Source organism: Rattus rattus, chromosome 12 (assembly GCF_011064425.1).
Source record: "Rattus rattus isolate New Zealand chromosome 12, Rrattus_CSIRO_v1, whole genome shotgun sequence".
NCBI classification, from domain to species: Eukaryota; Metazoa; Chordata; class Mammalia; order Rodentia; family Muridae; genus Rattus; species Rattus rattus.
In genome coordinates this window covers 78,621,504-78,693,006 of record NC_046165.1, presented here as the reverse complement: position 1 = coordinate 78,693,006, position 71,503 = coordinate 78,621,504, and the positions used below count along the sequence as shown (strand labels likewise).

Below are 71,503 nucleotides of genomic sequence, written 5' to 3'. Positions count from 1 at the left end.
CTTGAATGTAGGAAACCTTGCTCCATATTCCAGTGTAAAATACCATTTCTGTTCTTTTAGATTTATTTAAACTATTTAAATTATATATACATAAAGTGTATATATAGGAACATATGTCTACATATAAACACTGTAAGGTATTTTAATTTTTTTTGTTTTATTATTTGCACAGTATTTGTCTTCTGCCTACCGAGGCCAGAAGAGGGCATCAGACGGTGAATTGGAATTCTGGACGGTTGCAAACTCCCATGTGAGTGCCAGGAATTGAACCCCCCCCCCCAAAAAAAGAGTAATTGGTATTCTTCACCACTGAGCCGCCTCTCCAGCCCCCTAATTTTAAAACTACAACCTCCTCAGAGATGCAGTTCTCTCTTACATGCCTCGCCTGTACTTAAAACTATTAGCTATTTAGAATACAGTGTTCATGGTTTCTGTGTTTCAAATGCGGCTTATTACGTTATAATTCAAAATATTAATGTTTTCAAGATTTTATAAGCAAAATTAAACATAAAAGCCATTAAATCAAAAATAAAGGAGTTATAAGTATAAAGTAGGTAGCTTGTTTAAAATAGTTAATAGAGGCTAAGGAGGGGCCTTCGCAGTTAAGAGCACGGGCTACTCTTCCAGTGGACCTTGGTTTGACTCCCGCATGGCTGCTTACAACCATGTGTAATTCTAGTTCCAGGGGGTCCAATACCATCCATCTTTTAGACTCAGTGAGCACCGGGCCCACAAGTGGTTCACAGATGTATATGCAGGCAAAGCAGTAATAACCATGAAGCTAAAGTAAATGTTTTTTAAAAGTAACTAAATTTGGCATTAAAATACTTGTATAGAAAGTGATTAAACCATTATAGTCCTGGCTTAATTATAATTCCTAAAGTCAAAATTCCGTTACATTGATGGGAAACTGATGCCTGATTCTCCATTGGCAATGGTAGGTTTTCTTAAATATTAACCTTGTTTGATCCTTGTAATAAATAAGGTACTTAAAACCTGTGGTCTGCTTTCTCTACATGCTGTCGATGTGTTCTTGTTCGGTGAAGCCTCCCTGAGCATTAAAGATACTGTTGCACGGAAGGATTCATACCATACTTAGGACATCCTGTTAAACTGCATGGTGATGATGGAATTTATGTTAGTGGGCAAAAACCCAGATCTGTTCATAGGTGTGGCACGTCATACAAAATTTCACTGTGCCTATGAACTTTCAGGTCTCTGGACTAATAAATAAACTACTGTCACTGATAAATTATTATGTTCCACAGAAAGTCCCTGAAAAGTTAAAACCTATCCACATTAATCTGAAAAGATTCCCTCCTGCGCAGAGGGGAAGTGCTGTATTCTCTAAGTCCTGCTAAATGTAAAAGATATTTACACTTTTATTAGATTATTTTTTAGTATAAAAATAATGCTAATCTTGATTCTGATGAGACTCGGGTAGAGACAATATTAGGTCCCATCTGTTGGTAATCGTTTACACAGGCCACCTGCCCTACCTAAACCACTTTGGGATGCCTATATTTAAATTACTCTATGTGGGGAGTGTGGGAGTCAATCTAGTGGAGGAAAAAGTGGTATGGAGAGTAAAAAAACGCTCTTGAGGAATCTTGATCTTGCCATGCACAGCTGGGATCTGAAATGGCTCCCTGCAAACCAGTGAGACAAAACAAAGGCAGGAGCCCGCGCAGCAATGGCAGCTTCCCCTGTCTCCACCGTTACACGCCCCTCCCACAACTGACCTCCCTCCTCTACAGAGCAATGGGCAGGCAAATTAGATTCAACAGGCAGCGTGTGATGCCCCTTTTGGCCCTTGACTACGTAACTATACCCTTATTGGCTGAAAAGTTGTATGTAAGTTACTGTGGTGAACAGTAAACGTGATATCCGCGCTCCAGTGCTGGAGTCTGAGTTCTAGTGACATACCAATATTGAAGTATTGCCAAAACTTCAATAGGTCTAGGTAAAATTTCGGGAGTCCAAAGTCAAAGGTATTGTGGGGGTCAACATTAGCCACTCTAATGGCCAATCTAGTACTCCCTTCTATATGCGATTTAATACACTGTGACAAAACTCAGAACTGCTTTAAAAGATTAGTTAGAGAGATTCATAACAATGAACCTTTCTTTACTCTCTGATGACTTCTCTAAAATTAAAAAACAAACAAACGAAATAAAACAAAACCCACCGAATAAGCTACAAATCGTATGGATACGACGCCCTCCTCTGGCATTCTCTGCCATTAATTCTTTTCTTTACCTCAATCCAGGGGTTGCTCAGGCCTAATTTACCTGCAACATCATCTCTCCCCAAGCTCACAGTTCCCTTTCTCTCCCCCCCACCCCACCCCACTTATATTTTGTTGGGATTCTAGTGACCCCTGCAGGCCTTCCCTATGGCTGGCATCTCCTTTCTGGTCTCCTATTCTTACCACAGCTCCTGCTTCTGTCTGTCGGCTTGTCCATCGTCCCTGTTCTGCGTCGTCGTTTCCCCCACCGCCACCCCCATCCCCACCCCTCACGGTAAGTCTCTGGGCTCTCTGGAATCTCTGGTTACTGATCACTGTGCCAAAATTCTCAGAACTGGGTTAGGGTCCCCCTAGCGGACCTGGATGGAAGTGCATCGCCCTGATGTACCGGTTTCCCAAGGCTCTAGGATCTCTCTGAGTTCACTCATTTCCTACAAGGTAAACTAAAGCTTACAAAAACTTTTGTCTGCTCTCTCTCCTACTTTCAAGATGCACTTAGCCTATCAAAACTCTGTCTCTAGAGTACACTCCTCAATTTTGCCAACACAAATATTCTCCCCTCAGCTATCTTGTTCACAGTCTTAGACTTATGATAATGGAAATTAAGCCTTTTTCATAAAGCTGTTAGATCACAATAACGTTAATCAAAAAGGCTGCATAGAGAAACCCTGAGCACACTTCCTCACCCCTACTTACCTTTTATGGGTTACTGTGCCATCGGCCCACAGGACTAAAACGCCCAAGAATGTAAAAGCTGGAGGAACTGATTAACAGAGATCTAGAGAGCATCGTTTGCTGAACTGTTTGCTGTCCTGGCTACACCAATTTCAATTACAATTTCTTGTGGCCTGCTTCAGTCTAGCTGAGAAACAACCCCCCCCACCCCCGCGTCCAATGCTTTGCTACACAGTTTCCTCAATTTTGCTAAATGTTTTTGGGTCCAGTTCAGAGTCACCGAGCTCAACGGGCAAGTTTCTAAATAAGTCAGCAAACATTAGTATTATAATGCTACTAATTCGGGGTTGGGGGTAGAGCGCTTGCCTAGGAAGCGCAAGGCCCTGGGTTCGGTCCCCAGCTCCGAAAAAAAAAGAACCAAAAAAATAATAATAATAATAATGCTACTAATTCTTGTGATATTAAGGAGAAAAGAGGAAACTAATTAAGTAGAAGAAAGATACTTAAAAATGAAAAAGTGAAAATGTTTTTCATCAAACAAACATGATATCTATATGAAGAGGGTTTTTTTTGTTTGTTTGTTTGTTTGTTTTGTTTTGTTTTGTTTTTCTAGAATGTTAAAGATGGAGCTCAGGAGCCAAGATGCAAAAAGCCTGAAAAAGTCGCACAAGGGCTGTAGAAGAAAGGGATGGTGACATGACTCCTCTAGAAAGGATGTAAAAGGCGAGGCTAAGGAATAATATGTTACCAAACACATTTTGCAGGTCATTGAATTTTCTAATATTAACTTCAACTGAATCTCTTCGTAAATTAACAAACTTCTGGTAAGTTATTTATCTGATGTTGGTTACATATTGAAGGAACAAAATTGTATGTCCTATCAAGATGTATTTTTAAATATTTGGGTATTATTTATCCTTTATCTAAATATAAAGTTAGAAATACCAAACTGGGAACTGGTCTTCTGGGTGTTCAATGACCACATTTAGAGACCTAAACCTATGTGGCCAGAAAGTCTAAAAGGGACAATATTTTTAACTCTTGCATTCCGAGATCAACTAAGTCCAAGGGAACTATCCAGCATCTTTCAAATGTTCCTGCAGCTCTTTGCATCAGCTGTCCTCTTGTTCAAAGATAGCACAGAGACCCCCCCAAAACTGGGCTCTATCTGGTTACATTCTGCAAAGAGGGGAGCCAACACAAAGTGACATACCTCAGTGCTTTTCAGAAAAGGTCCTGCCAACCTGGTGTGGGGCTGGGAAAGGCACCCTGGTCCCCAGTTGAGCTAAGGCTTGAAGGGAGAGTAGGTATGTTGCCTAACTCCCCGGGGACCAGGACCCTGTCACTAGCCGCAGTCCTCTATAGATTTGTGGCCATCGGTCACATAAGGGCAATGCCCCAAGCACCTCCAGGTGGAGGACATGACTACAGGTCACATAAGCTCAAGACAGATCTCCACTTTAATGAGATACCCAAAGGCTTGGAGGTTTAGCCAGTAAACTTCCCAGACACTCCTCCCTGCAAATGGTGTTTAATCTCAGGCTCATCCTGAGAAGTGGAGTATGACAATAAATGACTTAAAACCATGGACTGACTCTTTTCACTGGGATCTGCTGTGGGGAACCACAGAGATGGCCTTCAGAGTCTCCCTTAGAAAGCTTCTCTGCTCCCAGCCACAGCCACCAAACCAAGATCAAGCCCATTGTAGTCAAGCCAAGGATTCTTCCCATGGGACCAGCCGGAGCTCCCCCTTTCCCCCTCAACCGCAGGCTAGATCCAGTCTGCCAGCCCCCCATTCTGTTCTCAGCTCTTCCACGGCTTCCAGAGGTGCCTGGGTGCCTGAGAGCCTGAGAACCCGACAGCCCTGGCCTTCTTGCAGGCCTGGGACCCCCGAGCCAACTCCAGCTGTCCCACACCTCAGACTGTGCTTCCCCACCCCTGGAGTGGTGTCGTCCTGCCTTCCCAAGTGGCTGAAACCTGTGGGGAGCAGACTCGGGACCCACAACCCTAAAACATGGCCTTGACTCATCTCTACCAGATGATGTAACCGATTTTTAAAAAAAAGACCCCCAAGGACTGGACTTTCTAGCGTCCTTGGCAACTTTTAAAATGTGGTCAATTCTGGCCACTTGCACAATCCTTAAACATCAAGAAGGAAAATATAATCAAAATTAAAATGGTTGATTATAATATAAACTGGGCGTTAAAAGACAAATGATCCAGGTCTTAAAGAGGTCCCCATTAAATCAATCCCAAGTGCAAGCTACTGACATGGCAGGCTCAATAGTCCCAGCCTCCCCAGTCGCAATCAGATGAGAGGACACTTACAATCTTCCTAACTGTAAACAAAATACTAATGGTATATATGTACCTGCTAATTCTGCTAACATTTCTTGCCACAAGCCATGCAGGAAAGGTTATGGCAAACACGTGAGCTCTCTGGAGATGACCTATAATTTTGCATGGCTGCAATGGGTGAGCTCTGCAGAGGCATGGACCTCAGAAACTTCATCCCGAGATTGCTTCTCACTGCTGATATGCCTTTCCTGCCACTGTTACAAAGCTCAATGATTCCTGGGTATCAGCCACCCTAATGGGCAGATCTCCTGCAGATCAAATAAAGATGTACTTTCGTATAATAACACTGTTTAGATGTATTAATGACTTTATAGAACTTCTGGTTTGATGCAAATTATTTCAGGAAGAAAGTTTAAGGAGATGGTTTTAGTTGTCTTGCCAGAAAGATATAATAAAGTTAGACTCAAGAATAGAATGTGCCCCCTCCTCATAGAATAGTAAGTAAAGACTGTATAATAAGAGGTACACTCAGCTTTCATAAATTGCAATAAGAAGGAAACTAGGCTTGGGACAGATTTGTGACCAAGGAAAAACATTCATTCTAAGTCAGGTCCATGGATGAGGCCATAGGTGAGCACTATGATAAGGCAAGGTCATGTGAAACTGTTGCTTTGAACTTATAATGAGCTTACAGAATGAAGTGCTATTTTGAACTTGCTATCAACATCCTTCTGTGACCCCCTTTGCGTAACATTTTATCTGTGAGGTAATTTTATAAAGAACTTTTATCTAAGAAGCTTTTATAAAAAAGCTGGGAGAAAAATAAAGTGTGGCTGTTGGGTCTCTCCTCCATTCACCAAATGTGTATATATGTATATATATATTTGTGAAATTGCTTAAACAGGTATTCAGACCCAGCTGAGTGTGTGTGTGTGTGTGTGTGTGTGTGTGTGTGTGCACCCTATTCTTTTCTTTCTCACCAGATACTTAAGAGTTAAAAAAATGCAGCTAAAAAGTCAGAAGTTTAGGAATGCTGTCTCACCCCTAAGAAGCCCTAAATACCTCAAATTCCAGACCCTGCCCTCTACCTCTAAGTAGGTACTTAAGATAACATCCTTAGATATTCGATTACAGACCTAGTAAAGATAACAGAAAGCTTCTTCCAGGAACTAGCTGACCATAAAGTTAGATTAGAATCTTAGAGAACAACGTTGAGAATCAGGAAGCTTCTAGGAACTAGCGGACAATAAAGTTAAGCAATCTTGAGAAACAGGAAGCTTCTCCTAGTGATGTTTCCAATGACGTCATCCCTGCCCCCTTGGGTGTGACTTCTTCCTTTAAATACCCTTTCTCCCAGCCTCTCGGGGTCGAACTCCTGTGCCCCTGCATGAGATATGAGTCTCGACCCCAGTGCACTGGTTCCTATCAATAAACCTCATGTTTATTACAGCAAGGACAGTCTCACGTGAGTTCTTGGGGGGTCGTATCATCCGAGACTTGAGCAAGGGTCTCCCCGCTCTGGGGGGGGGGTCCTTTCAGCATAAGGGTCAGTTCATCAAAAGTATGCAACAATGGTAAAATATATTGACCCAGCATTGCAACATCTAAATACGTAAAATAAACAGTCATAGATGCTGAGAAAGACAGAGAGAGAGAGAGAGAGAGAGAGAGAGAGAGAGAGAGAGAGAGAGAGAAAGAGAGAGATTGCAGTACAGTAACAGTTGGAGACTTTAATGATCTACTTTCAACAATGGGCAAATTGTGAGACTCTATTTGAGCTGAAATTCAGACCTGGTCATGAACATCAAATACAGAGGGGGGGAAAAAACTGAAAAACTCTAGTTGTAGCAAAAAACTGCCTCCTTTCCTCCAAAAACAGACATCATGATAATCCAGGTGGCTTTGTTTCAACAATACACCAAAAAGACACTAGTAAGGAGAAACAAGAAAGAAAACAAACCAAGCTAGTGCCAGTAGCTATGGAGAACAGTCCAGAGGGGTTGCAAAAATCTCAAACTAGATAGGTCTGAATCACTGGCCTAATGATTTATCTTTTGTCTTTTCTGCAGTTCTCCTATTGATTTTCCTCTTTTTTTTTTCAAATTAAATAAATCTTAGATTGAAAAAACTAGTCATGGACATAATACCTCTAATTCTAACACTTGACAAGATCAAAAATGTTAGGGCACCCTTAGCAGAGTGAAAAGATCCTGATAGCACACTCATACACATACTCAGACACAAGCAAATCCCCATAAACTGAACAAGTTGGAGACTGTAACAAATACATTTTCTGGATATAATGAAACTAGACATAAATAACAGAGGATTCTCAGATATTCATCAGAGTGTGGTAAGTAAGCAACGTGATCCTGAATAACCCATGGATCAAAGAAGGAATTAAAAAGAGAAGTTTCAAAAATATTTTGAGGTAAATGCACACAGACATACAAAACACAAAAAGATTAAGAGTTGAAACAATAGACAGTTCTAAGAGTGAAACGTTCTGTAACGTGTGCCTACATCAGAAAGGAAGAATACTCTCATAAAAGATGAAAAATCTCAAATATGTAACTTTACCCCTCTGGAAATAAGAAAAAGAACCACAAATTAAGAACAAATTTTGTAAGACGGTGAAGTAAACAACTTGAGGACTGAAGTAAAATATAAAATAATAAACAGATAAGCACAACTAAAAGTTGTTTCTTTGAGATGACAGATAGAGGGCTGGAGAGATGGTTCAGCAGCTAAGAACACTGACTGCTCTTCCTGAGGTCCTGAGTTCAAATCCCAGCAACCACATGGTGGCTCACAACCATCTATGATGAGGTCTGATCAGCATACTTATAATAAATAAATAAATAAATAAATAAATAAGAGATGACAGAATTGGCGGTGCTGGTCAGAAACGAGAAACTCCTAATTTAATCGGTACCATTCAGGACTCCAAGTGGAACAGCACTCAAACAGAATTTAAAAAGTAGCCATTGAAGAGAATGCAACAATAGTTCTGAAATTTCACTAGGAGTGAACATTTATTAAATTCAGTTTCTTTTTTTTTTCTTCTTTTTTTTTGGAACTGGGGACCGAACCCAGGGCCTTGCGCTTGCTAAGCAAGTGCTCTACCGCTGAGCTAAATCCCCAACCCCTAAATTCAGTTTCTTTAAGTAAAACTTCAGACAAAGAAAGAAAAAAATGAAGGAAAAAAAAGAAAGGAAGGAAGAAAAAAAGGAAGGAAGGAAAGAAGGAAGGAAGGAAAGAAGGAAGGAAGGAAGGAAGGAAGGAAGGAAGGAAGGAAGGAAGGAAGGAGAAACTCCAAATCAGTAAACTCACAAATGAAAAAGGAGACGTGATGGCTGAGAGCTAAGAAGCATGAAGTCTCAGGACAAACAAATGCAGACCAACAAGTTGGATAACCTTAAAGTAACAAAGATGTTTATAGAAACAACATTACCAGGGCTGGGTCATGAATAAACAGAAAATCTCAATAGACTAGTAACAAGTAGGGACACTCAGTCACAACGGAAGTTAGCAGATACGGTGGCGCACACCTGCGAACTTCCAAGTGAGTGAGGCCTAGGGTCCGAACTCCCTGATGAATGCTGACGTCACTGACTGATGAGTTACAACAGTCATGGTTAAAACTCAGCATGATCTGGAGCCACCTAGGAAGCAGGCCTCCAGGATCGCCTGTGAGTGAGATTTTCTGGCTTAGGTTAACCTCTGGATCCATAGTGAAGGGTTAGTTTGAGAAAATGAATTAAGGTAGAAACCTACCCTAATGGGGGCTGGCACTGTTTCCTGGGCAGCAAAAAGGAAAGAGGGAAACCAGCTGGGTACCAGCTTTGTCCTTCCCTGCTTCCCAACCATGGACGTGTGGACCAGCAGCCTCAAGCTCCTGGCACAGAACTGGATCCATTCCAACTGTAAGCCTTAAAAAAAAAAGGGCCTAGGGGTTGGGGATTTAGCTCAGTGGTAGAGCACTTGCCTAACAAGCGCAAGGCCCTGGGTTCAGTCCTCAGCTCCGGAGGGGAAAAAAAAGGCCTCCAAAGATTAAAGTAAAAAGCAAAAATAGAACAAAGTGCCAACAGCACAGGCACTAAGAACAACTCCGAAAGCTTCTATACGGCAAAGGATGCCATCATTCAGAAAGAGCTACAAAATGGGGAACGATTTTTACCAACTATACATACAACAGAGGGCTAATATCTAAAATGTATAAAGAACTCAAGAAATTAACATCAAGGAAACAAGCCAGCCATTTGCGAGCAGCCCTGAGCTGGGAAGGGTCTGTGGAAGTCGGGGCTTACACGCTGCTCCTTCTCCTCAGACTGGTCCCCGGCTGTCCCTGGCTCTGCTCCACATCATCCTCTCCGCAGTCGCCGGGTCCCCGCACCTCCCAGGGACGCAGCGGCTGCGTTCCCTTCGGAGGCCGCAGCCCAAGGGCCGCCCTAGTGGCCCTCATGATGGTCAGGGGCATATCGACCGCTACCTGCAGGATCTGGTCCGCGGCATCCGCCACCACAAGGAGGGCGAGGTGAGCGGGCGAGGAGCGGGGCTGCCCCGCTTTTCCCCACAGCCTATTGCCTCTAGCACGCCTTGGTGCAGCCTTCTCCGCCCCATTGCCATTCCCGCCCTGCGGTTCTGGAGCTAAGGCTCCTCACAGCCTCTCCTCCTGGCCTCAGTTTTCCTCTAGCATCTCGAAACAGACACTATCCAAAATGGCTCAGGTGTCAGGTGTAGCTGGGGGCCACTCCCTGAGCCTCCAAATTGTCCACTTGGAGCAATCGCTGTCCTAGAGGCCAAAGCATTTTAGGTCTTGCAATTGGGTGCCACTCCTTGAGCCTGAGTTTACCTTCTTGGAGATTTATTTAGGCAAAGGCTCTCCCACTTAAACTTGTTCCTGGATCACGTCTGGAGGAATCGGGACCCTCACAGAAAAATCAAGTCATAGGTCTTCGTGTCTCCCACAGAGAAACTCCCTTGTCCGGGACACAGGTCCAGGTTGCTGTCTTGGGCTTACTTGGGAACCTTGCCAGGTGTCCCTGCCCCAGATCCCCTGAGCTATCAATGTTTGCAGGACCTAGGGGCGTCCTGGAATGGAGAAGCTTGGCTTCAAAACTCGAAGCTCAAAGAAGGCAAAAGTCAGGGTGTGGAAATGATTTTTCCAGCAGCAGTTACACTGTGACCATGAACACTGTTTCCTTTCCTCCCCACAGCCTGTGACTTAAGAAAGAAGTGGCTGCTTAGCTCAGTGGAAAGACACAGCCATCCTCCCGGACAGGAAGGCCATGCTGAAAGAGGGTGTCCATGACAGGTACCTGCTGGGCTGTGCCTGTGGCTGGGACAATCAGCCCTCTTCCCTTCTACCCTACCTGGTCTGGTTTGTGCCCTCCCTGCTCTCCCTGGCTGTTGGCTTCAGTTGAAACAGATGGTTGGTCTGAGGGGAAAAAAAGAAAAAAAGTCAACTGAAAAATAGGATACAAATCTGAACAGAGAATTCTCAAAAGAGGACACTCAAATGGCTGACAAACACTTAAAGAAATGGTCAACATCCTTAGCCGTTACAGAAAGGCAAATCAGAACTGCTTTGAGATTTCCTCAAGGTCAATAAAACAGATGACAGCCAATGGTTGGTGAGGATGTGGAGTAGAGGGACTCATTGCTGGTGGGAGTGAAAACTTAGACAGCCGCTATGCAGAATCGGTGTGGTAGCTGCTGAGAAGGATGGGAATCGACCTGGACCTCAAGATCCAGCTCTCCTCTTGAGGTGGTTTGAATGAAATGGCGCTCGTAGACTCATAGGGAGTGGTATTATTGGCAGTGTGGCCTTTTTGGGAAAAAAAAAATGTCACTGGAGATTGGACTTTGAGGTTTCAGAAACTGAAGCCAATCCTGGTGGCTCAGTGTCTTTTCCGGCTGCCTGCCAATCTGGACGTAGGTCTTAGCTACCTCCCCAGCACCCTGCCTGTGTACCACTGCGTTCTGCCATGATGATAATGGCCCTAATCCCTGAAACATAAGCCAGCCCCAATTAATGTCTTCCTTTCTAGGAGTTGCTGTGGCCACGCTGTCTCTTCGAAGCAATAAAACCCTAATTAAGACACTGCCCATATACCCAAAGGATACCTCATCCTACCACAGAAGCCATTGCTCAACCATCTTCGTTGCTGCTCTATTCATAATAGCCAGAAATTGGAAACAACCTAGATCTCCATCAATGGAGTAATGGATTAAAAAAAAAACATGTGGTACACTTACACAGTGGAGTGTTACTAAGCTGTTTTTTTTTTTTTTTAATGAAATCTTGAAATTAGCAGGTAAATGGATGGAAATAAAAAGAAAAAAATCATCCGGAGTGAGGTAACCCAGAAAGACAAATATGGTATGTATTCATTTATATGTTGCTGTTAGCTGTTGAGTCACTGATGGGCAAGCTGCAGTCTTTTTTTTTTTTTTTAAGATTTATTCATTTATTATATATAAGTACACTGTAGCTGTCTTCAGACACACCAGAAGAGGGCATCAGATCTCTTTACAGATGGTTGTGAGCCACCATGTGGTTGCTGGGAATTGAACTCAGGACCTCTGGAAGAGCAGTCGGGGCTCCTAACCACTGAGCCATCTCTCCAGCCCCAAGCTGCAGTCTTTAAACCACCAAGATTGGGTAGAAAGTACGGAAGTAGCGGGAAGGGGATGGATCTCTAGGAAGGGGAAATAAAACAGATAGTTATGGGGTGGGGGTAAATTGAAATGGGAGAATCAAGTAGGGAGAGGGAGGGAAGAGGGGGCAAGGGAAGGAATTCAGGGGCGGCCACATGATCCCAGTGTGACAGGCTAGGTGACCCTCGATCACAGGGAACTGCATCTTTCTGCAGAGCAAACTGGATATTACCTTGTGGATCCTGGAGAGCTGTGAGGTCCCTTAGTGTGCTCACCCTCGTGCGTGCATGCACACACCCACACACCCACACACACACACACACACACACACACACACACATTGAGCATGCATATACACATATATTGTCGCACTTGAGGAGGAAGGGTGAGGTCCCAAAGAGGAAAGCACTGGAATCATGAAGATTTGGACTTTCTCTCAGAAGCCGCTGACTTCTTTCCCAATGTTGTACAAACGAATAGGGTACATATCAACTTTGTGACCTGAGGCCTGGTTCAAATTCCAGGTAGTTGGTTTATCTATTGCACAACTTGGGCACTGGGCGTTACCTGGTTCTTCACTCGCACCATGAAAATCCACCCTACCTCCCAGGGCAAAGGCTGGACACAAAAGGAGGTAGAGACCAAGTTCTCCTCAGAACCCTACAGAACATACTGCGATACGCCTCAAATTCAGAGCCTGGGCTAGGGGTGGGAGATTGGGGACTGTGGGTACACTGGTGATAAGCAGGACACAGACAAGGCCACAGTCAGAGCAGAAGCAGGGGAGAGGGATGCTTCTTTTCTGTAAGAACCTGGAAGCCTGTTCCTCTCACTGTGTTGTGACTACCCTGCCACCCTGCAGGCAGGCAAGGTCCAGAGTTTCACGGCGGAAACGTTGCCACCCGGACACAGGGCACACCCCTCAGAGGGAGCCCTAGCTCTAAGGATGGAAGCTGAATCGCGCCAAGGTTGCCGAGCATGTAATACAATACACCCCGCTCGCACAAGGGCACTGGGAGGAAAGAGCAGGGCCACATGGGATACTTTGGCAGAGCCCCTCAGGGAGGAGGGAGGGGTGTGGCCAATAGTCTGGATTGGCCCTATAGGGAGAGGCCAGCCCCGCCTACGGAGCTGTCCCAGGACGGAACTAGTCTAGGGTTTAGTCCCAGGCCAGCCAGAGAACTGACAGGCCATAGTGAAGGTAAGGCCTGTGCAGAGCCTGGGCATCCGAGATGGCTCTCAGTTCTGCCTTTGGTCCTCTTGCTGTTTTCCGTTTGGTAGGGGGAAACTGACCGCAACAACGAAAATGTAAATGTAATTACTTGCCCTGCCTTTAAGGAGGTTAAGACAGAGGGGGTTAGCAAAGTGGGAAAGAGAGTTTGGGGTGTTAAAGGAAGTGCAGGAACTTTACTGAGTGCTGACATTGAGTAAGACAGAGGAAACCATGGTGACATCTGAGAAAAGGGTGTCCGGGCAGAGGCAGAGCCCTGGCAAAGGCTGGCCACAGCTAGAGGCTGGAGAGTTAGGAAACAGCCAAGAGGCAGGGGCATCTGGCACAGAAGAAACCAGAGGCAAGAAGAGGAGGCAGCCTTACCGGAAGGCAGGCAGACAAAGGGCTCCCTTGTACATGCCAGCCTCTTGTCAGTACCCCATATGCCCTCAGGCTCAGGGGATGAAGGAAAGGAGAGCAGGTGACAGGCAGCAGGGAAAGTCGACAGCCAGGCTCTGGGACCAGGGAGACACAATGCTGTCTCCCTAGCACTCAGCGCTGGGGGCATGAGGGGTGCCCAGTTCCCACAGGAGTGCTGATGTTGGGAGGACTGAGCTACTGTGATGTCTCTAGAGACTGGAGCTCTCTAGGAACAGTGAGGAGTCGAGCCTCGGCCAGAGGAAGTGACAGGAGAGAAGGCAGACCAGCTGGTGGGAAGCATGCGGTCATGCTAGGACTCCTTTCTACAAGCTGACTCCCTTCTGGCCAGTTCCAATGACAAACAGAAAAGGGAAAAATGAGACACAGATGCCAGGTAAGAGGTGAAGGTGGCAGAGTGTTAGCCAAGGAGATGACAAGGAACAGATAGGGTTAAGGGGGCTTGAAGAAGGTGAATGGATGAGTCTAGCTGTTCATTCACTGTTGGGGGGAAGAGAGTTTCTAAAAGGCCAAGGGTTTGTTGTGAAGGAAGCAGGGCCCATCTTGGCTATGGGGGTACACAGGAGATCCAGAGGAAAACGCGTCACAGGAAGAGAGCAAGCTTTCTCCTCCTCTTCCTTCTTCCTGCAGGCTTCCTCTCCCAGACACCTCTAGTGGAAGTCACTCAATCTTTCTAAAACTGTTCTCTTCCACGTGACCCCCTTACAGACTTCATGAAGACTGTCCCAGGCATGCTGTGACACAAACTACAGAAGGTGGGAAAAGATCTTTGTGGTCAAACCATCCGGACCTTGGCTACCGCAGACAGAACAATACTGACCGCATTCACTCATACACAGTATGTGGACCACAGGCAGTAGCCACGAAGACACCGGATGGGAGTGTGTTGTCATTCAGCTAGCCAAGAAAGGCCCTGGATGACTCCAGCCCTAAGCAACGCCTTTTTCACACAGGTTCTTGGCACCTCCCAGTGCTCAGAGCAGACCCTCAAGGAGACGAGCAGATCCAGGATGGGGAGCCCAATGCACCGAGTGTCCCTGGGGGACACCTGGAGCTGGCAAGTGCACCCGGACATAGACAGCGAAAGGCACTCACCGTCCTTCAGTGTAGAGCGACTCACCAACATCCTTGATGGAGGCCTCCCAAACACCGTGCTGCGAAGGAAAGTCGGTAAGCAGAGGCAGGCGGCCAAGAGCTGCCTTTGAACCTACATGCTTTTCTAGAACAGTCTGTTAACTAGTTCTGCACTCCTTTAACTAATAGTCCTTTCTGTTGCTGTTACTCATCGCTTTGAGACAGGGCCTCATGTAGCCCAGGCTGGCCTCAAACTGCTAGGAAGCCAAGGATGATCTAGAACTTCCGACTCTCCTGCCTCCGCCTCTCAAGTGCTGGGATTGAAGATGCAGGCCACCATGCCTGGTTTCTGTGGTGCATGGGAACCAGTGTTGTGGATCGAACCCAGAGCTTATGTCTTCTAGGCAGTCCTCCTACCAACTGAGCTCCATCTATAAGGCTAGGTTCTCTTCCAAGGAACAAACTGACCCTTGACCCCACGCACCTGGGCAGAGCTTTGCAGGAGTGGACGAAGCACATTCCCCTTGAGGGTCTCGATTGTTTAACCTGTTGAATGATAGTGACCGATGGCTTCCTTTCAACTCCGTGAGGCAAGTGGGTGGGAAAATTTGAAGCTGTCAGGAACCTTATCGAAGCCCATCAAAACCCTCTGTTCTTTCTGCTGCAGAAAGCATCATACAAAGTGACCCAGTGTTTAATTTGAAGAAGCTTTACTTCATGACCCGAGAGGAGCTATATGAGGATGCGATTCAAAAGAGATTCCATCTCGAGAAGCTAGCCTGGAGCCTGGGCTGGTCAGAAGATAGTCCTGAACGCATTTATGCTGACAGGTGTTCATCCAGGGCAGCCCCCAGCAGGCTTGCCTGCAACCCATAACCCCCAAAGACATTTCCCTCAGCAAACAGGGACTCGCCGGAACACTAGAACGCCAGATGCCTCTTCCCTTCCGAGCCCTACCCAGGTTGAGAGTTTATGGACCTGTCTTCCACAGCCCTCTCAGCTGAAGCATCTCTTCTCCACAGAGTCCTTGATGGATACGTCAACTTAAGCTTACATGGTGTTGCCATGAATGCTATCCGAAGCCTGGGCTCAGATGAACAGATTGCTAAATGGGGCCAACTCTGCAAAAACTTCCAAATCATCACAACATACGCCCAGACAGAGCTGGGACACGGTGAGCGGGAGGTGCTGCGTGCAATGGTACCGCACAACTCTGGAAAGCAGAGTTCATAGACGTCCATGCTAATTCAAAAAATCCCAGCAGATGGCAGTCAAGGGTCTTGAGGAAGGGGTGCCTTTTCCTAATGTCACATACATTGTATGAGCTACCGGGGGACAAGTCATTTCTTTTGGAAGCATTAGGATGTCACACAGCCCACAGATAAAAGAGAGCTAGGCCTGTGAGTGCAGTCAGGAGCTGACTTTATCCCACACCGAGCCCCGGCCCACCTAGAAGCTACTCTCAAGTGAGTACCCCACATGGCCCCAGTACTCTAACTCTCCTCCTTGGTCCTAAGGGACATACCTACAGGGCCTGGAGACTGAAGCCACCTATGATGAAGCCAGGCAGGAGTTTGTGATACACAGCCCTACGATGACTTCCACCAAGTGGTGGCCTGGGGACTGTGAGTACCCTCCTTCCTACTACCCTGTCTCTCCATGGGAAAACAGATCTGGGGCTGCGTTGCACTAACGTTGATGCCCGACAGACATCGGGTTGATTTCCTATTCTAGGTTTGTCACCTTGAGGTCACTTGAAATAGATAAGATGTTAAGAACTTCCTTGGTTAGTGACTGGAAGATCCCAAGGGAGTTTTCAGTAGATTAGGAAACGCACCCAAGCTGTGAGCAATGAGGTTAAGAACATGCCACATATTCACTGCCCACACACAACACGTGTGTACATGCACATAACACACATGCTACCCCCAGATACACATATGCAAGCATTCAACACACAGAAACATGCACTGCCCTCCACAGTCACAGATATACACAGCAGGAGATGTTCCCATAGGCACACGTGTGCATTACACAACATACACACACTGCCCCACGACACAAACATTGCCCCTGCAGACAACATGCACACTGCCCATACATAGACATCGTGTAGATGTAAACACACACATACTGCCCCCACAGACATGCATGTATACAACACACACATTGTTGTTATACAGACACACCTGTGCACATTCACATAACACATACAACCCCCCAAATTACAAATGTATGTACATGGTACACCACACTATCCCCAAACAGACACACCTAGACTTGTACACAACACACACACACACACACACACACACACTGCCTCCATGCAGAAACATGGACACAAAAATATGTACACTGCCCTGTCACAGGCACTCACACATGTATAGAGTACATACACTGTCCCCACCAGACACATTTGTGCATACACACACACACACACACACACACACACACACACTACACCATACACATGCATTACCTAGTCTTGTCCCAAGGGCTCCCAGCAGCATATATTCTAGCTTCCCGAGTTAACACAGTCAGCTTGCCACCTACAGGGACAGAGCACACGCTCTGGACTAATTGCTGGCTAAAAGTCCGCCCTGCCGCTCCATACCCAGACAAGCTCCCATCACATGGGTGGGTACAAGGTGACAACGGCACCCACCATCTCTGAGCTCCAAGACAGGATCCTGCCAAGGGCCCCTTTGAGAAATCATTTCTAAGGACTCCACTGTAGCATTTAGAGGCCCGGTGACAAAATGCCTGGTGTGGAAACTGCATTCAATGAAGGCAGGGCAGGGGACAGAATGGGGAAAGCAAGGCAGGAAAGAGGAGACAGAGAGGAGAAGGACAGGACAAGGGAGAGGGTAAGGAGGACAAAGATGAGTGATCAGTCAACATCAAATTTCCAGGGAGAAGGAAGCCATCTTTAAGATCATGCTGATGGGGTTAAATTCCAGCTCTGCCCCTCCAGACCAGTGACCTTCAGTGTGTCACTCTGTACTCCAAGCCTCAGTTTCCTTATATGGAAAATAAGACTCCCCTTACTTCAGCCAAAAGCTAAGCTCCAGTTGGGTTTTGATAAGAAACTCCTCACTGCGACTTCACTGTTCCTTTTGCTCTAGCCAGGTTCTTTGTGACAATTTTTTTTCTGTCATCACTGACTTGCCAAGGACCCACAGGTGTCTGTCAACACCAGCAGGCAGGGACAAGCCATGGTACACAGGGCTTCCAGTGACGGGCCTCTCTTCTTTCTGCCTAAGTGGGATGGTCGGTCACCCATGCTGTGGTCCTAGCCCAGTTGACCTGCTTAGGAGTCCGGCACGGCATGCATGCCTTCATTGTGCCCATACGGAGCCTAGAGGACCACACCCCACTGCCAGGTAATCCCTGCTGCTTCCTGGAGGACCCCCACCCACCCGGTCTTGAGTCTCCAAGAGATGCACAGAAGCTCGGATATGTCTCCCTTGACTAGACAGGATCTAGCTGACAGAACTAATATTATCCTGCTGTCAGACTGGTACAAGATTCAGCATCTGTTTGACTTTAACTTGCTTATTGTTGTCTGAGGCGCGCGCGTGCGTGCGCGTGTGTGTGTGTATGTTAGCATGTGTGCACATCCCTGGCATGCTGTATGCACTCAACTGACGGGCATTCTCTACCCTCTTCTAGGAATCACAGTTGGGGACATAGGCCCCAAGATGGGCTTGGAACACATAGACAATGGCTTCCTGCAACTGAACCACGTGCGGGTTCCCAGAGAAAACATGCTCAGTCGCTTTGCAGAGGTTAGGTGCCTGGGGAAGCTATGGACCCAGACTGCCTAGGGAGGGGACTTGCCCTTTACACGGCTGCCACAGGCTCTGGGTCTGCCTCAACAAAACTGAGTTTGGACCACAAGCCCACTTCTTCCCAAAAGAGTTTCAGGGGTGCCACAGATCAGGATAAAACTGAGCTTAGAAGCACAAAGGTGTCGGGAACATCTTGCCACTTTAAGCCTAAGACTCCCCCATGTATAAATACTTAGCTTGTGGTTTCAGAGCAGACATGAGGTCCAGTGACAAAGCAATCCCCAGAAAGGGGAAGATCTGAGAGTGAACATGTTACTCTCCTGAAACCGATTATAGAACAGATGTGCCCCGGATGCTGGCAGAAGTCCTAATTAGGCAGATTTACCTCTTTAGGTGTAAAGGGTGGGGATTTCTCACGCGAATTTTTTTTTTTTTCCGGAGCTGGGGACCGAACCCAGGGCCTTGCGCTCACTAGGCAAGCGCTCTACCACTGAGCTAAATCCCCAACCCCTCACGCGAATATTTTTATGTGCCAGCCATCATGCTGCACCAAGGGTTTCTGCTTCTGCAGCGGAGGCTCACGGAGGTGCAGCCTGGGCTAACTTAGCTTCAACCAGCACCTGTCTTTATTGCACGCAGGTCTTGCCAGATGGTACCTACCAGAGGCTTGGGACACCACAGAGCAATTATCTTGGCATGTTGGTGACCCGGGTGCAGCTGCTGTGTAAAGGAATCCTACCCTCCCTCCAGAAGGCTTGCATCATTGCCACGCGCTACTCAGTAATCCGCCATCAGTCTCGACTTCGGCCCAGGCAAGCAGCACCCGATGGCTGTGACTAGCTAGAGTGTTTGTGTCTGCCAGTCTTCAAGGCTGGTCGGTTGTTGTCAGGTTGGGTGTGGTAAAAGCCGACTGCCTTAGACGGCATGAGGCTGAACTCGTGCCGCTTGGCTATGGGACGGCTCAGTCCAGACCCTTTCTTTTCATTATCAGTGCATCTGACTCCCGTCCCCTCCATTCCATGACACCGAATGGCCAGGGCTGCTCTGTGACGCCCGAGAGTGCACGTGTGTTTCCGGAATACGCTAGTTCAATTTAAAACTCGTGGCCGTCTTTTGGGATATGTCCCAAACGGACACGCACTCTCGGGGTGCAGAAAACCACAGTGAGAACAGGAAGCGGGGAGGGAGCACATCACAGCCTAACAGTTCATGGTGCTCGGGAGTTTTACCCCAGCCCCGCTGACTGGCCTGGGCTTGATAAGGCCCTCTCAAGTCTATGTCCTACCTGTGCATAGCGAGGTCAGGAGGACTGAGCAGCTCTGGGACCTGGTGTTATTTGATGCCATGCACCTCAGGCATTGGCTCCAGTCTGCCATAATCATACTGAGGATTAGATGCCAGGCAGCCATGGGCACATGCTCTTCTTTCTTCCATGTCTGTAAAATAGAGGTGACACGGGCAATGTTCACGGTGGTGGTAAGGGGGAAACATGGTAAAGCTTCAACCTTAGAGGCCCTTCCCCTGCAAACCCACAACAGCCTCAGTGTGAGGCCGGGATGAAAGACGTCATCCTTGGGCCACTGGGTACCCAAAAGATAGTGGTGACTGTGTTGCTCCTGGCCTTCGGGCCTCTATGTGGGCAGCAAAGCTGTCCCACCCTGATTACAAGTGCGTAATGTGTCAGGAGGGGCTGATGCTGCCCAGGCTCCAAGCTCCCGTCAGCTTTGGGGGACTTCTCATGCACCCACTCTTTCCCAATCCCAGTACATGGCTCTACATATTGGACATATTCCCGAGTACTGAAGACACAGAGACACACATGAAGACACTTCCTTTTTTTATGTTTCTTTGGACTCAAGTTCATAGTCTAAGAGTGCATTTCCTATAACACCGCAGGCACATGGAAGGTCATGAATTCTAGTCACCAGTGGGGCAGGGCCACGCTCCTTCACCTGGCTTTTGGGTCCAGATGGTTTGGAGTTCAGAACCTTTCAGGCTTTCAGCTAAGATAATGGATATATATGCTGTGGGCATTTATACAGAAAAAAAGGAAAACATATGTACGTTGGTGGTAGGTGAGGTTTAAAACATCATAGCCAGGGTTGGGGATTTAGCTCAGTGGTAGAGCGCTTGCCTAGGAAGCGCAAGGTCCTGGGTTTGGTCCCCAGCTCCGAAAAAAAAAAAAAGAAAAAAAAAACATCATGGCCTCATGTCAGCCTTGCGACAGTCCATTTTTATGGCTTGACAGTGTCAAGGGGAAGACGGTTTGGGGCGAACTTCTAAACCTTTGCTACTTTTCCCTATTCAGTGACCCAGAGGCAAAAATCCTGGAATACCAGACGCAGCAGCAGAAACTCCTTCCTCAGCTTGCTGTGAGCTATGCCTTCCACTTCACGGCCACCAACCTCTTAGAATTCTTCCACAGCTCCTACAGTGCTATTCTGAAGAGAGACTTCAGCCTCCTGCCTGAGGTACATTCTGTTTGCTGGGAATAGCTTTGAGAGAGGGTGGCAAATGGCTGTTCCAGTTGTGAGGAAATGACTGCAGCTTGGCTCCCACAGGCCCTCAGTCTCCCAATGTCCACTGACCCCTGACTCCTAGAGAGCTCCAACAATGTCAGAAGTAATGTGAGGGCGGAGGACACAGATACACAATCCCTTGCGTGTGATAGAAATCAGAACAACTCCGAAGTCATCTGAATGGCACACTTTGACCTGAACTAACCTGATTTGTTCTACTGGCCAAAAATATAACAGAACCATCGGTGTGTTCAACTGCCAAGACTTCCCAGAGTCCTTCACCAAAGTTTACACACCTCACAGGCTTTGCTTTGCCTTCGAAAACTCCAAAAACGTATCAGGCCTAGAGAGCGCACTGTGGTCCAAGCTGTGTGTCAATTGATACCCTGAGTCTTTGATGAGGCTGGGAGTCCCAGACGCCTTCAGTCTGTGTAGGCGCTGTGCTTTCAAGGCATTGCTTCATTAAGTCTTTCCATGGCATCCACCACTGGCATTTATTTTGCAAGGAAAGAAACTAAAATAGAAAGGGAAAAGGAGGCCTTCCTCCCAAGGGTATGAAAGTCTGAAAGATGGATGGGGGTTTTCAAGAACCAAAACCTTGAGCCAGGCACTTTCTGCCAGGCTGTTCAGATGCTCTAGCAAACCTTTATAAACTCGGTACCTTGCACACAGCGGAAATTAGTTTCTCACTCTTCTGGAGATGCCCAGCCTCTGTCATACTGCTACTGTTTGGTAAGGGCCTCCCTGCTGGGTGGTAAGATGGCAGGGTAGTACATCATATGACAAGAGAAAGAAAGGGGACTCGGGTTTATAACTCCCACAATACGGAACTCAGTCCCACAACGCCATTAATCTATCCATGACCCAGAAACCCTTGCGGCCCAGTCGCCTTTTAAAATGGCTAAGATGACAGGTATAGGGCCAGCAACATGGATCAGTGTGGAAAGGTGCTTGCTGCTAAGCCTGACAGCCTGATTTCAATGCCTAGAACCTACATAGTAGAAAGAGAAAAATTTACTCCTGCTGGCTGTCATCTGACCTCCATACATGCACTGCGTGGTCATGCACATGCACACATGCACACATGCGTGAACACACACAGAGGGGTGGGAGGCAGCGACAGTGCCGTTGTATTTCGGCACAAGTTTTGGAGAAGATGTTACAGTTCTTGCAGCCACTAACGCTCCTAATGAAGGCTTCGCCTAATCCATGCCAAAGGTTCACCTCCTTTCTTTGGAGTTCAGATTTCAACACACAAGCTTGCATGGACAGTTGGACCATGGCTCCCTCCTACAACCCAGAAAACGGCCTGATGGTGCACATACACGCCTTCATTGGCAACTTTTCCAAACTTCTGCCTCCTGGCAGGTTCCCATGACCCTTATTGGCCTACTCCCAGAAGACTCCTCTTCGGAAGATCCTGGAAACACTGGCTAGGACAGATTTCTCCTTCATTCTTACGGCCCCGTGGCCACTCTCTATAACTGTGTGTGTCTTTCCATGAGCCTTAACCTCTGAGTATTAGCATTAGCTGCCACCTCACAGAACAGCAAGCTAAACACGGCACCAACCTCACAGCCTTGGCCTGCGTGCTGCAGGTACTTAGTGGCAAGCCGGGACGATACCCCACGACCCTTCTGCTACTTTGTTCTTGCAGCTCCATGCATTGAGCACTGGTATGAAGGCCACGTTTGCAGACTTCTGTGCCCAGGGGGCAGAGATCTGTCGCAGGGCCTGCGGGGGCCATGGCTACTCAAAGCTGAGCGGCCTGCCGACACTGGTCGCTCGAGCAACAGCCTCTTGCACATATGAGGGTGAGAATACGGTGCTCTACCTGCAAGTGGCCAGGTAAAATCCAGAGTTTTCCAGACCTCTGCCCTGCCCTTGGGGGCCCTCTAAGGTTCCATTCAGGGAGGCCAGGGAGGAAGTAAGCATTGGAAAAGTACCTTTTGAGGGCTGTCCAAATCCCAGTGTGTCCCTAATTTGCCCACTTCCCCCAGATGGTCTGCTGTTCCCAGCTGGGCCATCTGTCTGTCTTACACAGACAACAGCATCAGGCTCTGTCCCAGACTCTCGCTTCTCTATGTCCTCATTTCTCCATAGGCAACCAGGGAGCCCTTGGCTAAGCCTAAGGAACATTATATCTTTGTCTCACTTAAAATGGTTCATTAGCTTCCCTCTACCTGAAGGAAATGCCATGGTTCACACTACACTCTTCAAGTCATTCTTTAAGTCATTGTGACCCAGATGCTGCCTCTGTATCCAAGCTGCTCAGGTCCTCCTGCCCTGCCACCCACCGCACCCTTGACCCCTCCCACCTAGAACCACATTTCCTTTGGAAGTTATCACAACCCGTAATTGTCTACACCTTTTTACTTAGCTTTTCAGCTCTACTTCCTAGCTAAACCAGGACTTCCTTGAGGGCAGGCACCTTCCTCCCTTGCTCTCTGAGGTATTCCAGGTTCAGCCAAGAGCAAACATGAAACAAGGTCCACCCTGAGAGACAGGAGGAAACCACACTGGCCTCCAAATAGGCTGTCTCTTTCCTGATGGTTGATTCCCTCACAGTCATGTATTCTCCGGTGATTGAACAGAACAAATGCTTCAATATCCAAGGAGAAAAGAGTTCACTGGCAAATATAATATATAGCATTTACTGAGTTTTTTTTTGCCACGTTATACAAATAATGCAACAGCATGCCTTAAGCAGCCTGCAGCCTACCCTTGACAAGCAATTCACAAGTGTATCATTCAATTCTGCACGCTCACCCCTACTAGGCAAGTAGCATCATTCCCATTGTCCTGGGGAAACTGAGGCAGAGGGAGACACAAACAATTATAGAGCATCACAGTGATCTCAGAGGGGCCAATGGGAGCCCAAGGCTGTCTGAGCACAGCTATTGCACACAGAAGCAACCTGGAGCTGCTACCCACCTTCCTCGTGTCAGTGTTTCTTCATTTATCTGACTGTTTGAAAGGGTCACACTATACTTGTACCCTAAATTCCGAGGCAGAGGATCCTGATGCGGAAGCTTCTTTTTGCACAAGCCCCACAAGGCTGTGTATCTAGGATCTAAGGGAGCTGGCCCGGCTCTGCAGCCTTTGTCTACTGTTAAAGAGACTAGCACTTTGGGTATGTCTCAGTGAAGGTCCTACAGAAGATGGGGGCCCAGGGTTGGAATGAAGAGCGGCTGTCAGGAAGAGGCTGGGCTGAGGCCAGGAATACTGGCTTTCCTCACTGGGGTACAGCATAAAAATTGCTTGCCCCTGGGAGTGAGAGCAGCTGGGGTGGGGGCCCCACAGAGTCTCACACTGTCTCATCTGTCTCTACTCTGTCCCAGGTTTCTGATGAAGAGCTATCTGCAGGCTCAAGCGTCCCCAGGCGCCACACCACAGAAGCCTCTCCCTCAGTCCGTCATGTATATTGCCACACAAAGGCCAGCCAGGTGCTCAGCCCAGACTGCAGCTGACTTCCGCTGCCCAGATGTCTATACCACAGCCTGGGCATATGTGTCTACCAGGTAAGCCAGTACAGGGTAGGCTCCTTCCCACACTAAGACCTCTTGGAGCAGCTGGGTAGACACGAGTGGACAGTGCTCTACAAATCACTGCCATCCCCAGCCTCTCCAGACCTCTTAGCTCCTGTCACTGTGGGAGTAGAAAAAGGAACAACTCACCCTCAGCCAGGGACCACCATCATTTCTTTATCCTGGTCCCCTCCGGCTAGTGACAGGAATTTCTTAAACCTTTAGGTTCCTGTGGTGATTTCCAATATAACAAATGTACTCATGCCCAGATTGCTATAAATGAAATGATATGCAAAGCCAAGCAAGTCAAGTCAGTAGTGCTTTAAGTCTGAACTACCCCACAATCTAAAAGTAATTTTCAGAGGTGAGTTTGTTTCACAGCACCCATGTGAAGTAGCCAGGCATAGAGTACTTGTAAGGTCAGGGCTGATGGTTACCAGCCTTATTCCATGAACGCTGAGAATCCTTGTCTCAAGGAAACACAGCAGGGAGTGATAGGGGGTGTTTCTGATACCCTCTTTGACTCTATGTAAGTACATGCACCTGCAACATGCACACACACACACACACACACACACACACATTTATGCACACACATTAAATAAATAAATAAACATGAGAAGTAATTTTCAAAAGTGTGCTTATACCTCAGAATAGAAGACCTAGGTTAGGCGGGGCTGGAGAGATGGCTCAGCGGTTAAGGGCACTGACTGCTCTTCCAGAGGTCCTGAGTTCAAATCCCAGCAACCACATGGCGGCTCACAACCATCTGTAGTGGGATCCGATGCCCTCTTCTGGTGTGTCTGAAGACAGCGGCAGTGTACTTAGAAATTAATAAGTTATAAATAAATATGTCTTTAAAAAACATATTTAGAAGACCTAGGTTATACTCAGGGTCTAGTAGAGTCCAAGGAACATAATCAAAACCAAGAACCCAGAGCTAGAGGAATGGTTCAACCGTTGAGAGTAGTTATTAGTCTCACGGTGGACTCCAGTTAGATTCCCAGCACCTACACAGGGTAGTTTACAACTGCCTACAATATAATACCAGTTCCAGGGGACCTGGTGCCCTCTTCTGGCTTCCATGAGTGCCTACATGCACATGTTACACACAAACCCACAGAAGCAAACACATGAAAACACGTAAATCTTTTTTTTTTTTCCTTTTCTTTTTTTCGGAGCTGGGGACCGAACCCAGGGCCTTGCGCTTCCTAGGCAAGCGCTCTACCACTGAGCTAAATCCCCAACCCCATAAATCTTTAAAAAAAAAAATATATATATATATATATATATATATATATATATATATATATATATATAATTTGTCGTTGGGGAGCTCACTGTGCAGACCGCACTGTCCTCAAAATCACAGAGACCTTCCTGTCTCTGCTTCCTCAGCGCTGGGATTAAAGATATGCATCACCATGCCTGGGTTAAAACATGAATGAATGTGTATTAATTGTTTTAATTTTACGTGTATGAGAATTTGTCTGCTCACACATCTACGCACCACGGACATGCAGTACCATGGATATCCGAGCTGGTACTGGATCTCTTGGGGCTAGAGCTGTAGAAAGTTTGAGCTGCAGGTCCTGGTACTCGACCTTGGATCCTCAGGAAGAGCAGCCGGTGCTCTTAATTGCTGAGCCATCTCCCCAACCCAGAACATGGATTCTATTTAAAAAAAAACAAAAAACAAAAAACAAAAAACAAAAAACCCAAGAACTTGCACATTCTGTTATTTAGTAAGTACCACCAATACTAACTATATGTCAGACATGACTGAGTGTTCCAGAGCTGGGAAAGGAGACGCACAGATACAACCACCATTACTGAGGAGATTCAACTACCTAGAAGGGAACTTTCTGAATTCTGCCTCAGACCAGAATGCCAAAGCTGGAGAAAACATTTCCAACATACACCAAGAAAGCTTACACTCGGACTTGTGTTCCAGAGAGGGCCACAGGTATTTTAGGATCACTGGCAACTTGAGGTATTTACTTCTCCGTTGCACAATACTGTTAAATGCTTGCAATTTGCCAGGCGCTGTGTTCAGAAGTGGGGATCTACCAGGGAACTAGCCTGATAAATACGCAGGACACACAGAGCTAAGGTAGCTGGGAAGGTTGGGGAAGGGAAAAACAGGCCATTCTGTGCCTCCTGGCTTGGAACTCAATGTGCCACGTGCTTAGCGATTCCCAGACGAAGCAAAGTCAATGTTGCTTAATAAGCACTTTGATTTACAGTCAAATTCCAAGGGTCAGATGGACACACAGGGAGTGGAAAACAGACCGAAGGTTAAGATAACGGCAAATGACTAGGTTAGCGGCTCAGTTTTGTAGTTCGGTACCTGAGGTAAGACTTCTAACAGAATTGCCCTTTGAAGAGAAATCATACAGAATAGCCTGGAGTTACCTGAGATCCTAAGGCAATCAATCAATCAACCAATCAATAAATCAAACCCCCAGGAAGCTAAAGCAGGAGGGGGAAAGTTCTAGGTCACTCTGGGCTATATATACGGGAGTAAACTGTCTCAAAAGAGAAAAAGGAAAGCCTTAGCCCTATTCCTTATTAGCTGTGTGACCCTGAACAAGTTAATTAACCTCTCTGGGACTCTCAGTTTTTCCCCACTGTGAATTGGGAATGCCTGCCCTTAAAGAGATACTTATGAAGCAGTTAGCTCTCAGGTTGGTCAGTGAGATCATTTCTGTCCTTGAGAGACCCCAGAAGCCCATCAATTCTCTCTTTTCTTTGGTCTCTAGGCTCATAAGAGATGCAGCACACTGGACACAGACCCTCATGAAGTCCGGAGTTGACCAGCATGATGCCTGGAACCAGACTGCTGTCATCCACCTTCAGGCTGCTAAGGTGAGCTGCCAGTCAGCTGCTTTCTCAGGGCACGAGGCAAGGGGCGTGTTCCCTCTCCCAGCAAGACACTGTGCCAAGAAAACTGGAGTTCACATTCTCCCCCACCCCCACCCCACAGGGACTGCCCGCCTCCCACACCCAAGACTGTAGTCCGGAGAATTTTAGTTAAAGGACTTATTTCCAAAGCATCTTGCTGGTAGCTCTTAGGAAGAGGTAATGAGACGTTTCCACTGGGTTTGCTTCAGGGCGTTCAAATAGCTCCTCCCAGACAGAAAAGCAGGTCAAGTCTCCCCCTTAGCCTCACAGGCAGTCCTAGGATGTCTGATTCGATTTCCATTATCTTTGTGTTTGTGCGTATTTCTCCATCAGTCGGCAAATATTTGAGCATGTACTCTGCGCCAGCACTGAGTACAAACGTGACGATACTGCCGACAAACAGCTATAACCAAGGAGGCACTAGGATAGGGGAAGAAGGCTGCTGGTTACACTCCCTACACAACCTAAAGGACTTTCCTGAAGAAGGGGCTGAATGGGCTAAGACTTCTGCCAGCAGTTGATTGTCTGAGGGTGGTAGCAGCTTGGGGAGACCGAGGTATCAAAGCAGGAAGAAAAGGCAAAACAGATCTGCCTGAGGGGGTACCAAAGCAGGAGAATGGAACTGAAGTGAGGCAGGCAGAGCTGGAGGTGGGGGGAGGGGAGGTTGGCGTGGCTAGAGGCCTTCTGGAGCGTGGTAAGATGGCTAGTTCTTCTTTCCCTCGCAGGGGAGGCTGTCAAGTCTGGGAGGAGTGATCAGAGCTTCCTTCTAGAAGAACCACGCATGAATGATGCAGGGGGAGGGGGGAGGGGAAGGTCTGGAAGCTGGTCAGAGGGAAGCAGAGGCAGTCCGGTCCCTCCTGAGGGTGGCTCTACCATGAGCTTGGTGCAGGCTATGGGGAGATACAGAAATACTATGGTACAGTCTACACAGGACTCAAAGGCACGAGGTGGGAAAGAAGTAAGAACGCCTCCTAAGCCGGGGCAGCTAGGATGTCAGTCACCAGCTGAAGACTGGGGGAGGCCTTCATTCCCACCCTCGAGGCCCAGGCCTGGGAAAGAGCAGTTCTGAAAAGTACCCAGAGCACTCAGGCCAGGCTGTCAGTCAGACTGGGCAGGAATGTCACCTGGTGACTCAACATTCAACCACACACACCAGGGCTGAACTCTGCAGTCAGTCCTCAGTTTCTGCACCACTGAGCTCCACTCCGTCTACTGCCCACTGCGCCCTGACTCCCACTAACCAGAGACTTAGCCAGGACTGTGCAGTCCAGGTGCCTGGGAGGCAATACAGATCTTCCTGAGGGGATACCAAAGTGGAACAGAAGCCACACCTGCCCGATGTTCATTCGTCTGTCTTCTAAACCTCTGCTCTGATCTTTAACACCCCGGCCATTGCTGGCCAGGCCTCTCTCAGTTAGCGTAAGGGAAGCTAGCAGAATCCTTTCTGAAGTGGAGGACAGACAACACAGAGAAGTAAAACAGCTGAGTCAAGCACCATCCTTTCCTGTGCCACAAAGGCCCAGGTGTGTCCTTGGGGAGAGACCTGCTGTTAATGTCTCCTCTCACCCCTTGGGAGAACTCACAGAGGGCAGGCACAAAAGAAGTTCTCTGAAGCAGCCCCACATTCAAACAACGTCAATAAAAGGGGTCCTGAAGGCTTCCCATAGGATCAGGTATTCAGCCTTTAGTTGCTGGGTTGAGTGGAGAGGGAACCCCAGGAAAGGAGTCCAAAGGGCAGAGGGTTTGTGGCAGGGGTCATTTGGTCACTGAAGCACTCTACACCAAGTGGTTAAGAACCAACAGAGCCAGAGCCTCTCCCGTGAGCTACTGAAGGACACTGCTGACATCCAGGGATTTAAGTCTTAGTTCGGACACCTTTCCCACATCCCACCGTGCACACAAATGCACACACTGCCTTAACATGGCAGACAGTAAGTAGCTGTTTTCTTGAGAAAAGTGGGGCTGCTGCTCTTCCAGTACCCCAGGCTAGCCTCCAATACTCATGTATTCTTTCTACTTTCTAATGTTCCCGAAGCCATCTGCAGCAACATGAGGAATCCAAAGGCCCAGTTTCATACTTCACCCAGCCCCCAATGCAAGCACGCGCTCACACACACACACACACACACACACACACACACACACACAGAAACGCACGCACGCGCACACACACACACATATACATATTCACACCACAGTCACACCTGAAATGAACAAGAAAAAAAGTAACCACTATACTTCTCCCAGCCCCCATTACACACACACACACACACACACACACACACACACGTATTCACACCACCAGTCACACCTGAAATGAACAAGACAAAAAGTAACCACCAGTCCTCCAGGAGATACACGTACTCCAGCTGCCTTGCCAAGCTTCCAGAATGATCTATGGAGCCTGGAACGAGCATCAGTGGCCTGTGCGTTTGTGTCTTCATAGGCTCACTGCTACTTCATCACTGTGAAGAATTTCAAGGAAGCTGTGGAGAAACTAGACAAGGAACCAGAGATTCAGCGTGTGCTCCAATGCCTCTGTGACCTCTATGCCTTACACGGTGTTCTGACTAACTCAGGGGACTTTCTGCATGATGGCTTCCTGTCTGGGGCCCAGGTGGACATGGCCAGAACAGCCTTCCTAGACCTGCTTCCCTTGATCCGGTGAGTGAGTGGTCCTTAAAACTATGTCAGACCCTGGCGCACGGGCCGGTTCTCCAGCTAAGACCTTGCAAACTTGGGGTCTGGACAAACTGATTCTTAGCACAATTATACCAAAAGAAAGCATTAGGACTTAATGAAAGAAACTTTAGAGGAATTGGGAGGAAAATTAGAAATTAATGTGCCTAAGAATAAATTAGGACCGGGCAGTGGCGGCCCATGCCTTCAATTCCAGCACTAAGGAAGCAGAGGCAGGCGGATCTTTATGAATTTGAACTTAACCTGGTCTACAGAGTCAGTTCCAGGATAGCCAGGTTCACAGAGAAACCCTGTCTTAAACCCCCCGCCCCAAAAAAAGAATAAATGAGTTCCTCACTTGAATTCTTCAACATTGGCAAGGAGCAGTGTCTAAGGGTTTGAATATAATCACGGCTGCTGTATATGAGCGTGTTGATACTAATTTTAATCATTACCAGCATTTAGTGAGATCTGTGTGCTATTATATGCATTGTCTCGTTTAGTCCGTAAGCCTTTGCATTGGACTTGGTCTCCCCGCCCTGCTGAGGAAGACGCTCGGGCTAATACGAATGAGCTTACACGCGTGTGTGACTAGGTAGAGGCATTGGGACACTCGGCTTTCCAGCCACTTGACACCGCCCTCTTCACCTGCGTGTTCAGGTGTAGGGGGTTCAGCATTGTGTATGTGTTATGCATATCATGTCTCTGTCAAATGTGCTTTAAGTAAAGTTGTGCCAAGTCTAATTAATATATTTTGATACTCCCTTGGCTTCAAGGTGATTTTTTTAGACTTAGTAATTTATATACTGATTTATAAAGAGGTAATAGATGTTTTAAATGTAGAGCCAATCCTGTAAAATTTGGAGCTATGAATATGAGTAGCATTCATCCCGTATGTATGTATGTATGTATATATATATACATATATATATACATATATATATGTATAGTAAATATTGCTTTAAGAACACATCAAAACTGAAGTCTGACCTGACCACCTGACCAGACTACTGGAATAAACAGGTATTAAACACTATTAATTATTTTACTAGTGTCAGTATAATAAAAAAAAGACAAGTTAACTGGAGAATGCAACATTTTTGAAACCTTTCTGGGCAAAAAATAAGATGCCTATTATGTGTGGAAGGGAAACGGCCTTTCCCCTGAAAGTCCCAATAGCTCTCATTATCAGTAAAAGATTTTAGATTTTTATAGATTTTCACAAGAGGTTAAAAAAAAATCAACCAAATCCTTTTTTGTTCCTAAAATGTAGTATTAACAAGCCCTTGAGGCTACACGTCAGCAGCTGACCAATAGCTAGAGGCTACTAAATGTCTGTCCAAATAAACAATCAAATACCGAGCCAGAGAGAAGGCTCACAAGCTCCCGAGAAACAGGCGATCTGAGTTTGATTCCACGGGACAGAAGGCCAGCACCAGCTTCTGCAGTCATCCTCTGACCTCCAGTAGCATACCACGGCATCCCCACCAAAGTAAATAAGTAATATTACAAGCAAAAACAGTCAGAAGCATATATAACACACTTATACCAGGGGATAAGTTTAATGTGGGGGACCCAGTATGGGAACCTTAAGGGTGTAATCAGTACTACCCGGGTCAAGCTCAAGTTGACCTAGCTTTCTAACTTGACCTAGCTTTCTAACTTGACCTAGCTTTCTAACTGGACCTAGCTTTCTAACTGGACCTAGCTTTCTAACTGGACCTAGCTTTCTAACTGGACCTAGCTTTCTAACTGGACCTAGCTTTCTAACTGGACCTAGCTTTCTAACTGGACCTAGCTTTCTAACTGGACCTAGCTTTCTAACTGGACCTAGCTTTCTAACTTGCTGAAATGATTAGCATTTGAAAAACACACGAAAGCAAAGTCACCTGGTCCTGGCTGGTTATGACGAGACACGAGACACAAGTAATACCCTTAACACCTCATAAGCATGATGCAGGGTGTGTGTGTGTGTGTGTGTGTGTGTGTGTGTGTGTGTGTGTGTGTTGCTGTCTGTCTGTGTGTGTGTGTCTGTGACTGTGTCTGTCTCTGTGTGGTGTATTTATATCTGCGTGTGTCTGTGTGTATGTATGTGTGTGTGTGTGTCTGTGTGTCTGTGTGTGTATGTCTGTGTGTGTCTGTGTGTGTGTGTGTCTGTGTGTGTGTCTGTGTCTGTATCTCTGTGCGGTGTGTGTATGTCTGTGTGTGTCTGTGCCTGTGTGTGTGTGTGTGTGTGTGTGTGTCTGTGTGTCTGTGTGTCTGTGTCTGTATCTCTGTGTGGTGTGTGTATGCCTATGTGTCTGTGTCTGTCTGTGTCTGTCTGTGTCTGTGCCTCTGTGTGGTGTGTGTATATCTGTGTGTCTGTGTCTGTCTGTGTCTGTCTGTGTCTGTGCCTCTGTGTGTATGTATGTATGTGTCTGTGTGTGTCTGCATCTCTGTGTGATATGTGTATGTCTATGTGTGTCCATCTCTGTGTATCTTTGGGTGGTGTATGTATGTCTGTGTGGTGTATGTCTGTGTGTGTCTGTGTGTATATCTCTGTGTGGTGTGTGTATGTCTGTGTGTATCTGTGCCTCTGTGTGTGTGTGTGTCTGTGTGTCTGTGTGTCTGTGTGTCTGTGTGTCTGTCTCTGTGTCTGTATCTCTGTGTGGTGTGTATATGTCTGTGTGTATTTGTGTCTGTGTGTGTCTGTGTCTGTGTGTGGCTGTGCCTCGTGTGTGTGTGTGTGTGTGTGTGTGTGTGTGTGTGTGTGTGTGTTAATCTGCACTTTGCTTTTCTAAGTGCTTGTTGTGGACAGAGGCTGCCAATACAAGCCTGGAAACCACAAACTGATGTGCTTACATTATGGATCCTAGTGTAAGAAAGCAGGGAAGATACACAGGAAACAGACACCATGCACTCATCAGTTCAGCATCACAGGTCTCAGGCTGGACTCATCACCACTTCCCTCAGATTTCAGGGATGATAAAGCAAAGGCAGGACGGTATTCTACGAGACACCAAAACCAGCTCCCTGTGTGAGGCCAGTGAACTGATGCAGCTCAGTTTTAGCACTTTAAGTCCGGCTAAACATCTCCGCTAAGGGACTGCTAAGTAAAGGTGGCAGATTGAACATACACAGTTATTTCTGGAGCCTTACTGAAATGTCAGTAAAACATCAAATATATATTTGTCATGAGACAATGTGTGCCAGGTAGCCCAGACTGGCTTTGAACTTGCTATACAACCAAGGATAGCCTTGAACCTCTGACCATTCTGACCCCCTCTTCCTGGAGCTGGAATTACCAGCATTAGCCAACACACCCAGTTTTTATTCAGTGTGGTGAGGTTTGAGCCCAGGGCTTTGTACATGCTGGGCAAGCACTCTACCAACTGACAGATTACACCCTTAGCCCTGTGTGGTGGTTTAAATAGGAATGGTCTCGATAGACTGCATTTGAATGCTGGGTCCATAGGGAGCCGTAGTATCAGTGGGTGTGGTCTTATTGGAGTGGGCGTGGCCTTGTTAGAGTGGGCGTGGCCTTGTTGGGGTGGGTGTGGCCTTGTTGGAGTGGGCGTGGCCTTGTTGGAGGAAGTGTGTCACTGTGAAGCGGGCTTTGAAGTCTCAGAAGCTTGAGCCCACGCTCAGTGGCTCCGTCTCTTCCTGCTGTCTGCCAATCCAGATTTAGAATTCCAGCACCATGTCTGCCTGCCCACAACCATGCTTCCCACCATGATGATAATGGACTAAACCTCTGAACTGTAACCCAGCCCCAACTAAATGTTTTCCTTTATAAGAGTTGCCATGGTCAGAGTGTCTCTTCACAGCAATAGAAAACCTAAGACAAAAGTTGGCACCAGGGGCTGGGGCATTGCTATGATAGACGTAACCATGCTTTCGTTTGGAGGAGTATGGACCTTGAAACTTTGGATTAGAAAAGTAGTGGAATCCTTTAATTTTGGCTTAATGGGTCATACCAGTAGGAACATGGAAGATAGTGGTGCTGAGGGTGATTTGAATTGTGGCCTGGCTCAAGAGAGTTCAGAGGGGAAGGATTTTAGTACACGGCTTAGAGATTTTTCTTTTGACGTTTGATATGTGGCTGGTTTTAGCCCTTATGTGAAAAGTTTGCCTGAGGCTAAATTGAAGAGCTTTTCTTTTTCTTTTTTTTTTTTTTTCTTTTTTTTCGGAGCTGGGGACCGAACAGGGCCTTGCGCTTAGGCAAGCGCTCTACCACTGAGCTAAATCCCCAACCCCCCCCAATTGAAGAGTTTTTTGATCAATGGCTTTGGCAGAAGAAATTTCAAAACAGCCTGGTATTTACTTTGTGTTTGTGGTTATCAGAGTTCACTCTTTCAAAGATTTATAATTTATAAAAGCAAGCTGAGCAAGTAAAAACACAAAAGGATAATAAGGATAAAAATGGGTACCAGGAAATAGAATGGAGCTAAATCCTGTGTTCAAGGTGGAGTTGTGGCAATCTCAGAAAATGTCAGAGACAAAAAAAGTACAATATTTTTTTTAAGAGACAATTTAAAAATGCTCAAATTTCTTAAAGAAAACTCACATTCATGGCCCATCATGTGGAAGACAGATTAAGGGAAGAAAAGACAAAGAAAACCAAAATATGGCAAAACAGCAATAAAAGGATTCAAGAAAATTCATCTCAAATGAAAGATACAGGGCTTCGGGTTGAAAAGGGCCACAGTACTTACAAGAAGGAGACAGATGCCCACACACACACACACACACACACACACACACACACACACACACACACACACACGAGGGGGAAAAGTATTCTGGGAAGAAGGTAAGCGTTCTGAGAGAGCAGAGGGCTCACTAAGGTTCCAAAGGTTCTTGTTCTAGTTTTCGTGTGGTGCTGGGGACTGAACCCATGGCCTTGAACATTCCAGCCAAGTACTCTACCTATGAGCTACAATTTCAGACCTTTAAGCATTAAAAGAAGCCGAAGAAGGCCTGTCCAGTTGGGTGATTTGAGGAAAGGCCTGAGAACACAGGGAAGGACTCTAGGAATCATATGGCTACCAGGAAAACCATCAGCCAAGCTGAGCACAACGTAGACATGGCAAAGGTAGGAAGCTAGTGCTTGGTTTGTCTACCTAAAGGCCAGAAACAAGGCTGTAAGAGGCGGGAAGCACAGCTGAGGGGGAAGGGGAGTCAAAGGTTGGAGAATGGGTGCCAGTGGAAAGGGAGGGAACAGGTACGTAACTGTAAAACTGAAGGTCCAGGCTTTCACTGCGTGTGAGAACGGAAGGGTCACAGCACAGCACACTTATAACCCGAAACAACCTAACGTGACATTCACGCCTGGGGGCTATACACATGTATCTAGACGCATATGTATGCTTTTTTAAATTTGAGGATTTGTTGTTTGTTTTGGTGTGTGTGTGTGTGTGTGTGTGTGTGTGTCTGTGTGTCTGTGTGTCTCTGTGTGTGTGTGTGTCTCTGTGTGTATGTGTCTGTGTATCTGTGTGTGTCTGTGTGTATCTCTGTGTGTCTGTGTGTGTGTCTGTGTGTCTCTGTGTGTGTTTGTCTGTGTGTGTGTGTGTGTGTGTGTCTGTGTGTGTGTGTCTGTGTCTCTGTGTGTGTTTGTGTATCTATTTGTCTATGTGTCTGTGTGTGTGTTTGTCTGTGTGTTGTATGTGTGAGTGTGTGTGTCTGTATGTGTATGTGGTGTGTCTGTGTGTGTGCGTCTGTGTGTGTCTCTGTGTGTCTGTGTGTGTCTGTGTGTGTGTGTGTGTGTGTGTCTGTGTGTCTCTGTGTGTGTGTGTGTGTGTGTGTATGTGTGTGTGTGTGTGTTTGTATGTGTGTGTCTCTGTGTGTGTGTGTGTGTGTGTGTGTGTGTGTGTGTGTCTGTGTGTGTGTGTGTGTGTGTGTCTGTGTGTGTGTGTGTGTGTGTGTGTGTGTGCATCTGTGTGTCTGTGTGTGTCTGTATGTGTGTGTCTCTGTGTGTATGTGTGTGTGTGCGTCTGTGTGTGTGTCTTTGTGTGTGTGTTTGTGTGTGTGTGTCTGTGTGTGCGTGTGTATATGTGGAGACCAGAGCCAGAGGACAACCTCAGGTGTCCTTTCTCAAGCACCAGTGGCTTTTGTTCTTGTTTTTGCTTTGACACAGCATCTCTCACTGTGCTAGAACCCATAAGCTAGACGGACTGGACAGTGGTGCCCCATGATCTACCTGTCTCCTCCTAGCCTTTTTCCCCCTATATAAGTTCTGGGAATCAAACTGAGGGCCTCGAGCATTTTCCCGACTGAGCCATCTCCCAACCTCTTATATATAAATGAATAACATAATGCAGGGGCTGGAAGTACAGCCTGAGGGTAGAGTGCATATGGCATAGGCTTAGCCTGCAGCTCCTAAATTAATCATTATATATAAACCAATAAATAAGAGCAAAGAGACGGGTCTGGAAGCTAAGGCAGTCACCCAGGTGGGAGATGATCGTGGGCCGCTGGCCGATGCAGTGGGAAGTGGACAATATTAGGACACGCTCTGAAACCAGAACAGGGTTGGCCACACGTAGATATGGCCCAGGATAGAAAGAAGCCAGGCCATCGATCATAAAGGGGAAGGCTACAGGAGGGCCAGGCTAAGATGAGACGGACAGGATCAGGAGTTTGTTAGGTACTCAGTGCACTAGAAAAGCCTGTGAGATAGAAATCTAGTACAGATGCCAGAGGCAGGTGACACCGGATGGATAAATCCAGAAGTCGGTGATACGTGGCTCATATTTAAAGCTGTGAGAGAGATGATGTCATCAAGGAGTAAGTGAATGAGAAGCGTCAGGACCCCGCCCCCAAAGACAGCAGGGGACTAACGGCAGTTACCCCAGCGATGGGCGGAGGTAAAAGCTGGCAATCAGCCAGTCCTCTCCAGAAAGAGCAGAAGGAACTGGCGAAAAGCAAACAAAATTCTCCTGAATTCAGGTAAAAGAGGAGCTGTGGTCTGGCGTGGATAAGGAAAAGGAGGGGGCAAAAGTATATTTGTTCGTTTTTAAGTTTCATTTCATTTCATTCACAGTATCAGCTTTTAAACTTTCAGAATCCCTTCTCTACTTTCTGGATGTTACTGGCATTTTTGACCTTACATCATATCTGTGGTGTCTTGACCTTCTTAGCTCTTTGAAGATTTTGGCGATTTAAAAAAAAATGTTTCTTTTCTATTTTTGAGTTTTATTTTCCCCGCAGGTTCACTCGTATCCTTCAAGTTGCCTTGTTCTTGGTTATCTAGGTCTCCATCTTTTAGATTAAGGGCTTTCCTCTGATGATCCCCAAGAGTCTGCTCTTAGGTGAGAGTGGGGTGTCAACTAGTCACACCTGGCTTAAACTTCAGTTCTAAATGTTCCGAGTGTGCCCCCACATAAGGAAGTGCACCACAGGTGTGCAATGTCTCAGGAGTTACAGACAGTTGGAAGCCACCATCTAAGGGCCATCAGCTAAACCAGGAGCAGCAAGTGCTATTAACTGCTGAGCCATGTCTCCAGCCACCCCAAAGGTTGCCTTGAGATGACAGCAATCGTGGAGCTGCCGGAGTGACCCTGAGGGGTTTCTCACACTCTATGGGAAGGGAAAGTATTGTCTGGAGTATTGCTCTCCAGGAGGCAAGGGCTCAAAGCATCTAACAGACCCGGGGATGGGTACACTTGGAGCAGGAAAACCAAGATGGCTGGTACTAAGAGGGGACTCGGTGTATAATGCTCAGAGGTGGGAACCTGTGGGAAGCTCTTACCGGTGAAATAGGATGCAAAGCCACTCTGGTGAGGAAGGAGGAGGTGAATGCCGTAGACTTGAAGATGGAAGAGACCGAGATAGCCATGAGGCAAGTGGCTCGGTGAACCAGAGCGGTGGAACACGACTGCTAGGCTGTGGCTCGGCTTAAAGCTCTTAGGACAACAGTGTAGCTGCTCTTTCCAGACATATGATCGTAAGGGTGGTGGCAGAAAACCAGTGAAAACAAGGAGTGGAGTGGTCTAAACCAGCATAAGGAAGGGGGGGAAATACAATGGACCATGGCTGATTACAGAGAGAAATGAGAGCACAAGGGTCATAAGGGATATTAAACGAGACGTATAGTTCATTAGCTCTTGCCAAAACAGGAGGCTCATTAGTTATTATCAAAACAGGATTAAAAGCCAGCAAGATGGCCTAATGGACAAAGGTACTTGAAGCCCAGACTGACATGAGCTCAATCCCTTGACGATGTGAGTTTGATGCCTAAGATCCACATGTGGAAGGACTACTGACTCCCCACATGTAGTGCACAGTTCAAGGCCAGCCAGAGCTACGTAAGGAGTTCTAGACCAGCCAGCAGAACTACAGTGAGACCCTGTCTAAAAAAAAAAAAAAAAACAACAACAAAAACAAAAAAAAAAATGAAAGTGAAAGTTCAGACCAACCAGACCTTATCACAAAGCAAAATTAAAATTTAAAATCCACAAGTATAACTCAGTATATTATCTAAGCCACTACAAATGTTTTGATGTCATACAATCATCATGATGCCAATACTGAATATTAATTAATCTTGTCAAAGTCACAACTCTATAAGGAGACAGGAAGGCCAAGAGGAGAAAGCATAAGGTTGAGGATATAGGTATGAAGGAGAGCCCTGCTTAGTCCAGCCAAGTGTGTGGAATGTATCTGCAACCCCAGCCATCAGGCGTCTGGGGGTGGGGTGTTAAGAGGAGAATGGCATGCCAGCCTGGGCTGCACAGAGTTCTAGGACAGCGAGGACTGCATGGTAACATCCTGTCCCATTTTACTCCCCAAAAAGAAACCTTTGCTTTTATAATAGTCAACTATTATAAAACTAAAGCATCAAGAAGTTGTTAGCAATTTAAACAGATAGGTAAGTAGATAGGTAGTTAGGAAAGTAGGCAGACAGACAGGCAGGCAGGCAGGCAGGTAGATGTATATGTACATATATATATACATATATACATTCATATATGGAGATATTTGTGTAACTATCAGCTAAAACTAACAATGTCTCTGGAGAGAAGAAAACTGGAATAGAGTAACTGGGTATACCAGTTGTTTTCTGTTGTGATAAAACACTGACCAAATCCAACTTGTGGAGGAAAAGGTTTATTTGGCCCTCGATTACAGTTCACCACTGAGGGAAACCAAGACAGGAATGCAAGGCAGAATGTAGATGCAGAGACTGAAACGCAGACCATAGAGGAATGCTTCTTCTTGGCTTGCTCCCCATGGATTGCTCAATTGCCCATTTTATACAACCCAAGACCACCTGCCCAGAGATGGTACCTTCCACAGTGGGCTGGCCTCTCCCACATCAACCATTAATCAAGAAAATGTTTCACAGACATATCTACCAGCCAATCTGATGGAGGCATTCCCTCAATTGGGCCTCCATCGTCCCAAGTGACGCGAATTTTCGTCAAGTTGATAAACACTAACCGGCATCCTGGGAGATAGGATAATTTTTTTTTCATTTATTTATTTATTTCCAGTGTTGGGAATTGGATCCTAGACTTTATACCCAACAGGCCAGCCCTGGTTTTTAAATAACAAGCCTTAAAGAATTCTTTGATTCTGTATCCTGTAGACATATACCTGATAATAAAACCGAAATAAAAGAGTGAATTGTTCAAACAGTCGATAATGATGCAACTTCTAATTACTTCCTGTGGGCTGACTAGATTCCTAAGCGCAAGGTAAAATGCTCACAATCTGTTTCCTCTCTCAGGAAGGATGCCATATTGTTAACCGATGCTTTTGACTTCTCGGACCATTGTTTAAACTCGGCACTTGGCTGTTATGATGGACACGTCTACGAACGCCTGTTTGAGTGGGCTCAGAAGTCCCCAGCCAATACTCAGGTAGTTGAGTGAAACCCGTTATAAATTATGTAAGGCAGCAAAGAACAAGCAGTAAATACATCTCAATGTTTTTCCCCCCACTGTAATCGATTCTGCTTAGGTGGAAAATCACTTGGCATAGTGCATCTGTTTAAAATCCTTCCAGAGGATGCATAAAAGAAACCAGGGGTGTGGCCTGGCAGGCACTGAAATCAGCAAAATGAACAGCTCGGAACATCGAAGGGGCATTAGGAGAAAGGCTCATTTCTAAATCATGGCTTGACATACCCAAAGGCATATATGCACAGCAGCAAGCTGGCTTTTACATTAACAAAACTAAGATAAATCACAGCAGTGCCCAAACCATCCTATTTCCAGCCTTTTAGCTCTGTTTCATGTAGATAAAGTGCACATTCAGAGATGAAGGGGAAATCTGAGGTACTGCAATCGGTGAGCAGGGAAAGCACAACCATCATAAGGGGACAGCGACAAGACTGTCCTCAGAGGGAATACAAGAATGCCAGTTGTACCACCCTCGCTGGGCAAATCTAAGCACATTGGTGGGTACTGCACTTTATTTGAATTTAGGAAGCCCGCAGTGAATAGCAGATTAGACAGAGATAATCCCAACAAGGAATCTATCTATCTGTAGGCACACACACACACACACACACACACACACACACACACACAAGTCATTTCACAGCTCTGGGCGTATTAGAATTTATAAAGCAGTGTTTTTTAGATGGCGAAACTTTCTCTTTAGTCCAACCTCAGAAACACGTCAGAGAGCGCAGTGACAACATTCGGGTGTTCACTAACACTTCACCAGGCGTATTCAGACAGCTTATATTGTCACGTACCAGAGTTTAACTTATTAACATTATTATCTAAAGTCATAAGCTCCAGGATGGCTGCCAGACACAAGGCCAGTCCATCTCCCTCAAACACCATCCAGAAGCAGACAGCGTTTTAGCTCAAAGAAATAGAAACCACTTACTTAGCCGTTTACTGCTCCTTACAGTTAAACTATTTCTAGTACATCACTACAGACCTCTGTCCTTGCTAATGTTTAAATCCTGGTGCAAAGCAAAGTTCTTCCCAAAGCCCTGCTTCCCATGGTCTCAGGAGAGATCTGTGTCCTTTGGGGCTCATAGACCCATCGCCCCCTCACTGCCCATCTGTCAGCGAATGCAGAGACACAACATAGCTCAGACCTGTTTAATGGCAGCACAGGAAAACATTCCTCTCTCCCCAGATGCCTCGTGCTCACTAAAGATTCTAGCGGGCTATCTTGTTTTTCTTCATTCTTAAGTCTTTAGTCCGAAAACCATAGCAGGTTTGTAGAAATGAGATGTGCTAAGCTTCCTCGCTCACTGACTCTGTAAATTGATGACATACATCATCCTGTCCCTCTAAGTCTACTTCCTTTAACTTGACCAGGGATGGAACTTCTTGTGACCTACATAAGGACACAGAAGCCGCAGTACACCGATGCCACAGACACTCACCAGCCCGCCTTACCTCATTAAAAGCGACAGGTGCCACAGTGTGCCTCTTACATGCAGTTTAGGAACGTGAGATCACAAATGACTCTGACGTCACTTAGTCAAGATGAAACTTGGCTGACTGCTAACATATAGCCACATGGTCTTACACCTCTGGCTCCTCTGAAAAGCACTAACATTCTTCAGGTCTAAGTAATCTTGCTCTGCCATCATTCTGAGATGTGGCAGACATTTTTACAATAGAAGAAGTTGGGTTACGGATATTCCAGATATGTTAACAAGCAGCTATGTTGAAACACGCCCTACGGACACAGAAGTACAAGAGGGGTTCTATCTCACTGTGTTCTGCTGAAAGTGAAGTGCTATGTGGTACCCTGTAAGTCTTAGCTCCAGAGTCTCTCTGGGCAGGGCAGCTTGTACTGAACCTCCTCCCTGAACAGGATAACAGCTCCCCTAGTACACTCTGTGGCACCTGCTTTTGGGCTTTCTGACTGTTCTAGAAAACTGCCACAGATGGACCTTCCTCCTCACATGAAATTACATCCATGCCATTCCCTAAGGAAACCAGGAGGAAACATCAGGGGCCATTTCAAGCCAAGGAGCCTCTCCCTTTTTAGTGTTTGTTTGAGGGTCTTGTGTATTCCAGGCTGGCCTTGAATTCCTACCCTACAGATGCCAGGATTACAGGTGTATATTACCACCCCCCAGCAAAAAATCCTTTTCTCTCAGTAATTCTATTGCAAAAACATGTCCAAGGAGTGAGAAGTATTAAACACATCTTGGTTCATTCAGTCAAAGAATATTTACTGTGCAGGGATGGTGTGCCAGTGTTCGACACAGTGCAGACCTGTGTTAAGGACCTCATAGTTTTACTGTGGACGGGCAAAAGGAAATAAACAGGGAGACAGTATGGGAGACTAGAGTTTAGCTACAAAAAACTGAAGACAGTGCGTTAGAAAATAATAGAAAATCAGGAACAAGACCAGGCTGTCAACTCTCTCCACATCTATTCAATAGAGGGAGTTTCGGCAGAGAGATGAGACAACTAAAGGAGATGAGAGGTTACAAGTTGGAAAGGAGGAAGTCAAAGTGTCGCTGTTTGCAGTTGATATGACGGTATACATTAGTGATCCCAAAAATTCTACCAGGGAACCCCTACACCCGATACACACCTTCAGCAAAGTAGCTGAAAAAAAAAAAAAGTAGTCTTCCTATAAACAGTGACATAATGGAAATGGCAGACAAATGGATAGAACGGGGGCCGGGGGAGGGGGGGATCACCCTGAGTGAGGTACCCAGAAACAGAGAGACAAACCAGCTGAAAGTAAAAGATAATCTTGCTACAGTCTATCAACCTAGAAAGGCTAAGTAACGAAGAGGGCTCAGTGGGTGAAGTATGAATTTCCGGGAGGTGGGTGGGTGGGGGAATCAGAAGGGTCAGGTTTCAGTTGGATGGCCAGAGAGAGCACTGGGAGAAACTGGAATTGGGGGTGGGGGTAGATCTCAAGGATAAGCTAGAAACCTAATGCAATAGGAACTCCCGGGTATCTACAAGGGTGACCTTAGCTAAGACTCTTAGCAATGGGGGACACAGAACCTGAACTGGCCATCTCCTGTAACCAGGCAAGACTCCAGTGAAGGGACTGGGACACCAGCCCAGCCATATAACCTTCAGCCTACAATTTGTCCTGCCTACAAGATGTGCTGGGGTGAAGTGGTGCAGAAACTGTGGGAGTGGCCAGTGACTGGTCCAACTTGAGACTCACAAGAGGGAACCCAGCCCTGACATTGCCTGGAGGGCCAGGCCCCAGAGGCTGGAGAGCCCAGAGACCTAGGATAGAACCACATGACTGAAAAAAAAAATCTATGAAACAATGCCTAAATGATACTTGGCTATATGCATAGACTGGTAACTGTCGTCAGAGAGGCCTCAGCCAGCAACTGATGAAAACATTAGGGAGAGCTCTACTTCCTGGCCCCTTGCTTCGTGATTCACGTTCAATTCCAAAGACCCTCGAATAGTAAAAGGCTTTCATTTGTATTAAATCCCAAAAGCAAAGAAGCCGTAGAGTTTTCCCTTAATCAGCCAGCCACCTGCGCGCACAAAAACCTGCCTAAGAAAATTTGCTTTTTTGGGGGCGGGGGAAAGTGTTTACCATATGTTCCCACCATGACTTTCAAAATTAATTTGAAAAATGAAAACTCTTAGGTGATGCTATTTTTTTTTAAAAAAAAAAAGTGAGGTCATTAATTCTAAAAGCGTCCTTCTAATAATGCATTCCGTACTTCGCATAAACATAGGAGAACCCTGCCTATAAGAAGTATATCCGACCACTGATGCTCGGCTGGAGACACAAGATGTGAAAAGCCAAAGGATTTGGGACCGAGAAGCACCACGGCCTTACTATGGCACATATACTAGAGAATTTAAAGCACGGGGGAGCGCTGCTCGGTTAAATCAGGTAGTAAATTGGTACATGAATGGATAGCTGTCTACTACTGAGCATGTTTGAAACTTTCCCTTGTCCGTCTATAGCATGTATTTGGCTAAATGCTAAAATTTTGCTTTACATACAGGAAAAGCTAATAAACTTGTCAGTTACTTCCTGTGTTGTTTATTTACCTAGGGGGAAGCTGGGACTGAAAAGTGGAAGGATGTTAGCAGGCACTCTCCACTGAGCTACCCGTGGCCCGCGCTTACCTCTAGCTTTACCCAGACACACACGTAGCCATTCAAAGGTGCCTAGGTATGCTACAATCTGAACCGAATATAGATGCTCAGAATGCAACATACCATTTTGTTTAAATGTCAGCTCTTCCGCAGTAAAAATTAAGATTTCACAAAGAGACAGAATTATCTCAATATGCCCAAATTCAACCAAGCTACATTTTTCATTTCATTTTCTTCTTATTAATAATTTTTTTATTTTTTTACACTCCAGATTTTATTCCCTTCCCAGTCCACCACCTGAGGGTTCCACATACCTCCTCCACCACTGTTACCCACCCCCCTCCATCTCCACGATGATGTTCCCACCCCACCCACCCCACCACACCTCTAATCTTCCTGGGGCCTCCAGTCTCTTCAGGATTAGGTGCCTCTTCTCTGACTGAACCCAGATCGGGGATTTGTCTGCTGTCTATGTGTTGGAGGCCTCATCTCAGCTGGTGTATGCTGCCTGGTTGGTGATCCAATGTCTGAGAGATCTCAGGGGTCCAGGTTAGTTGAGACTGCTGGTCCTTCTAGAGGGTTGCCCTTCTCCTCAGCTTCCTCCAGCTTTTCCCTAATTCAACCACAGGGGTCAGCAGCTTCTGTTCATTGGTTGGGTGCACACATCTGCATCTGACTCTTACAGCTGTTTGTTGGGTCCTTCTGAGGGCAGTCATGATAGGTCTTTTTGAGTACTCCATAGCCTCAGTAACAGTGAGGGCGTGGGCCTCTCCTTGAGCTGGATCCCAAATAGTGAGGGCATGGGCCTCTCCTTGAGCTGGATCCCAAATAGTGAGGGCATGGGCCTCTCCTTGAGCTGGATCCCACTTTGGGCCTGTCACTAGACCTCCTTTTCCCCCTTTCCTCAGGCTCCTCTCCATTTTTGTCCCTGCAGTTCTTTCAGACAGGAACTATTATGGGTCAGAGCTTTGGCTGTGGGATAGCAACCCCATTCCTCACTTGTTGTCCTGTTTTTCGGCTGGAGGTGGATTCAATAAGTTCCCTCTTCCCACTGTAGACCCTTTCATCTAGGGTTACCCCCACCCTCTTGAGTCCTGAGAGTCTCTCACTTTCCAGGTCTCTGGTACATTCTAGAGGGTTCTCCCAATCATTTCATTTTCAATGACATAACACAGAGCAGTCCTGATGTGGTCTGCAACTCAGTGACAGAACACTCACTCACCTAACATGAACGGAGCCCTGGTCATCCCCTACGACTGAGGGGAAAAAAACAGACAACAAGGGGGCTGGAGAGATGGCTCAGTGGTTAAGAACACTGACTGTTCTTCCAGAGGTCCTGAGTTCAATTCCCAGCAACCATATGGTGGCTCACAACCATCTGTAATGAGATCTGATGCCCTCTTCTGGTGTGTCTGAGGACAGCTACAGTGTACTTATAATAGATAAATAAATCTAAAAAAAAAAAAAAAAAAAGACAACAAAACCTGAAAATCTTGCTGCTTGCTTTTGCTTTCGTTCGTATAAGCAATCATTTACCCGCTAATACTACTAATAGTAAGCCAGAGAAAATTTACTAAAAGCAAACCTTCCTTTTGGGAGACAAGGAAGGGGCAAGGAAGAGAACTCTTATAAGTTTGCCTTTCTCACAAACTTGGAGCTAATAGTATTCCTAGTTCCACAACTTTAAAAAGTGTGTGTGAGTTTGTGTGGTGGGTGTGTGAGTGTGTGTATGGTGTATGTGAGTGTGTGTGGTGTATGTGTGTGTGTGTATGTGTGTGGTGTCTGTGTGTATGGTGTCTGTGTGTGTGTGTGTGTGTGTGTGTGTGTGTGTGTGTGTGTGCATGTGTGCATGCACAGGTAGAAGTCAGAGGTATCACAACTACCTGGACTTACGAGTGGTTGTAAGCCATTTGATGTTGGTGCTGGGAGTCAAATTCCAGTCCTGTGCAAGAGCACCAAGGCCACTCCCTGCAGCCCCTCCCAACGGTTCTGAACCCAAATTATCTTTCAATTCTAGCTGGCTCCACAGCACACAACTAATTCAGGAAACCCTTTATTAATTCTCAATTGGAGCCTCTTCTCACCAGTTCAAATACATCAACGCCCATCAACCTGCCCATAGCATTAAGGTGTCCTGGTTTGAAGATGAGGTAGTTTTGAGTTTCTGTGGTGGTGGTGGTGTGTGTACGGGGTAGGGGAGCAGGGTAATTTATCAGATCTTAAATTTTCAAAGAGACAATCTGGGAACAGTCTCACAGAGAAGAGGAAAAGGGTGTCTTGTCTTCCCTGGAGCCAAAACCACAAAGCTGTACGATTCCCCTGAAACAGGGAAGTCACCATGCAATGCTCACAAACCAAAGTCTCTCAAGATTAACTCGCTCCTTCCTGTGACTCTCAAGCGACAGAAATCACGTCAACTCTGAAACCAGGCATCACTAAAATAAATGTACACACGCTTCCCCAAGCTTCTGACCCTTCACTGTAAATTATGTCTCGGGATTGAATTTACGCTTGATAATAACATACATTGCACTGTGGCTACCACGACTCCTGAGGATGAAACAGCGGGGTCGCTTTGCCCTCATGCGCGTAGAACGAACCAGCACAAACCGGCCGAGTTGTATCCATAGCTGTGACAGTTGAAAACCTGTAATATTCATTGCAAATCCTATCTGAAAACAGTTTTGCACCCTTCAGACAAAACTGCTTGTCTCTGGTTACACAGGTGGCCTTATAAACCACAATCTAAGGTTCCACTGAGTCAAGTCTATTACAAACAAACATGTTAGGAGCAGTTTAATTGGGACGTAAAGGATGCATGCTACCAAGGAAGAATATGACTTTCCCCCTTACACTGCAATAAATACAACCCTTAATGTTCATGTTCCATTTTTTTTTATTAGATTTTCTTTCCTGGTAGGCAGTACCCTTGGGAATGAAACTGTAGCAGGCATAAGGTTTCTACCACAGGGACATTTGTACTGAGACTCCAATATAAATATTTCTAGTCAGACATTTCCATGGCTACAGATATTTGGTTGCTTGATTTATGTGCATAGAAAGAAACAGTTGTCAAAACTGTAGAGAGCAGTCCTTAACGAGTACCTTAGATGGCTGGCCAGTCTTCCTTTAATACTGCAATACGGCCTCCTGGTCTGGAAACTACAGAGACATCATAAACACCCTCTTTAGTCTTGTATTCCTGTATTTTTAGCCTTCCTGTCGAGTCACGGACCACGTTATCATAAATCATTTTAGCACTGTTAAGGGTAGATTATATACCATAATGATTTTCAGATCTCTTTTTTTTTTATAAAAAAGGTTTCTAGAGACTCGGAACAGGCACATGCATACTTGGGAACAAAACAGGGAGGGGAGCGCTCACACACAAAACTTCCTTCTGGTCCTCAGGGCCTTCAAATAAATACAAAGACTGGAGGGGAAAAAAAAAAAAGGAAAAAGGAGGGCCCACACTAAACAACAAGTCTCTTCCATGCCCCGAAACGGAGCTTGCAGGAAGTTCTCTGGGGGCTGGCTGCCAGTCAGTCGTCTGTCTTGCGGGCCAGTCTACAGAAAGTCCAGTTGTGCTCTACTGTGTTCTCATTGGCCCGCTCGCTCATGTGATGCACCCGAGTATTGCGGATCGTGAACCCTTGCTTCGTAATGTATTCCATCAGGTGGACCCGAAGGGAGACTTCCTGGTGGTAATCGCACGGTCCAAAGGTGAAAGAGACCTGACAGTCTCTGGTATCCATCATGTGTTTATTCCACTTGGTGAAATAGTTTGAGATGCCTTCCAGTAAGGAATGGACCTTGGTGGTGATGGTTAACTGGGTTATGATGACGGCCACGGGGTTGGAGTATTTAGAAAGCTTCCGAGTACTGGACAGCTCTACAACTTCTTCAAAAGTATCCATAGGATACAAAGGCTTAGGGTCATTGAGACACTGAATCAGGGGCTCGATCTGGTAGAAGTCGGCCTCTTTCCGAAGCAGATCAAACTCCTTGAAGTCCAGGGGGAGTGTCAATTCTGAAGTCCGTAAGAAGTTGAGGACGTAACGGAAAAGCGGTCCGTCTCGGTCGATGAAGTAATTGCCCTGAGGGTCTCTGGCTGTGGGGAAGTCACCCCCAAACATAGCTCCAAGCATAGAATCCGGGTAGCGCGTCAACGTGGTAAGAGATGTCGTGTACAAGTGTCCGCCTACATTTAACGTGACTGGGTCAGTCATCTGAAATTTTTAAGAATCCAATTAATTACCTGAAACCTTAAAAATCTTAACTAACAAATTTAAAAGATCAATACTAACAAGCAAGGCACAGACCCTTTCAAGCTAATGTGTCTGCAAGCACTAGGGGCCATAATGGCTTTATTTCCAATGATAAAACCTACCCAAGAGAAGGGCTTCAACATTTGCTTTCAAGCAGAGTAAATCTAATCCTTCAAAAGTTTACCATAAACCTGCCAGGTATGACCTTTAGCGAATCTAAAGAGGTTTTTGGGTCACATCTGCCTGCTTCTACTTCCTCCGTATTAGGATTAAAGGTGCATGCCACCACACCTGACAAACCTTCCGGTTTTTTTTTAAAATCTAACATAAGCGGGTAAGGGATTTAGCTCAGTGGTAGAGCGCTTGCCTAGCAAGCGCAAGGCCCTGGGTTCGGTCTCCAGCGCCAAAAAAAAGAAAAAAAAATCTAATATAAGCTAGAATATAAAAGTAATCTGATAATGTAACAATAATTAATTTAGGGATTCTGTTGGATTTTTCTCCTCAAAGGAGTCTCGAGATCTAATTTTTTTTTTTTTTTTTTTGAGACAAAGTTTCAGATAACTTAGGCTGGCCTCACACTCCCTGTGTAGCTAAGGGCGGTCTAGAATTCCTGATTCTCCTACCTCTGCCCCACTGCTGAGACAGTGCTAGGATCACAGGTGTGCACTGTCTCACTCAGCCGTGAATGTACCTATGTATGTATGTATGTATGTATGTATGTATGTATGTATGTATGTGTGCCTCATCTGAGCCAATGGTGTGGTTCTAGGAACTGGGAGTTGTGGATGGTTGTGAGCCATTGAGGTGCTAGGAACTAAACCCAGGTCCTCTGCAAGAGCGTAAGCGCTCTTAACTGCTGACCCATCTCCCAAAATGTATTTAAAAACAAAAATTTGTTCAGAATCGTTCTTAGTAATTTTTTTCAGGGAAGCATCAGTTTCTTCTTTTCTGCCTTTTGTTGTTGTTGTTGGTGGTGTTATGACAGCATCTTACTATACAGATAAAGCAGGCCGGAAACTCATAAGCCTCTACCTCCCAGGGGCTGATATTACAGGATATTACAGGCCTGTGCCACCATGCCCCGGAAATGAGTTCCAAACACTAAATTAAAATACATGGTTTGGTGAACCCAATCTAGCCCATCTTCTAGCCCCAAACTACCACGTGCCAAACGGCCGGTAGCGGCTTTAAAATGTCATATCTGATCGTGTATTCATTTTTATAACATTAATGTTGTAATCTGACCTTTACTTCTGAGAAGCAAGCTTCTAAAAAAAAAAACACCTTCAGCTTTAGAAATCCTATTTAAGGAAAAACAAGAAATGGTCTTCAGGTACTAAGAAAACAAAAATATGTCTTACCAGATAGAGAAGGAAATAGGGAGGCATGGACGCATGTGAAAACTGCATGCGAGAAGAACCGCTTTCTAACTATTAATCCCATTCCTACAATAAAGCAGTCTCCATTCCGTTATTCATTGGCCCTTTAAACATCATCATCCCATGAACAGAGAATGTAAAAAGCAATATACACCAATGACCGAAACACCACGGTGTTTCTGAAGTTAGTGATTCTGAACCCTTACTATGGGAGCAGGAGAGATGGCAGGAGTTAAATGCCATGTGCTAATGAGGTGGACCTGAGCTCCATTCAGGTAGCTTGCAGTAGCTCCAGGGGAAAAAAAAAAAATCACACGCCCTCTTCTGGCCTCTACGGGTACTGCATGCACTGCTCCTCCCACACAAAATAACAAAAAAGGGCTATTTGGAGAATACCCATTGAGTCTAAGACGTCAAACCAGATAAAAATGCCCTTCCCCGAATACATGGGGAATTAGATAAAGCTGGAAAAATCCATAGTCTGCATCCTTTTAAAGTAAACCTATGAATGCGAAAAGACATCCAAAGTATTCGGGAGGCCGCAAGTGAGCAAGCACTCACCATATAGCTCCAGTCTCCATTATCCATCTGCTCCGGCACTGCGTCTCCAGGAGCCCAGAAGCCAGGGAAACTCTGGAAGAAGAAAACCAAACACACAACCGTGACAATGGAGAAGAAACGCTGTTCTGCCAAATGTAGTTATTCAAACCTCACAAAAACTGCTCATTTATGGAACAGGTCAACTGGAAGCTACAGCAGGCCAAAGACGTGGAAAAACCATGCCATGCTCTGTCCTCGCCTCGGGAGCCCACGGGGCACAAAGAACTAGCCTACGCTTGGGGAGAGAGGAAGGGATCATTGCATCCTGTCATCTGGGCTGACAAGATGGCTCAGTAGGTGATCCCTACTGGGATTGGTCCCCGGGACCCTCATGGTGGAAAGAGAAAACTGACCTCCACACGTGTCCTCTGACACCACACTCACATGCACCCACACACACAAAATAAATGCCATAAGAAAATTTACACGTTGTGTCACTCCTGCAGAGGTGTGATTTTTACATTTTCAGAGAACGTCACGATTGGGTCCTATGACCTTCATCACCAATTTTTGAACTTCATCGAAAAGGTCATTTGAGGGAAAAGGAGGGAAATTCCTTTGGACCAGCATGCCAGCTGCATAAACCAAACATCTCAGTAAAAGCATTTAAAGTCGTGAGCTTCAAAAGTAACAGTAATTTTCCAAGAGAAACACACCAGGATAGTATCTTATAAAAAAAATTCAATCAGGGTTTATAATCATGACGTATTCCTCTTTGTACATAAAAACAAACAAACCAATTTAAATGACAAACTGTTACGGTGCAATTTGGGACAAAAAAGACGCTTATGGAGCTGGCTGAGGGTCACTCAGTGCTGCCTGCTTCAATCTGTTTTTATCTACCATTCAAGGGCGTGCTAGCCTTACCCAGCTACTCAGCTGCCTTCATCAGTTCCCTCTCCGGCCCGCCATTCCCCAAATCAACCTGTCTAGCAAACCGCAGAGCAGATTTCAAAATCACTAGCAAAGAAGGCAGGAGCCGAGGGGCCCATCGTATTCACCCAGGAACGTCGCTCGCTCTGTATGTGGTCTTTGAAGATCCGTTTATCCCACTTTTGGAGGAATCTGGCCCCCATTTCCAGCACAAGAACAAGGCCTGGCTGCAGAAGATCACAAAGGCTCTTTCTCAAAAGGTCACTCAGGCGTGTGGAGAACATTTGCATGGCACAGCAGGGGACGAAACCAGAGCCTGCAGCCTCTACCTTTACACATTCTTCAAAGCAAATAAAACTCAAACGTGGCCTCAAGGAGAGGCAGTCAGCTGCCTTCCTCCGCCCCAGGCGGCTGGCTGCAGGCGGACCAGGCCTGAGTACTACTATAGTGAGATGAACAAATGAGAGGCCAGAGCTGCTGTGACGCCTTTTCATCCCTCTGACTAAACTCCACAAACCCCCATCTGAGGTAAAGGAAGAAATGAGCCTTACCAATGTGTTGGTTCCACTACAGAAAACAGCGCACCAACAATGGAGGGAATTAAAGGCACTTCCTACTACTCGAAGTATTCTTCCCCAACTGCCTCAATAAAGATCCAGCCAAAATGTATGCAAGGTCCACTATCACAGGGCAGGGAAGCCCATGTAAAATACAGATACTCGGGAAGAAGAAACGGTAACCCCGACCCTCGTGGAGCTTCCAATCTACAAAGGAAGGCAACACGTAACAACCGAAGTCCACAATATAATCCCTCAGAGCTATTCGATGGGATAAACTGGAGGAGCCCTCGGAAGAAGACCTAGACTCTAACTGGGGAAATGGAGGGCTTCAGCAAAGAGCTCATTCAGTGAAAACACTGAAAGAAAAAGTGCTCAACCCGAGAAGGGACTCTAGAATCAAGTGACCATTTAAATAGGCAGGGACGAACAGCCTTTCTGCTGGTGAGCATGAACACGCACACTCGCACACATACATACACACACACACACACACGCACACGCACACGTTTCGAGTTAGAAAATAAAGAGGCAGGATAGACCACTTGCTCACAGCCCCACATCTGGGGAATACCTGAACAATACCTTGTGTTTGCCGACTCCAGTCTAGATTTTTACAAAAGCTCCCTCCCGAAGGAGAAATTCAAAGAACAGAATCCAAAAACCAAACAACTGAAAAGCATCAACTCTAGACTTCCCGTAACCAACTATTAACCCCATCCACCTAGCACTTTATTCACAATTTACAACAAAAGCTTGGGCTGGTCGTCAGGAGCCTGTAAACATTTCTATGGCGAAAGCTACTCGTTAGTGTGAATAATGGCTGCTGTTCCGTCTTAAGTGACAAAGAAATCTAGTTCACGAACATCCAAGTGACTAATGAAGACTGGAAACACAAGAGAGAAAAAAAATCACTTGGCTCTTACACCAGTACTAACCTTTCATGTTTATGTCTTCATGCCTAAATCAAAGCATGATAACTTTTCTGTGCAATCATCAGAACACTCAAAAAAAAAAAAATTAGATGCCTCTGAATCTCTTCTACAGCAAAAGCCAAAGTCTGGCTACAAACATATAAACAACCTCATGCTTAATAATTTAGGAAAGCAGTCATGGGAATGTGTGTGTGTGTGTGTGTGTGTGTGTGTGTGTGTGTGTGTGTGTGTGTGTGTGTATACATTCAAATTTTTATTTATTTATTTGGGTTAGAGGATAGTAGGATGTGCAGGCAAGGACTCACACCTTTACTAGTGAGCCATGAGCCTAGTCCACCTTTCTTCCTTCCTTCCTTTCTTCTTTCTTTTGGCGGGGTGGGGGGACATTTTCTCTGTGTAGCCTTACCTGTCCTGGAACTCGCTGTGGACCAAGCTAACCTTGAACTCAGAACTCAAAGATCTGTCTGCCTCTGCCCCCTGGAGTGCTGGAATTAAAGGCATGTGCTACTCCCACCTGGCCAAGCCCAGGTTTCTTAAAAGGCAAAGAAACATGTGATGTTTCATAAAATCTGTGAGACATTCCTCATAAAATTCCTTTAAAGGTGTTTCCCTCCGAGTGGCTTTCCTTAGAGCCGTGGCTACGGCCAACGACTATGAAGTTCAAAGAAAGGCTTTCTGACTTTGTAAAATCAGTTTACCTGAAAACACCTGACCTTTGATACGAATAAAATCACGGTCTTAAAGACTGCCGTGCTTGAACTTCAAAGGTCGCTGTAACTGATGTATAAACTCTGACAGTATGTTAGCAGGTAGTTAAGAAAGAAAAAAAAAAAAGTGTCCTGAAGAATTTCTAGAAGCCTGAAAAGAAGTTACTAATTTACCCAGCAATCTGAAGAATGCACAATGCAGTAAATTAGCAACTTAACCGTGGAGAGCCCTCCTTACCACAGCAAAGCTGCACTAGGGTTACGATAAGACAGCACAGACATTCTAAACTTCTGCTACTGACTAAGAAGCTGGGGAGAAGTCCTCCTCCCGGCTAACAGTCCATAGGCTGTCATGCTAACCTTCAGATTTGAAGATGTAATGAGAGAACTGTAGTCACTTCCTTTGGGTAGCCCTTCCAAGTGCTTTACTACTGAAACCTTTGTGCCTGCTATCCCAAAATGAAGACTCAGTACATTTTCTCTCTCTCTGTCTATACTTACCTTCCAAGCTGCCTTTGTACCGAGTTTCTCTGTTCTTAGAAACGTGGGAGTTTGAAAGTGAAATACTTTTTATAGTAATTGGTTCAGTGGCATCTCCAGGCGTCTTCTGAGTTAACGTCCACCTAACAGGCCAGCACAAGTAGCCAAGCGCACAAGGATAATGCGATTACAGAGCTAAATTACCGCTAAACCCCTCTCACAACCACGTGGGCTGGAAGAAAGGAGATGCAGGCGAAAAGGAGAAAGTCTTACAAGAAATTATGAATCTTCTGACAGTATGAAACCAGAAAACTATATACTCTCCAAGCTAAAGTGCTGTGGGGAGTCAAAAATCATAAAATTTTACTTCCCCTCAGTTTCCACTAAAATGGGGTATTATGACCTTCTCCAAAGTAACCGCACCATTTAAACACAATAGAGGTGAAACTGGCTGACAGGGCGGTGAGGAGTGGAGCTCTGGCAAAGAAGGACTATGAAAAACCTGAGTATCTCGCTCTTTTCCACTGGCTACATCAACAAAATTTAAGTAGCTAGATCAGACACGATGGGTAAACATAGAGGTAAAGGCCAGTCTGTGCTCCCAATTGGTCCCGGCCCTTCTTTCCCCCGAGTTCCCAGGGCAGTTGCGGTAGGAAAAACTAAAGGTAAAATGAATGACGTCCAGCACTCACAGAGACAAGACACGTGAGCTCTCAGAACTTCTAGAAAGCATGACTCAGGGTTGTCACCAAGATAAAGCGGAACACACACATCCGAGATCCGTTTAAAATAGACCCCCAACTATTATAATCCAAGATACAACGATGGGTTCAAAGGCGTGACTATAAGGCTGCTTTTTCTTGCTATTGCTTCAGCTAAAACACGCTTTAAGAAAATTCGAAACACAAAACTTATGTATGGTATCATCTATGGCTATCTGTCTACCTACGGCATTACAAAAAAGCTAAGAATCCCGTGTGGCCTCCTGGTTTTCATCCAAAGGGTGATTCTTCCACCCTACCTAACTGCCTACTTTAGACTTTGCTCTTTTGAAAACACTTCTGGGCTTAGGCCTGTGCTACCCGAGAATTATTCCCACACTAGAATATTTGTAACAGCAAAAAGACAAGTCTGCCAAGGGGGATGCATTGGAGACAGTCACTTGGGCTTTCACAAACCAGGTCAACCCGGTCTATTTGCCAGCATCACGAAACCCTGCAACCAGGTTTATCAACTTGCTGTGTGAAGAACTGGTGTACAGAACAGAAACATGACAACTTCAACAGAATATCCAAACAGGATCTCAGTCACGTTTCGTTTTCCCGTCCCACCCCCAGACACAGCCTCCGCTGCCATCGCCCAGCAGGTGCTGCAGGGGCTCCCCACGACCTCGCCAAGGATCACCTCTGACACTCAGCACTACGTCGTGACATCCCGAAATCCCAGTAAAAAGCTGCAATCTGTGCAGAAAACCCAAAAGCAGAGCTTTAAACTAGGGCAGTGGCGGCTAATAAGCACCATTCCCCAAAAAACAACCCTTTGCCCCGCAAGCCCGCTGGTCCCCACTCCGCGGTCGCCCGCAAGCCAAGCCCGGCCGGCCACGCGCAGCGAGCCCCGAACCCCAGCCGGAGCCCGAAGCTCGCGGCGGCCGCGCGTCCCCGATTTCCCCGCCCAGGCCCCGCCGCGGGCTCGTGCCAGCCCGGGGACGCGCGGCCGCCACCCGCCGTTCTCCTCAGCCCGACTTCCCGCAGCCCCGGCCCCTGCAGGCTCTTTGCTCCGCCCCACTCACTGCGCGAGCGCGGAGGCGACGGGCCGGAGTCGCCGGCGGCCCGGAAAGCGCGAGCGCGGGGACGAGCCCGCGCCCGCGGCGGCAGCGGCGGCAGCGGCGGAGGGGACGACTGAGCCGGCGCCCAGAGTTGCGGCTCCAGCTGCCCGGCGCGGGCGGCGCCTTCTCAGCAGAGTCGCGGCGCCGAGAGCGCGGACGCCCCCTATTGGCGGCGCGGGGCGTTGGCCGGGAAGCCGGGCGGCCGCGGGCACTCTGGGCGCTGCCGGGTCGGCGTGGTCCGGCGGGCTCTGCAGCAGTCCCGAAGCCCCGCCTCCGGCCCGTTCCTATCCCCGCCCCGCCCAGGACTCCCGTGCGGAGCTCCGCCCAGGCCCCGCCCCTAACTCCCCTCCGTATTCAGGCTGTGCTCCAGGCTGCTGGCAGTCTCTTCCCTGCTTGACTAGGACGTCACCTCCGCAGCTGTTTCTCCTCTGCTGTTTTTACTAAGTTGATAGACCTCATCGTATGCAGGGCTTAGATAGTACTGCAACCACCCAGACCGAGGCGAATCCCAAGACTCAAAAAAGCAGCCAAAATAAGTAGACAGAATAAGTCAAGTTCGAATCCTGGTGGGAGAGGTCCAATAAGAAGGCTGCCTTGGAGAATAAGGGAAAAAAGATTCCTGCTTTCAGATGTGGTGATCTGAAAATAAATATATGTATATCCAGAGCCTCTCCTGGCCTTATATATTAAGGCAAGCCATTCTGTAAAGTAATGGCTCGGAGGGAACATCTATCCAGCCTTTTGGGCAGCGAAAAGCAGCCAGTTAGAAGGGCGGAGCTAACATCATCCTGTGTAAAACCTGAGGAGCTTGGCTTGGATGAGACTGGCAAGGATAATGTCCTCATTTCAGGAAGGAGGTCAAGGTTGCAGACCTAATTGGACTCCATGCATAGAATTGCAAGAGCCATTCACTTCTAGCTAGCCGGATCGCAATCCACTTCTACTGGCCTTAGAAACTCACCTGGGCCGGCCGCGGTAAAAGTAGTGCCACATTCTTAATCCCGGCACTTCCAGGCAGAGGTATGCAGGTCTCTTTGAGCTCTAGGGTAGCCTGGCCTACATAGCTGAGCTCTAGGACAGCTGTGGATACATAATGAGACCCTCTTTCAAAAGAACAAAACAGAAACTCATCTGGTTTACACATCTGCATGTTCTGGAATCTAATTATATATATATATATATATACATATATATATAATCTAATATTCTATTTTCAAATTGTTGGGTTAAATAAGCAATGTGGGCTTCAATATAACAGGTGACTAGATTGGTCTGGAGAGATGGCTCAGCAGTTAAGAGCACCGTCTGCTCTTCCAGAGGTCCTGAGTTCAATTCCCAGCAACCACACGGTGGCTCACAACCATCTATAATGAGATACAGTGCCCTCTTCTGGCCTGCAGGCACACATGCAGGCAGAAAGCTGAAGGGTGTATGCTAAATAAATAAGTAAATAAATAAATAAATAAATACTGGGCAACTACATTGACACTAAGTGAGTTTACCAACTAAGTAAGAATATAGGAAAACCCCTCTGCAAATCAGTACACAAAATAAAGCATGCAGTATCCTAATGTTATTTTTTTTTCTTTCCATTTGTTTGGTTGGTTGGTTTGAGACAAATTTTTTCTCTGTGTAGCCCTGGCTGTCCTGGAACTCACTCTGTAGACCAGGCTGGCCTCAAACTCAGAGATCTGCCTGCCTCTGCCTCCCAAGTGCTGGGATTAAAGCACCACCACTTCCTTACCCACGACCTCCCCAACCTCTCCAATCCCCACTAACACTGATTTTTTAAGGAGTATACATAGACAAAGTTTATGGCGATGCATCCCTTGGAATTGACCTGATAGATGGTGTGTGTGCTTGGCTACCATGGGGAGCTGGGACTAGAACCCTGGTCCACTGGAAGAACAGCCGTCTCTTCAGCCCCTATTTATTGCTTAATGTTCTTCCGAATTTTATTGATTCTCTGGAATATGTGGATATTGGATTTACAGTCAGAAAAAACATAATGAGTATGGATGTTCTTGTGGTATGAAGGACTGACTCCATGACGGCACAAACTAAACACACTCCGTACTGCTAGACTATACCACTTGTCCAACAATGGATTCCATAAAAGAAAACGGAAGTCGCTGAAGGGCAACATCTCTAGGATTTGGTGTCACCACAGTTGGACTGCTTTTGATTCACTGGTATCTCTGGAAAAGTCACCTCCCACATTTCTCCAATAAAGACTGTTAGTTATTTAGTTAGTTAGTTAGTTAGTTAGTTAGTTTGTTTGTTTGTTTGTTTGTTTGTTTTTAAGACAAGGTTATCACCAAGTAGACCAGGCTGGCTTCAAAGTCACAGAGATCTTCCTGTCTTCCTGAGTGCTGGGGTCCAAGGCGTGTGCCACCACGTTTGGATAGGTCTGATAATTCTTGTCTTAAAGGTAAAATAGATAGTATAAATTACATTTTCAAACTTATAACTTAATAAAGTCGCTTTAATTTTTGTATAATAGCAAACTTAACTCTTGGTTGTAATAAGATTGGAGGTGTGTTTAGAATTTTAGGCGTGTATAAATAACCATAGAATTCAAAAGTAGTGACTACTTACAGTTCCTACTTAGTCTTAATCTAATTTTTTTTCCTTTTTATGCTGCCTAAGTTCACCCGCATTGACAACAGGCACCATTAACTGGGTCCTTTGCCCCTAACGTGTCATCACTAAGTGTCACGGTAGCTATCAATTCTGAACCCTTTGCAGAGTTAGAGAGCATTCGTTTTGCTATGGACGGATGCTAATACAATGAGTTCCAGTCTTGAATTGTTAAACCATCCATACATTCTTGATGGTGTATTAGCTTTTCACCATACTGCTGGATTCTGTTGGCTAATATTTTATTTGGCATTCTTACTTCAGGCCTCTGTTTTATCTGGCAGCCTTGGGCTAGGTATCGGGGCTCCTGTGGTAAAGAGATGGTCTTGTTTGCCCCACAGCCTGGAAGAGGTTGTCAGTATGGCAGCTATAAACGCTATGGGAGGGAGATCCAGACCCAGGCTGTGGAGAAGACAGAGCGGGAAAGAGAGTCACAGCTAAGGAATGTGAATGTGAGATTCGGTCTGCCGTTCTGAGTCTTGCCCCACTGATGGCTGACGGCTGGTGGACCCCACTTCCCACGTGCCAGGGGATGTTATGTCTTCAACTGAGCTCTCGGGATCCCTCCTCTACCGGCTCTGGATGTATGTGCCTTGCACTGTCCTTTCTAAGGAAGGTGGCTAATGGATCCTCTCTCCTGACCAGGACGCCTAGGGTCCATTCCTATATGTAGCCCTTTGGCCTCTCTGGATTGAGCTCTTGCGGTCTGCACGCCCCCCCTCCAGGTAAACAACCTGGGGACTCTTCCTGACCCTGACCAGCAGACGTCTCCTTTGACCTCATGTCCCTTCCCTTTATTCTTTTGCTATACATTTAGCCGCTGTGTAGTTAGCTATGTCAACTAACACCTCAACATATAGGGGTTTACAGCACCTACTCACCACTTATGTCTAGGTCAAGAGCTGATAGTCCAACTGTCACTAGGGGCTGCAGTCGTAAGAAAGACTACAAAATCCACTCCCCTATTCAAGTGACTATCATCACAAAGCGTTAGTTCCTTGTCATGTGCGCCTCTCCTGGCAAATGTCACAAACTTAACCTCAAAAGTGGTATGCCCACGTGGCATGGTCTCCCAGACCAACTGTCGCACAACATAAGGGGTATAAATAGCAAGCAGGAGCAAAGGTCATTACTGCTCTGTGGGCCACCACAGCTGCTCTGAGGATTGGTCTCACCTTCCTACCATACGCAAGAGAAGGGAGAGCATCACGAAGGCCACTGGGACTCAGTATGCAAAGGGGGCTTTGTACCCATCTCTGCTTAGCTGGTTTCTCCTCTCCCACAGCCCACCATTTGTCAAACTACCCCCCAGCCTCATCCCTGATAACCGCAAACCAAACCAGACTCTCCCACCACCCTCCAACCTCCTCAGCCCCCACTCAGCTCAGCAAATGGCACCACTGTCCTGCCATCTGCCCAAACCAACAGCTTTGAGTCATGCCTGCTCCTCCTTCCCCCTCACTTCCAGTGCCAGGAAGCACAGGCTTGCCAAGTCTCCCCCTGAGCATAGCCAGGATCCATCTCTCCTCCTCCCTCTTCACAGCACCACCGATTGTGCCAGGCCATGCCACCAACGGCTCCATTATAGACATCTGCAGAAGCACTCTCTCTGATCTCCTTCGTTTTTCTCCACCTCACACCTCCGTCTGTCCTTCTCTCTTCAGTGTGTGTCACCCACACAAAGCTGCCTGTGTCACCCTGCCTGCTTTATACTCCTGCAGTGGTTCCCCAGACGTAGCCCCCTGTGGTGTAATCTGGTCCCATTCACCCATCCAGCTTCGCTCTCCTGATCCTCTTTCTTCTGGTTAGGTCCTTACCTCCCTCACAGTTCGGTTTCTGAGACCTACAGGGACATCATAGACAGATCTGTTGTCTCCTAAATCCAGAACATGGTGTCCCAGCCTTTGAACTTCTGTTTACTTCTTCTCCCTTCATCACGTGGTTACTTTCTGACCTCCCCCAAAAGTCTCAGGAGTCTCCGGTCCTGCAGCTCTAAGTTATCGCATGGACCTGCCTTCCCTCTCTTTGCCTCCTTCCTTTTCAGATGGACCGTGAACTCCCGAAAGGCAAAGACTGCATCTGTGTGATTTGGAACAGCGCCACACAAAAGGAATAAACCACACAAGCCAGGTACTTAGCACGCACTCAACAGTCACGTGACAACGTGGGGCTCACTCTGCCTTGCTCTTTCCTCAGGTCCTTCCCACTCTAGCAGAGCAGACAGTGTTGGTTTCATTAGACGAGCCCTGAGACACCCCACTACCACTAGCGCCATCACCACCTCCACCACCACGACCTCCACCTCCACCACCACCTCCACCACCTCCACCACCACCTCCACCTCCACCACCACCACCTCCACCACCACCACCACCACCACCACCACCACCACCACCTCCACCCCACCACCCCCCCTCCACCACCCACCTCCACCACCTCCACCTCCTCCCTCCCCTCCACCACCTCCACCACCACCCACCTCCACCACCTCCACCACCTCCACCACCCCACCTCCACCTCCCACCACCCCACCTCCCACCTCCCCACCACCACCACCCCACCTCCCACCTCCACCACCACCACCCCCACCTCCCTCCACCACCCCCCTCCCCACCCACCTCCACCACCACCACCACCTCCACCACCTCCACCACCACCTCCACCTCCACCCCCCCACCCCCACCTCCCCACCCCACCCCACCACCTCCCTCCCCACCTCCACCCCACCACCTCCCTACCAACCCACCACCACCCCACCACCCCTCCCACCTCCACCATCACCTCCACCTCCCCCCACCACCTCCACCACCCCCCCTCCCACCTCCACTACCACCTCCCCACCTCCATCCACCTCCTCACCACCATCACCATCCCCCCACCACCACCTCCCACCACCACCACCTCCCTACCACCTCCACCACCACCACCTCCACCCACCTCCCCACCACCTCACCTCCACCATCACCCCTCCCCCCTCCCCCCTCCCCCCCCTCCACCTCCCACCACCACCACCTCCCTACCAACTCCACCACCACCACCACCAGAACTTCCAGGTCTCCCTTCCCTTCTCTTTGTTCATCGGCTAACTCCTATTCACTCATCCGCAATGACTGCCATCTTCAGCAAACGAAGACAGGTGTGCCCAAGCACTGTGCTAAGTGCATTTTGTCTTTTGCCTGGCAGCCACATCAGGAATCAGCACCACTGCAGAACCTGCAGCTTGGCTAACAATGGTGATAGAGATGACGGGGAAGAAGAAAGGATGGCTCCCTGCTCACCCTTTATCTTGCCAGTGGGATCCGGTGCCCTGGATTCGGCCTTAGTCTTCCTTAGGAGCCTCCTTCATCCAGAACAACCTGGGCACCCAGGGGGTGGTCAGGTCCACAGGAGGGAAGCTTAAAGAACAACAAAGAGAAAGAAGTAAAGGAGACACCAAAGAGCCCACAAGTGAGTCAGGGTTCTGGATGGCCGCTTGCAGTGGAACGCTCGCCTGTTAGCTTTGTGTCTGTCTCTCGGTCCCACCACCCTCCACCTCAGAGCATCAAGGTCCCTGTGAAGCAGAAATGACCTAAAAAGAACGAGTCTGGGTCCCTTCAGCTTTCCAAGTCATCACGGGAGCATTAGAACGGCCTTGAAGATGCCAACGTGGGGAGGCACTCCCAGGGGTAAGCGTGTGGGGCCAAGCTGCTCTGGAAATCTAAGAGCATAACCAGATGGCTCAAGCCACACTCTCACGGCAACTCACAGTACCTCCCACAGTCCCTCGGAGCTGAAGACTCCCTGGGGACCCCAGGAGGCAGAAGCCCCACTAAGGCAGCTGTGCATGGATTCTCTGGACTCAAGATTTGGCTGGGTAGCTTCCGTCTACCCATCAGCCAAACAGGAAAATCAGGTCCACTCTGCAGCTTACTCTCTCTGTTTCTCTATCTCTCTGTCTCTGTCTCTCTCTGTCTCCCTATCTTTCTGTCTCTTTTCCCCTCCTCTCCCCTCCTCTCCTCTTTCTCTCCCTCCCTCTTTCCTTCCTCCCCCCTCCCCTCCTGCCCTCTTCCTCCCCAAGTCTTCCCTTGATCCACCTCCCTCCCTTCTTTGCCCTGCCCTCCCCTTCCCTCCTCCCTCCCTCCCTCCCTCCCTCCCTCCATCTTCCTTCCTAACTTCCTCCCTAACTCTTCTCTCTCTCAACCCCACCTCACCCCCTTTTCCCAGTCTCTTTGTCCCTGGTATTATGCTTTCACCAACTAAGGTTGCTAAGTGTCCTCTAGCTGTTTCAACTCAGAAATAAATTCCCAAGCAGCCCCCTCTCCTCTGTGTCCGGTTGCTAGTCCCAGGCCCTGCCAGCAAGATCCCCTTCTGGCTAAAGGAACCAACCTGATAGGCAGCAGTTTCCAAAGCCCTCCCCCACTTCCAGTCATGGAACCACTTAGGTGAGTTTGACAAGAGTGTTTTTCCTTTTATAAGATTTCTAATTACCTGCTGTTACCAGCCTTCTCTTTAATCAGCTTCCAAAACTCTGCGGGGAGCTACAGAACCAGAGAAAGGAATCCAGCTCTCACCAGTATGAGAGCAAGGCCTGTGGGTGTCCTTGGATGTCATCATCCTCTGAACCATTATGACTTTCCATAATTATAGAGAATGCCCAGGACTCAGAAGATCTGGCTTCTGTCTTTAGCCCCGTGAGTGTCTCTGCGTGTCTCCTGGTCTTGACAGGCCCTCCATGTCATCCAGGGATTAAAGCGGCTTGGTCACAGCAGAACCAGCTGGCCTGCAGAAGGCTTGTGGGAACTCCAGATTCTGAGTCTCCTCCCAGACTGCTCCAAAACCCACGCAAATGTCAGTCCCGCATTTCCAGCCTCGCTTTGCCTTCTTGCCCGTCCTAGCCCACTGCACAACTGTTAATTTAGCAAGAATAAGTCCATTTGCACACTCTGCCCTTGCCTATTCTTTCCAGCCCCTCTCAGGCTTTATCTATCCTGAAATTCCCCCCTCCTGCCTGTGTGCTTATGACCTCCCTTAAGTAGCAAGGGCCACCCATGCACACTGGACACTTCAAATGCAGGAGCCCTACGTGACGGTGTCAAATCACAGCTGTTATTGTGGGGTTCAGGACATGGCACCTTGACTGAAGGAATTAATTTTGTCTTGTTTTTTTGAGATAAGGACTCACGTAATTCGGCTGGTTTCAAACTCACTGTGTGGTCGAGAGTGGCCTTAAAGTACAGATCCTTCAGGCTGTACCTTCTGAGTGTCAGGGTTATGAATGTATACTACTACACCCAGCTTTCAGGATGAAAGCATTTCAGAGAGGGTCAGGTATGGGAAGGGGCTCTCTTGATTCCCTAAAGCAGTTTCTAAACCCCACGTGTGAGACCTGTACTCTCTCTGCCCCAAGGAACAGCCCCTCTGTACCCCACACACGAGGCATCTGAAGAGCTGACGTTGTTTGCTTCTGTCGCTTTACTACCCGAAGCTCAGACTCTTCCGTCCCAGCACACTTTCCAAAGTGTTCGTTCTTCATCAAATTTTCCGTAAAACTCTCATGGCTGTGAAGCATGAGGACCTGAGTTTGGATCCTCGGAGCCCATGGGAAGAGCTGTGTGTAGTGCTGTGTGCTTTCGAGCACAGTGATGGAGAGGAGTGAGACAGAGGAGGCAAACCCCTGGGGCTCACTCACTGGCCAGCCAGTCTAGCCAAACTGATAAGCTTCAAGTTCTGTGAGACAACCTGCCTCAAAATAGTAAATGCCAACACATCAAAATGATCATTCGCCATGATCAAGAGAGCTCGAGTCCCGAGATGCCGGGATGGATCAGTATATGCAAATCAACAAAGGTTACAAACCACATGAGTGCACTCAAAGGCAGAAATCAGACAGTCATTTAGATAGACACAGAAAAGACTTCTTGGCAAAAATTCGACGTGTTAAAGTTCTAGAGAAACTCAGAATAAAAGGAACATATTCCAACATAATAAAGGCTAAAACGACAAACCTATACCCAACATCATATTAAAGGGAGAAAACGTAATCAAAATAAAGTCTGCTTTTCCAGCTATTGCTCAAAAAATGCTACTGGAAATAATCAACCACAGCAAGAGAAGCAAATAAAATGAATACAATTAGGAAGGAAGACACTGAAGTTTCTCTATTTGCAAGTGATAGGATTTTATACATAAGAAACCTAAGCACTTAATTAGCAGCGGCAAACATTGTCAGGAATGTGTAAGGTACAAAGTTAACACATTAAAATTAGCGACTCTCCTACATACAGAGAAGGAAATCAGGGGAACGGTTGGATCCATGGCAGCCTCAAACAAAACATCTCAGAATAAACCTACCCAAGGAGTGAAAGCCATCTATAGGGGAGAGTTTAAAATGCTGAAGGAGACACACGCTTATGGCAATGTGTGAAAATGACTACCCTCCCCAAAGTATCCTACAGATCCAGTGCCGTTCCAACCAAATTCCAGACCATGTTTTACAGAAATAAAATAAAGCGAAGTAAGACCTTGCAATTCTATGAAAGACTCCAGAAAGCCGAAGTGATCCTGAGCAAAGAGAGCAGGGCCGAAGGCAGACCGCCATACCTGATTTAGTTATATCACCAAGAAATAAAAACAGTGCGGTATGGGCACAAAAACATACATAGGTATCACTGGGTTAAGATAGAGGATCTAACCAAGCCCACACAATACAGCCACCTGATATTTTACAAAGGCTCCTAAAATACATATGGGAGAAAAGACAGCATTGTCAGCAAATGGAAAACAAAATATCTGTACCCAAAAGAACAAGACCAGGTCTGTACAACTCTAAATGGATCGTGGTTCTCAACATATGACCTGAAACTCTGAAAATTCTAGAGGAGAAAGCCGGGAGTACACGGGCACAGGAAAGGACTTTCTGCATGGGAATCCATTGACGAAATACAGCCAGTGATCATCAACAAATGGGACTGCATGGCAATGAAAAATCTTCTATACAGCAAGTGAAACTGTCAAGTAAAGCGGTAGGCTACAAAATGGAAGAAATCTTTGTCACCTATACATCTAGCAGAGGACTATACCTTGAATGTAGGGGGAGAAACCCTCAGGAAACTAAGTATCTCAGAGTTCTATTACTGTGAACAGACACCAGGACCAAGACAACTCTTATAAGGACAACATTTAATTGGAGCTGGTTTACAGGTTCAGAGGTTCAGTCCATTATCATCATAGTGGGAGCATGGCAGTGTCCAGACAAGCATGGTGCAGGAGGAGTCGAGAGTTCTACATCTTCATCTGAAGGCTGCTAGAATAGACTGGCTTCCAGGCAACCAGGATGAAGGTATTAAAGCTCACACCCACAGTGACACACCTACTCCAATAAGGCTGTGCCTCCTAATAGTGACACTCCCTGGGCCAGGTATATTCAAACCAACACACTAAACATCGAGAAAACTAACAACCCATTGGAAAAGAAACCCATTGGGCCGTGAAACTGAACCAAGATTTCTCAGCTGAGAAATCCAGGGAGATGGTCGAGTGGTTAAGGGCATCGCCGCTCTTGCAGAAGCCCGGTGCCTTCAAGTCCTACTACAGAGATAAACACTTCCCCACCGTAGTCACTGCGGCTCTGTTCACAATAGCGAGAAATGAAATCCGCCTAGATGTCCACCAACTGATGAAGAGATACACAATGGGATATTAACTCAGCTGCGAAGAAAGGTGAAATTATGAAATTCACGGGAGCTAGAAATGCTGGACTAAGAAAGACAAGCACTGGCTTTCTTTCTCTTGGGCAGACACCTTAGTTTCAGATTCTTAGATTTGTTGCTTAGTCTCGGGAATCTGTAGAGGTCAGGAAGGTAGGAAAGGCCCACGAGGGTGGAAAGGGAAAGGAGCTTTAAAAGGGAATAGAATGCAAGTGATGTGTAAGTCAATGGGACTCTGAGGATGGGATAGCTTTTGGGGTCGCTTGGCAGGAATTTGACCTTGGGCCAGGACAGGGAAGTAAGCTCAAGAAGGAGTCTGATTTTGGGCTAGAACAAAGAAGTAGGCTTCAGGCAAGAATATGACTTTGGGCTAGGACAGGGAGGTAGGCTCAGGTATCTTGGTCATTCTGATAAGCCCTTAGAAACCGTGATCAAGGGCTGGAGAGATGGCTCAGTGCTTAAGAGCACTGACTGGTCTTCCAGAGGTCCCGAGTTCAAATCCCAGCAACAACATGGTGGCTCACAACCATCTGTAATGAGATATGATGCCCTCTTCTGGTGTGTCTGAAGACAGCTACAGTGTAGTTATATATAATAAATAGATCGTAAAAGAAAGAGAGAAAGAAAGGAAGAAAGAAAGAAAGAAAGAAAGAAAGAAAGAAAGAAAGAAAGAAAGAAACAGTGATCACAGGAATCTGTTTATTGCCTTGCTTGCTCCTTGACTTGCTTGTTCCCTTAACCTAGAACTGACCTTATTACTTGCCTGTAATTAAAATGGTATAAAAGCAGACTAGGAATAAATACACCTGCCTCAGCCCCAGAACTGGCTGGGGTCATGCTACAGTGTTGTCTAGTTGCCTTTTTTATTTTTAATCCTCACTTCTGTGCAGGAGAACCTGTTGACTGACTGAGTTGGTTTGGTCAGGGTAGGAGTGAGGGGATGAGGAGAGGATGAATCTGGGGAAAATACTAGGGTTAGAAAGGTTTAGTCAGGGATGGGATGGAGTAGGGGAAAGGCGGATAGAGGAAGGATTAACCAAACTTAGGGTGTATGAAAAGTCCTAAGGACACCCACTGTAAGCTAATTTTTAAAAAAAAAGTCTAAAGAAGTTTAAATGGAGGTAATCATGATGGGTAGGTAATACTCTCCCACAAGCTATAGATTATTATTACAAAAGCAAAACAAAAGATAATACCAGGCATGAGACGCATCAGTTTGACCCCCTCATCAATATAGGTTGTTGTTATTTTGGTTGCCCACTAAAACTCAGTGGGAAAAGAAATCAATGTGGAACTAATCTGGAAACTGTCCTGTCAGCTAGATTTCATAGTTCTGGAAAGTCCAATATAGCAATATAGGCCACTAGGGGAAAAGTCATCAATGGTCCATAGCTGACATGGACTCTGAATTTATACCACAGTTCTCCCAGCAAGGTGTGCTAACTGCTGGAATAGTAACTTGGAAGTTATAGGGTTAACCAGCCTTTTTTTTTTTTTTTTTTGTATTGGACTTAAGGGCAAGAGGGAAGCCATGCTTGGTGCTGTAAACCAGGTCAAAACGCCAGAAAAGGAGGTCATAGGCAACAGAGGAGAACCGTTTGCTAAATGTTATGAAATGCGTCTCAATATTCATGTCAATTCCGTCAATCACAGATCAATGCCGTTCTTGTCCTTGATCCCAGAAACTTCTTTTTGCAGTGGGCAGAGATTCAAAACTAGCGAAAAGGGCTGAGAATTAAGATTGTCGAATTAATGGGCAGGTGGCAGAGATGTGGGGATTTCTGAGTTCAAGGCCAGCCTGGTCTACTGATCGAGTCCTAGAACAGCCATGGCTACACAAAGAACCCGTGCCTGGAAAAACCAAACCAAAAACAACAAGAACAACAACAACAGCAAACTCACAAGACTGTTGAGCATTCAACGCTAAACATGGCATCAGTCTTAAACTCTAACCTCAAGGCTCTGAGAACACCAGGGAAAAATGGGCAAAATAGTTTTGAGGTATGCAGGATGGGGATTTGCTGTGAAATGCTGTGTTTGGGACCCTACACAGTACATGAGTTCCCTCATGAATTCAAAGCGGCTGTGCTTAGTCTCCTGGGCTGAAACCAGTGACATTTCCGAAACCGATGAGGAAGGAACACAGGAGGCTCTATCTGCTACCTGAGGAGCTACCTGTAGCTAATGGTGGCTGGGGGAAGGGAGAGCCATTTCTCTTCCAAAGTGTAGCCCCTGGCAAGTTGCCCGTGGGTCAGTCACCAACCCCACACCTCTGTGAGCAGAGCAACAATAATTAAACTCAGTAGGCTGCTTTCAGTTTTGTTTTGATTTTGTTTTTTAAAAGATATGAACATAGAAGAGTTCCAGAGGCCCTGGGAAGGGAACAAAAGACCAGATGAGGTGACTGTGGTCAAAATACAGTGTGTACATGAATGAATGTGTCAAAGAGTAAACTTCAAAAATCATTTTTTAGAAAAGGGGAGAAAAGATCTTTCAGAAAAATAAACAGCATCAGCCTCTTGTCTACACACACACACACACACACACACACACACACACACAACCACACACAACCACACACACACACACACACACCACACACACACCCCACCCACCCACACACACACACCCCACACACACACACCACACACACACACACACACACACACACACACACACACACACACACACACACACACACACACACACACACACACACACACACACACACACACACACACACACACACACACACACACACATACACACACAAACACACTCATACACTCACACACATACACTCACACACATATACACACACACACCGCACACACACACCCACACACACACACAAACACACACAAACACACCCACACACACACACAACCACACACACACACACACACACACACAACCACACACACACACACACACACACACACACACACGTATGTTAAGGCACCATCCCCTCAGGTCTTCACTTAGATGCTCCCTCCTCACAGAAAGCTTACATGAAACAAATGTGTGTGCATTACTTTTGTCAGTCTGTCTCTGGCTCTATAGGACAAAAGGAAAGAGAATGTTCCTTCCCGGCAGGCACCTACACAAGATAATGTTTGTGAAGCTGTCATAGCAGAGACTCTGTCAGTGTTCTTGGAGCTCCTGAAATAAGAGGTACAATGACTATTTTACACCTACTATGAGTGTCCTTGGGGATTTTTTTTGATAGTGGTGGGGTTGATCTCAATGGCTAACCGTGGATGCTTTGTCATCTCTGCAAGCAATGCGAGCATCATGAGGTATCGTAACTATAGTAACCGTTGAAGAGCCATGTTTTGGGTTTCCGACTTCTCGAACACACACTTCTCTCCTGTTCTTGACACTGAGTCTCAGATGACTGGGTGAGGTCCAGCTGGTTCTCTGCCTCAGCCATGGGCACCACAGACCTAGACCCACTTAGAAGCCTGCCAGCCTCCGTCTCCTCAACTGTGGACCGGAATAAACAACCCCTCATTCGGGACTGCCATGACAGTCAAATAGGACGACTGAGAAATGGAAAAGTTTGATAATGCAGTGCCTGGCATGAAGTCGGCGCGCTGCAAATTGGCGGCTCTTATTATAATATCTAATTGCTGTACTGCTGATTTGAAGGGATAAATATAGAATGGAAGCGTTGGCAGGCAGCAGGGGAACGGGGCTGAGAGAGGGGCTGATGACTTGACTGTTCCGAGCAGACCTCTTGAAACATCCATTTATTTTGGTTGGTCATTGGATGTTGACCATGTGGGTAATGGCTGTGAATAATTAAGGGACAATGGCTCCCCGTGACATTCTCGAGGCCCTTCTAGGATCAGAGAAGTGTATCTTTTTATAACTCTTCCCACAGTAAGCCACACAAAGCCCGGACCCTTAACGTCACAAAACTAGGTTGGCAGTGAGATGTAATTACACAAAGTAATAAGATGGAAAATAATAACTCAGTTTCATTAACCACTTAAGATGTAATAGCTGGGAGAATTGACGTCCTCGTTTGGCTGGATATGTTTTAGTAAATTTTGTTTACTAAAGACTTGAGAAGGAAATATGCACAAAACACAAAGGAATACCTCAAAATCATCCCTTTGCAACCATGCAGTCAGAAATAAAATATCGGGGTTGGGATTTAGCTCAGTGGTAGGCGCTTGCCTAGGAAGCCACGAGGCCCTGGGTTGATCCCCAGCTCGGAAAAAAAAAAAAAAAAACAAAAAAAAAAAAAAAAAAAAAAACAAAAAAATATCACCGTGTTCAGAAGCCCCCTCATACCCCTTCCTGCAAATGTTCCTCAGAGCTATATCAAAGGCATGGTGGTCCCAGTCTTGTTATCACCGGACGGTGCTGGAGCCTTTAAGAAGTGTGGCTTGGCAGCACATCTTTCAGTCAGGAAGTGTGTCCTCCCTCTCCCAGGAGCCCCCTACCTGCTTCCTCTCTCCCCGCCCCAGGCTTTTTTCTTTTATTTCTTTTGCTTCCTGGACACTAGAGGAGCAGTTTTGTCCCACCAGTCATTGTCACCACAATGTACTGCCTCATCCTAGGCCCCAAAGCAACAGTCAATCCATCGGGCTGAAGCCTCCAAAGCCATAAGCAGAAGAGCGTTTCCTCTAGAAGTTGGCGCTCTCAATCAGCCCTCTCAGACATTTATCGTAAGGACAGAAAGCTAACCAACACTGCATAGTGTGGTTTCATTCGAAATGTATACAATTGTGCAACCATCGCTACCTCCCAGTTTTACATGCCTTCCACCATTCTAAACAATTCCCTCATTCACAGTCCTCTGTGCTGAAGGATAGTCTTGATCCCGGGCAAGCACTAATGTGTTTTCTCTCTGGAGAGCTTTGCCACTGCTAACTAGATCCTCATTTCATAGGAGAGAATAAGCATAGCCTTCTGTGTGGCAAGCAGCTGTTTAATCAGAGTCTGTGGATCAGCATTTCCCAAACACGGAAAATGACACAGCTTCAGATGGGACACAGACAGCTGTGAGATGGCCCGATGTATGTTTTTAGAAAGTAGAGGGAGAATTTTTTTTTTTATAAACTCTAAAGGGAAGCTAATTGGTTAAGTGTTTCTTTTCTTTTTTTTTTTTTAATATTTATTTTATGTATATGAGTACACTGTCGCTGTCTTCAGACACACCAGAAGAGGGCATCTGATCCCATTACAGATGGTTGTGAGCCACCATGTGGCTGCTGGGAATTGAACTCAGGACCTCTGGAAGAGCAGTCAGTACTCTTAACCGCCGAGCCATCTCTCCAGCCCTGGTTGAGCGTTTCTAATAAGATACATGAACTCATGGTGGCTGGGCATGGAGGTGCACACCGTTAATCCCAGCACTTCGGAAACAGAGGCAGGTATATCTGAGTTCTAGGTCCACAGAGCTAGTTCTAGGACAACCAGGACTATGCAAAGAAACCTGTCTCGAAACAGATCAATCAACAAAAAAGAAACATGATGAATAACAACACAGACAGAAAATGAGATATAAATTTTTC

At 46.6% G+C, this 71,503-nt stretch overlaps 2 protein-coding genes across 3 annotated transcripts; one reads left to right on the top strand and one right to left on the bottom strand.

Moving 5' to 3' along the window:
* Positions 1-14,449: 14,449 nt before the first annotated feature.
* On the top strand, positions 14,450-43,788 carry Acox2 (acyl-CoA oxidase 2). Its single transcript, XM_032917847.1, has 14 exons — positions 14,450-14,702; positions 15,274-15,436; positions 15,629-15,780; positions 16,124-16,231; positions 17,870-17,989; positions 18,279-18,394; positions 19,037-19,209; positions 20,706-20,868; positions 22,574-22,764; positions 24,258-24,437; positions 27,206-27,311; positions 29,794-30,011; positions 39,736-39,868; positions 43,657-43,788. The coding sequence occupies exons 1-14, from the start codon at positions 14,450-14,452 to the stop codon at positions 43,717-43,719; spliced, it is 2,139 nt and encodes a 712-aa protein (XP_032773738.1). The 3' UTR covers positions 43,720-43,788.
* Positions 43,789-46,898: 3,110 nt separating this feature from the next.
* Kctd6 (potassium channel tetramerization domain containing 6) lies at positions 46,899-61,587 on the bottom strand. 2 transcript variants are annotated; one of them, XM_032917846.1, is made up of 3 exons: positions 61,569-61,587; positions 50,235-50,306; positions 46,899-48,255 (listed from the first exon to the last, which is right to left on the bottom strand). In XM_032917846.1, the coding sequence occupies exons 2-3, from the start codon at positions 50,259-50,261 to the stop codon at positions 47,569-47,571; spliced, it is 714 nt and encodes a 237-aa protein (XP_032773737.1). In that variant the 5' UTR covers positions 50,262-50,306; positions 61,569-61,587; the 3' UTR covers positions 46,899-47,568. The 2 variants fall into 2 exon arrangements, with proteins under 2 accessions (XP_032773737.1, XP_032773736.1); XM_032917845.1 differs by lacking the exon at positions 61,569-61,587 and having other exon boundaries at positions 50,235-50,632.
* Positions 61,588-71,503: the final 9,916 nt, after the last annotated feature.

Bases quoted from the DNA above. Each gene is read 5' to 3' on its own strand.
- Acox2 (XM_032917847.1), top strand. From the start codon at position 14,450: ATGACTCCAGCCCTAAGCAACGCCTTTTTCACACAGGTTCTTGGCACC. The intron at 24,438-27,205 runs GTAAGCCAGTAC...TTTGGTCTCTAG, and splicing joins TGGGCATATGTGTCTACCAG to GCTCATAAGAGATGCAGCAC. The intron at 27,312-29,793 runs GTGAGCTGCCAG...GTGTCTTCATAG, and splicing joins TCCACCTTCAGGCTGCTAAG to GCTCACTGCTACTTCATCAC.
- Kctd6 (XM_032917846.1), bottom strand. From the start codon at position 50,261: ATGGATAATGGAGACTGGAGCTATATG. The intron at 48,256-50,234 runs GTGAGTGCTTGC...TAAAAATTTCAG, and splicing joins ATGGAGACTGGAGCTATATG to ATGACTGACCCAGTCACGTT.